Raw genomic sequence first — 71,670 nt, 5'->3', positions numbered from 1 at the left:
ACATTGGGTGTGGATACGGTAGGAACATGTGGGTCTGAGCAAGTGTGATGTGACTTTTTCCACATTTTGTTGTGTTACAGCCTGAATTTAAAATGGATTAAATTGAGAATTGTTTTCATTGGCCTACATATAATACCCCATAATGTGAAAGTGGAATTATGTTTTTAGAAATTTTTAGAAATGAAAAGCTGAAATGTCTTGAGTCAATAAGTATTCAACCCCTTTGTTATGGCAAGCCTAAATAAGTTCAAGAATTCAAATGTGCTTAACAAGTCACATAATAAGTTGCATGGACTCACTCTGTGTGCAATAATAGTGTTTAACATGATTTTTGAATGACTAACTCATCTCTGTACCCCACACATTATCTGTAAGGTCCCTCAGTTGAGCAGTGAATTTCAAAGACAGATTCAACCACGAAGACCAGGAAGGTTGTTCAATGCCTCACAAAGAAGGGCACCTATTGGTAGATGGTTATACATTTAAAAAGCAGACATTGAATATCCCTTTGAGCATGGTGAAGTTATTAATTACACTTTGGATGGCGTATCAATACACCCATTCACTACAAAGATACAAGCATCCTTCCTAGCTCAGTTGCTGGAGAGGAAGGAAACCACTCAGGGATTTCACCATGAGGCCAATGGTGACTAAAACAGTTACAGACTTTAATGGCTGTGATAGGAGAAAACTGAGGATGGATCAACAACATTGTAGTTACTCCACAATACTAACCTAATTGACAGAGTGAAAAGAAGGAAGACTGTATGTTTGCAACAAGGCACTAAAGTAATACTGCAAGAAATGTGGCAAAGCAATTAACTTTTTGTCCTGAATACAAAGCGTTTGTGGCAAATCCAATACAACACATTACTGAGTACTCTCTCCATATTTTCAAGCATAGTGGTGGCTGTGTCATGTCATGGGTATGCTTATAATCATTAACGACTGGGGAGTTTTTCAGGATAAAAAGATAACGGAATGGAGCTAAGCACAGGCAAAATCCTAGAGGAAAACCTGGTTCAGTCTGCTTTCCACCAGACACTGGGAGATGAATTCACCTTTCAGCAAGACAATAACCTACAATACAAGGCCAAATCTACACTGGAGTTGCTCACCAAGACAGTGAATGTTCCTGAGTGGCCAAGTTAACCAGTTGATCAGCAACCAATTTGAAGGAGCTTGAAGAAAAATAAATGTTGGACAATCCAAATTGTGGAAAGCTCTTACAGACTTACCCAGAAAGACTCACAGCTGTAATCGCTGCCAAATGTGCCTCTACAAAGTATTGACTCAGGGGTGTGAATACTTATGTAAATTAGATATTTCTGTATTTCATTTTCCATACATTTGCTGTAGATGGGTGAGAAAATATTTAATCAATTTTTAATTCAGGCTGTAACACAACAAAATCTGGAATAAGTCAAGGGGTATGAATACTTTCTGAAGGTACTGTATGTTAAGTTGTATGTTAAGTTGTCTGTTGTTTTTGTCTATGTATGTTTTTGTTTATTGTCAAAGGAAGAAAAGAAGGAAGTAAAATAAAATATTACAAATAAATCAATGGAACACGAAACTCTGACTTTGCGCCGGCTAGAATGTCCCTTTGTGGTAGAGCGTGCTCACCCCCTGGATGTTGTGTTCTGGGGTTTGTATTTGTTCTCCTAGTTTCCTAACCACAAACCAGTTATTCTTTGGTTTGCTTGGCCTGGCTGCAATGAGTAAGATGGCTAACGCGACCGAAACAATGAAGGCGAACAAGCCGGGTTCGGGTTCACAACCATGCCCAAATTAATAAAAAGATAATTACGTTTGTTTTTTTGTATGTCTCGGCTAAGTGCATCTGGATGTCTTCTCTTGAATCAGTTTGTTTGCAGGACTATGGGACGGTGTCATAACAGTGGCTTGCCCGCTGCTGGCACTCTTCACCTAGTCCACGGTGTAGGTTCTCTTGACAATCGTGTAGCATTCTTAAGGGGGATTGGTGTTTCCGATAGTGACTTCCTCTCCGGATGCCCGTACCTCGGCTGAGTCTGAGTTGCGGGACGTGGAGATGGATTGGGTCTTTGGTTGAAGCAAATGTCTTGTCTGCCTGGGCTTGGTGTACGCGGTAGCTGCCAGCGTTATGGCAACCCCATTCCTATTTCCAATTCCGGGAGTTGGAGGGAGTGGAAGAAGCAGGGCTTGCGTGCACCTCCAATGAGGAAGCAACCCCCGGGCCGGGCTTCATGCAGGCTATACAGTCTCACAGAAGCACAACATACAGTGGGGAGAACAAGTACTTGATCCAGAAAATCACATTGTATGATTTTTATGTAATTAATTTGCATTTTATTGCATGACATAAGTATTTGATACATCAGAAAAGCAGAACTTAATATTTGGTACAGAAACCTTTGTTTGCAATTACAGAGATCATACGTTTCCTGTAGGTCTTGACCAGGTTTGCACATACTGCAGCAGGGATTTTGGCCCACTCCTCCAAACAGACCTTCTCCAGACTTTCAGCTCCCTCCAAAGATTTTCTATTGGGTTCAGGTCTGGAGACTGGCTAGGCCACTCCAGGACCTTGAGATGCTTCTTACGGAGCCACTCCTTAGTTGCCCTGGCTGTGTGTTTCGGGTCGTTGTCATGCTGGAAGACCCAGCCACGACCCATCTTCAATGCTCTTACTGAGGGAAGGAGGTTGTTTGCCAAGTCGTCCTGTCCCCTTTGCAGAAAAGCATCCCCAAAGAATGATGTTTCCACCTCCATGCTTCACGGTTGGGATGGTGTTCTTGGGGTTGTACTCATCCTTCTTCTTCCTCCAAACACGGCGAGTGGAGTTTAGACCAAAAAGCTCTATTTTTGTCTCATCAGACCACATGACCTTCTCCCATTCCTCCTCTGGATCATCCAGATGGTCATTGGCAAACTTCAGACGGGCTTGGACATGCGCTGGCTTGAGCAGGGGGACCGTGCGTGCGCTGCAGGATTTTAATCTATGACGGCGTAGTGTATTACTAATGGTTTTCTTTGAGACTGTGGTCCCAGCTCTCTTCAGGTCATTGACCAGGTCCTGCTGTGTAGTTCTGGGCTGATCCCTCACCTTCCTCATGATCATTGATGCCCCACGAGGTGAGATCTTGCATGGAGCCCCAGACCGAGGGTGATTGACCGTCATCTTGAACTTCTTCCATTTTCTAATAATTGCGCCAACAGTTGTTGCCTTCTCACCAAGCTGCTTGCCTATTGTTCTGTAGCCCATCCCAGCCTTGTGCAGGTCTACAATTTTATCCCTGATGTCCTTACACAGCTCTCTGGTCTTGGCCATTGTGGAGAGGTTGGAGTCAGTTTGATTGAGTGTGTGGACAGGTGTCTTTTATACAGGTAACGAGTTCAAACAGGTGCAGTTAATACAGGTAATGAGTGGAGAACAGGAGGGCTTCTTAAAGAAAAACTAACAGGTCTGTGAGAGCCGGAATACTTACTGGTTGGTAGGTGATCAAATACTTATGTCATGCAATAAAATGCAAATTAATTACTTAATAATCATACAATGTGATTATCTGGATTTTTGTTTTAGATTCCGTCTCTCACAGTTGAAGTGTACCTATGATAAAAATTACAGATGTCTACATGGTTTGTCATTAGGAAAACCTGCAAAATCGGCAGTGTATCAAATACTTGTTCTCCCCACTGTATGTTGGCAGCTTGTCCATGTTTAATGCCCCCTCTGTTACCCCGCATTCCATGATGTGTATCAATTTCCCCGGGTGAGAGTAATAAGTTGTGCATTTCGCTCTCCGTCCACAGGTGGCTCATTACTGGGATTCATTGCTGATTCATGCCTGTAGCTCACGAGTTCCTATGAGGTGTCTAGTGAAACAGTTTATAGGCTCTAAATGCGATTTGTTGTTGGTAGCGGAGTCGAGGGAACGAGCAGGGTTGGGCACGACCATGCTATTCATATGAGCCCCAAAATGAGCTGTCTGTCTCCAGCTGAACGCTTTTCATTGCTGGGAATTAGATTCAATTACGAATCGCCCATGTCTGTTACCACAGAAGGGGTCAGTTTTTCAGAGCTGTCTGTCCCATTCCGAGCTAGGTTACAAGGTGCTTTGTCGCCTGTACCTATTACTAGTCTGTAGGATAATATCCATGATAATGGCTTTTTCCCTGGGTCTATTTTTTATGTGTGCGGTCCAGCAATGGCTGCCAGCTGGTTACTGGAACGCATCTTACCGCCTAAACCGAGTGAGGCTTGTTGTGACAAAAGTGGCACTGCCAATTGGGGTTTGTCACTGATCGCCAGAGCCCTTGTACCTTTAGGCAAACCTTGGCAAATAAACACTGTTTTTTCAACCCCTTCTTCTCCACGTTCAGACACACAGTCAAGAGTGGTGGAAATTTTAAAATAAACAGTCTCTTCCAGTCACAGATGGCACTTCAGGGAATGCTCGCTGTCTGCTCCAACAAATGGTGCGCATACGCAGTGTCACACAGGATCATGCGAACAGTTATGTCGGGGTAGGGGCTACAATTTGTTGTGCGTCCCTGTGCTGCTGTGGCATCATCACGTCGACTGTTCCCTAGGCCTCAGCGCCTGTTTTGAGGGAGGAAATATCCTCCCTTCTCCAGAAACAGGCAATCCGAGTGGTTCCTATGTTGGAGATCCAGGGTGACTGGTACAGCCGGTATTTCCTGGATCCGAAAGAGGACGGGACTTTTCATCCCATTCTAGACCTAAGTGCCCTCAACAGGCACCTCAGCGTCTACAAATTCAGAATGTTCATGAGCCGCCGGCTATTACATTCGATTGGCTGGTAGCAGCAGAGTCAAGGGAGCAAGAAGCAGTGTTACACGCATCCATGCTACTCCTTATTCGGCCTCTAGGCTTCATAAGAAACCAAAAAGAGCTGTCTGACTCCATCTCAGCACATTCCGCTTATGGGTCTTGAGCTAGACTCACTCGCGTATCACGCTTTTCTAACCCCACAGAGGGTACCCGGGCTCTGCTTTGCCAAATTCTGGCTTGGTCACACAGTGCGTTTTCGTCAGTGCCCTGTGCCTACTGGGGAGGATGGCTTCTGTGATAGAAGTCATTCCCCTGAGGCTATTGTTGATGCAGCCTTTCCAGCACTGAGGGCTAGCCACTCATCTGGACGCATCTGGCAGCTTAAACTGGTCACTTCGGGTGTCCACATCAGGCCTACAGGCCCTGGCCCACTGGTGGGACCCTCTGGTATTGTCAGGGGGCTCCCATGGGCTGAGTTCTGATTGAGACAGACACTTTCCCACGAAAGTGGGGTGCGGGGTACAAAGGCAACTCGATTCGGGGGGTATGGACAGTGGTGCGGAGCACACTGCATGTCAATTACCTGGAGCTCCTATCAAATCAAATTTTATTCGTCACATACTTCGTAAACAACAGGTGTAGACTAACAGTGACCTGCTTACATACGGGCCCAACAATGCAGAGAGAAAGAAAATAGTAATAGTAAAAGTAATAAAAAATTGACAATGAGCAATGATAACTTGCCTATATACATGGGGTACCAGCACTGAGTTGATGTGTAGGGGTACGAGGTAGTTGAGGTAGAGACAGTGACTTCAGAAAGTATTCATACCCCTTGACTTATTCCACATTTTGTTGTGTTACAGCCTGAATTCAAAATGGATTGAATTGATTTTTTTCTCACCCATCTACACACAATACCCCATAATGAAAAGTGAAAACATGTTTTCTGAACTTTTGCAAATGTATTGCAAATTATATGCAGAAATATCTATTTTACATACTGTACGTATTCACATCTCTGAGTTAATATTTTGTAGAAGCATCTTTGGCAGTGATTACAGCTGTGAGTCTTTCTGGGTAAGTCTCTAAGAGCTTTCCACACCTGGATTGTGCAACATTTGCCCATTATTATTTTCAAAATTCTTCAAGCTCTGTCAAATTGGTTGTTGATCTTTTCTAAACAACCATTTTCAGGTCTTGCCATAGCTTTTTTCAAGTAGATTTAAGTCACGACTGTAACTGGGCCATTCAGGAACAGTTTTAGGTTACTGTACTGCTGAAAGGTGAATTCATCTCCCAGTGTCTGGTGGAAAGCAGACTGTATGATTTAGTTTGTGCTTAGCTGCATTCTGTTTATTTTTATCCTGAAAAACTCCCCAGTCTTTAATGATTACAAGCATACCCATAACATGATGCAGCCACCACTATACTTGAAAATATGGAGTGTGGTACTCAGTAATGTGTTGGATTGGATTTGTACCAAACATAACACTTTGTATTCAGGACAAAAAGTTTTAATTGTTTTGCCATATTTTCTGCAGTATTACTATTGCAAACAGGATGCATGTTTTGGAATATTTTTATTCTGTACAGGCTTCCTTCTTTTCACTCTGTCAATTAGGTTAGTATTGTGGAGTAACTAAAATGTTGTTGATCCATCCTCAGTTTTCTCCTATCACAGGCATTAAAGTCTGTAACTTTTTTAAAGTCACCATTGGCCTCATGGTGAAATCCCTGAGTGGTTTCCTTCCTCTCCGACAACTGAGTTAGGAAGGACGCTTGCATCTTTGTAGTGACTGGGTGTATTGATACACCATCGAAAGTGTAATTAACAACTTCACCATGCTCAAGGGGATATTCAATGTCTGCTCTTTTTTTTTACCCATCTACCAATACATGCCCTTTGTTGCAAGGCATTGGAAAACCTCCCAGGTCTTTGTGGTTGAATCTGTGCTTGAAATTTACTGGTCGACTGAGGGACCTTACAGATAATTGTGTGTGTGACATACAAAGCTGAGATGGTCATTCAAAAATCATGTTTAACACTATTATTGCAGACAGAGTGAGTCCATGCAACTTTAATGTGACTTGTTAAGCAGATTTTTACTCCTAAACTTATTTAGGCTTGTCCTAACAAAGGGGTAAAATACTTGTTGACCAAAGACATTTCAGCTTTTCATTTTTAATTAATTTGTAAACATTTCAAAAAACATTATTCCACTTTGACATTATGGGGTATTGTGTGTAGGCCAGTGACACAAAATCTCAATTTAATCCATTTTAAATTCAGGCTGTAACACAACAAAATGTGGAAAGTCATGGGGTGTGAATATGCACTGTATGTATAACTAGGAATAAAGTGACAGATAATAAACACTAACAGTAGTATATGTGTTGAGTCCAAAAGGTGAGTGCAAAAAGAGTCAATGCAGATAGTCCAGGTAGCTATTTGGTTAACTATATAGTGGCAACGTAGATCTTTGCACATCGCGAGAAAACGTCCATTGTCATCTGTTTTTCTCGATGAGGGACTCGAACGGACACACTGGCGCAACAGTGGTCTTGGACTGTCCTTTATGCATTTCTCCCCGTGGAGCTGATTCAGCCCACGTTGGGGAGGGTGCGCCTGGAGGGCTTGTCATAGATTTTTCTGGCTCCCTGTTGGCCCAAGCAACCTTGGTTCGTGGGGATCATCCACCTATTGGATGGGTTCCTATGTCAACTCCCGCTGTGCAGGGATTGGTTAACCTAGGTGCACGGGCAGGTTTGGCACCCTCAGCCAGAGATTTGGGGTTTGTGGGCTTGGCCCCTGAGAGATCCAATTTCGCGGCTAGAGGTTTACCTCTGAACATGATTGCTACTATTCGTCCACAACGGTGACCTCCACAGGAGGGCTGCATGTGTATAAGTGGCAGGCGTTGAGCTTTGGTGCCAAAATAAAGAAATTGTCCCCCAGAGCACTCTGAAAATGAATATTTTAATGTCCCTACAGGAGCTTTTTGACCAGGGTCTTTGGCCTCGGCTAAACGTGTTGGGGATCTCCAAAAATTCTCCATACACCCTTCCTGTACTCATTTCGCCACTGGCGACTCTAAGGTGACTTTGTGCCCTAATGCGGCCTTCACCCCAAAGGTCATGACTATGCCCTACAGGTCTCTAGCTTTTAGCTACTTCCCTTTTCGCCTCCTCCATTTGCTTCTGTAAGCAACAGCGGTTACATGCACTGTGTCCAGTCTGAGCTTTACGCATGTACATTGAGTGAACCCGGGATATCCGGTTATTTGACCAGCTTTTTGTCTGTTTTGCTATTCCAGCTCATGGCAGGGCGCTCTCTAAGCACCATCTCGCCCACTGGATTGTGGAGGCTATCTCCTGGGCATATACAGTGTATTTGGAAAGTATTCAGACCCCTTGACTTTTTCCACATTTTGTTACGTTACAGCTTATTCTAAAATGGATTAAATAAATGTTTGTCCTCATCAATCTACACACAATACCCCATAATGACAAAGCAAAAATAGTTTTTTTAGAAGTTATTGCAAGAAAATAAAAATAAAAACCTTATTTACATAAGTATTCAGACCCTTTGCTATGAGACTCGAAACTGGGCTCAGGTGCATCCTGTTTCCATTGATCATCCTTGAGATGTTTCAACATCTTGATTGGAGTACAACTGGCCTTTATGGTAGAGTGGCCGGACGGAAGCCACTCCTCAGTAAAAGGCACATGACAGCCCACTTAGAGTTTGCCAAAAGGCACCTAAAGGACTCTCAGACCATGAGAAACAAGATTCTCTGGTCTGATGAAACCAAGATTGAACTCTTTGGCCTGAATTCCAAGCGTCACGTCTGGAGGAAACCTGGCACCATCCCTACGGTGAAGCATGTTGGTGGCAGCATCATGCTGTGGGGATGTTTTTCAGTGGCAGGGACTGGGAGACTAGTCAGGATCGAGGGAAAGATGAATGGAGCAAAGTACAGAGAGATCCTTGAGCGCTCACCAGCATTACGACCAGGAATACGGCTTTCCCGAATTGGATCCTTTGTTCGTAACCCCCAGGGCAATTGAACTTATTCCAGAGGCTGCTTCCAACAGGACAACGACCCTAAGCACACAGGCAAGACAACGCAGGAGTGACTTCAGGACAAGTCTCTGAATGTCCTTGAGTGGCACAGCTGAGCCCGGACCTGAACCCGATCGAACATCTCTGGAGAGACCTGAAAATAGCTGTGCAGCGACACTCCCCATCCAACCTGACAGAGCTTGAGAGGATCTGCAGAGAAAAATGGGAGAAACTCCCCAAATACAGGTGTGCCAAGCTTGTAGCGTCATACCCAAGAAGACTCCAGGCTGTAATCGCTGCCAAAGGTGCTTCAACAAAGTACTGAGTAAAGGGTCAGAATACTTATGTAAATGTGATATTTCCGTTTTGTTTTTTATACATTTGCAAACATTTCTAAAAACCTGTTTTTGCTTTGTCATTATGGGGTATTGTGTGTAGATTGATGAGGATTGTTTTGGTTTATCAATTTTAGAATAAGGCTGTAACGTAACAAAATGTGGAAAAAGTGAAGGGGTCTGAATACTTTCCAAATGCTCTGTAGCAGCAAGTGGCAAGGATTACCTAGTGGTGTATGCCTAGTGGTCTGGCAGCGTCTTGGGCGTTATTTAAAGGCTTGACTGTAGGGGATATTTGTGCTGTGGCGCGTTGGGCATCACCACACACTTTTGTGAGGTTTTATCGCTTGGATGTCACTGCTCCCAGTGTAGCCCACAGTGTGCTTACAGCTGGGACAGGAGAGGGTTATTAAGCAGCGTGCAGTGTGTGCAATAACCAGACTAACACAGCTTGTGAGGTGGAGGTCTGGGTGGTCTGCCATGGGCCGTTTCATTTGATATCCGTTGGGGTCAGCTTGGGGCGTGAATTCCCCATAGTTGTGTTGCACCGAGAGTACTGACTGAAAGGGAACATACCGTTATGACTATAACTACTGTTCCTTGAAGGAGGGGAACAAGGTACAGTACCTCTTTGGCCCCACGTCGACCGGTTCTGGGCACGTTGAAGAGCGGTACTGGGTTGAAGGAATGAATCAGAGCCTGAGGCTTATCACCTGTGTAAGTCAGGGCTTCAAGCGAGGCGTGGATTTCATTGGCCTTGTCAGGCGTGATTTTAGTTCTTCAGTCGAAGTCGTGAGAGTGCGACTCTCCATAGTTGTGTTGCACCTCGTTTCCCATCCTTCAGGGAACAGTAGTTATAGTCATAACGTTACGTTTTCCCATGCATGCCAACGGTTTCAGTGCTAAAAATCTATAGAAACAATGTGACAGAGTTCAAACACACATACACACTCACAAAGTGCAACAAAGTTGTCAGTGGTGATTGGTGGTCATGCCCATCCAACTTAGTACTGAACATCAAAGTTGAAAATGTATCAGGCTATGAACACACCCACACACACTGCCCACAACACAACAAAGGTCAATGGTAATGTGTGTCCATTCGGTCCAGTGGAGACTGCAACAGGAAAGTCAATAACCAGTACAGCATAGTGTGAGTACTGAGAGTGGAGAGGCTTGTGTTGTTATTGTCTGTAGCATTACAGAGTGATACAACAGTGGGGTATACTACAACGCAGATTCAAATTCAAACACATATCAAAGTTTAGCTTTCTTAATAAACCAGAAAATCCATGGTTATTTATGGTTGTTCATCAAAGTTAGCTGATTAACTAATTGAACCTGGGGTGTATACAACAAAGCAGGATCAATGAGTTAGCCAGCTAACTTTGATAAACAACCAGAAACAACTATTGAGTTTCTGCTTAATTAAGAAACCTAAACTTAGATATATGGTTTTGGTAGTTGAGTCAATTAGACCATGCCCATTTCAAGCCTATGTTTCTAAAAAATGTAAAGTTATTTTATAATATTTGGTCAAGTTAGCTGGTTAACTCAATGATCCTGCTTTGTAGTTTACCCCTATGATAAACAACAATTTGGGATTACGCCTTACTTGGCCCCTCCATTAGGCTAATTTTAGGCAGGTCTGACATGACTGGGTAGGTGTCAGCTATGTAGTGGAATCCTTGCGTTTACCTATCCGACAGTGTTAGATGATGTTAGACTTCAAGGAAGGGAAGAAGGAAGGATTATTCAAGTATTCCCTCTGGACCACTGTGTGTGGGGCACTATGTTAGTCTGAATGGCCTTGAACCACGTTTACATTCATACACCTTGTATCTCAGGTTGGGGATAGGGACTTTGATAGCTGATAGATTGGTGTTATATTCCATAGGGCCCTTGTTCCAATAGAATCCCCAGCCTACTATTGTAGGAAAATCTCAACTTTTCACTGTGTTCCCCACCATGTTGCAGTGCACTACATTTGACCATACAGTAGCCTATAGTTGTGTCATCAAAGACTATGAGCTATGAGTGAAGACAGCCTACATCATTACTTGAGAGGCAACAAGTAGCCTATTCTCCGTTTTTTATTAGTGTTTCTCAAATGGTGGGTCAGGAGGCCCACCTGCTGGTCTCTGCTAAAGCGTGTAGGCCCAAATATTGATTTGTTTATCAGGTAGGTCATAGCTTGGAGATCTACTGTAATCCATTGGCAATTCATCCACCTTATGTCCAACAATGATGTGGTTGTAATCCAAAGCCAGACCAACTGTCATGAGGGCCTAACTGTCTTGTGTTAATGTTTTTACTCTGTGATGATGGAGTGATCTTGGAAAATGAATACCATAGGACCACATTTTACATGTTCTTTCACCATTTATTTGTTCACCAAATACAGTGAAAATGGCATCATAATATACAATGACTCATTCTTAGAATGTCATGACACTGTTGCTTTTTTGCTTCATAAAACAATGTTTAATTAATGAAAATAATAGTAAGGTCATGCACAACAAACCATATTGAGTTTCCTTAAAAGAATGGTACAAGATAAACTAAATAAAAAACAACTGTAATGTCCAAAATCTGTCAAAATTCAATGTGTTATTTGAGGATCCTCGTAAACAGTGCAATATACAAAAAAATTGCAATTTTCTAACAAATTCATCAACGAAGCTCAAGTCACAGGATACAATTTCTCAATAATAGTGTAACATTGATGTGTGCAAAACCCCAAACACATTCAGTTAGTCTTTAAAAAAAAAAATGTCAGACCCCTTGATATAGAATGACAAAAGTCTAAACCCAAATCTCTTAGATTCTCTGTTAGGCCTATATAGTCTCAATATGCTGTCCTCTCTATAGTACAAACATTTGTGTTGATGAATTGTAAGACGGTAGACTAGCACATCATTTTTAAATAACAATTGTTTAGATATAAAAATACAAATATGGATTTTGTTAAAAAGAAGCGTGCCAGGGTAAGAGTGGTGGCACCTGTATTGGCACCAGAGTGAAAGTTCATGCAAATAGATGGAGAAAATAGTGGACTTTTAATTATAGAAGACAAAAAACACAAATAATTGCAAAATCTAAATAAATAATAAAACAATATTTTCCCATCAATTTCATGACTATTGTTTCAAACATAATTTGCCCATCTCGCCTCCTTCGATATTTCGAGAGTCTGTAAAAAGTGAAACAGCTATGTGCAGGTGTCGGTAGGCTTAATGAAGGCGCCGACCTGCATCGTTAACCGTGGGGGGTAATGTAACACCATGTATCAATTTCATTCAATTGAACCTGGGGACTATGCATTACTAGCTTATTCTTTACAGGTGAGGCCAAAATGAATATAGGCATACGAAAGGAAATATTAACATTGCACCATCCTTGGTGTAGGTTTATATACTGTATATGTATCTATATTTGTTTTAAATACAATGGGTCTCTTCTAGTTACTGGACTTCAGTGTTTGGTTTGTCAGTATTAAAAAGCTTTAGCAGCAATCGGAATGCATTCTCTACGTTCGACCAGTGCTGAAAAGGACAGCTCCCTTGAATGTGACGTCGCCGATTGTTATCAACAATGCAAAGCCTGTAAGGGGAATATGGTCTTCGAGCTTAGGTAGGCTACTGTATTCAACTATAGAAATAGAGCTTGAAATGAGATTCAGCCACCAGTTGTAGTTTTTTGTTGCTTACGGCGCTTTTGGAAGATGGTTGTGAAAGACTGGCAAGTTCATCCATCAGAGACAGGGTCTGCCATCTCAACATCACGCTGCGCAGCAGAAGTTAAAATGGGTTTTCGTTTTGAAGAATTGCCAGCAAACCCATGATAAATCTCTATATTTTCTGGAGTCTTGCTCAAACTCTTCCTCTGCTTTCTTGTCCAATCTTCACATCGTTCTTTCCATTCCTTTCCTTCCCCTTGTCTTCGCTTCGTGCCATCGTTTCTCCTACAATCCTCGAACATGCACAACCGACAAGTGCTTTAAATCGTTGATCAAAATAAAAAGTTTGCAAGGCATCGTTCATCTTTAAACACCAGGTGATGACTTGTCTGCCATCCCCTTTAGGACATCGTCTATTCGGTCATCTTCGATGACCACTGCGGAGGGAAGAATAAATTATATTAATGTTTATTACTGACATATCATATAACTGTTTCATAAAGCTGTTTTACAGACAACAAATCAAGTAATTGCAAAGGCTTTGAGTGAATAGGATGGGGAATTGTGCAACACAAAGGAATATGTTGTTGTGTCAAACCCCTGACCTTGGTCCTGAAATACTGCAAACAATGGTTTGTACATAACGGTACATAGCCAAGCATGCAATGAGGACAATTTGCCATTTAAAAAAGACAGAGCATAACTAATGTAGAAATATAGTAGACTATAGCTACTGAAATACATTTTGATATCACATCAGTAGTCTATTATTCTCATGCATCACTTTCAACTGGGCTCAATGTGGTCAGCTGCTGACCTTTGTTATATCAACAAATATTTGCCACATAATTTAGAGGTCAAATGCATATCTGTGTTTTATCTTTTGCATTTCAGTGTTTTATAACAAGTAGGTTAGGTAACTGTAGCCTAGGTTAGAGTTAAAGTTCACCCAAGCATGCCTGGGTGGCCAAGCCTTTGTTTTTGATGACCAAAACAAAACCTTTATTCAACAATACATCACTTACCTCTCTTGGCTCTGCCGATCTGTCCCAGTTTTGGGGGTCTTTTCGCTTGCGACGCCCCGAAGAACGAATTGGTGTCCTGTAGCCCGCAGCTAAAGGACATCTGACTGGCCTCGCTGTCCCCATAGCCGCTCATTTTCCCCTCGCTGTAAGGCAGTACCTCGGACATTATGACGGTTTGGATTCGGCGACTATAGTCGTTATAGCCCAGAAGTCCTTGACTTGGTAATTGCACTTGTCGAGCTTTCCGGTGGAAATCCCTTTGGAAAATCAATCGATGATTTCGTCGTGCGTAGCCAGTCTGCGAAGGATGAAGGTGTGAGTCCTGGTTGAGGTGTCCTGGTGCGGGGTGGTTACAGGCTGCTGTGTCGCTGGTCGAAAGGAGAGCAGAGCAGGAGCGGTCTGTTCGCATGTGTTGCTAGATGAAGTCTGATGAGGAAAGTGGGAGATCCCGGGATCATAAAGGAAACCCAGGAGGAACGGTGAAGTTATCCATCTGCGTGTGTGTGTGTGTGTGTGTGTGTATGTGTGTGTATGTGTGTGTGCTGGGGGACTCCGAATGCTGGAGGAGTAGGCTAAGGGTGACATCAACAGGCGAGATATATAATACGTGCTGTGGAGGTAGCAGAAATGTAGGCTATAAATTCATGATCACAGAGCTAGAGCTACTGGAGCAACGGTGAGGTAAAGCTTTTATTTGGGCGTAATATTTTCAATGCTGAACAAATTTGTAGCCTAAATAAGTTATTACAATGTGATGATATTTACGCACAGGCTATGCCTAAGTAGGCTAATTATATTTAATCTGAGAATTATGAATATAACCTACTCGCTCAATTGAACATAATGCTACAGTTATTGGAATAGCCTCATGTTTTTTTTTTACCTATTATGCTTGACATTGTAATGTGTTTCTCTTCTCTTATGTAGAATATTTACTTCCTGTAAACCAGCCTCCTTGGTGGCTCTTGCTTGACATTGGCTCTGGTGACATGAGGTTCTCACAGGAAATCATTACCTGCTCCTTTGTGCGTCTGTCTGCGCACAGAAGTCGGAAGTGCCTCTGAAATTACTCACGCACAGTGATGAAGTATCCACTAATAATATTATAGACTAGTTATTTCATAGAGGGTTGTTTGAAAACATGCAGTTCAATATCGATTTATGGTTTTTGCAGGATGCTCTCTGGTTAGGCGAGGGAGGGAGGTATACTGTAAATGCACAAGATAAGTCAACTTCAGCACCATGGACAGCACCCGCGCATTTTTGCGTCTTTTGTGCTTTACATTTACATTTTAGTCATTTAGCAGACGCTCTTATCCAGAGCGACTTACAGTTAGTGAATGCATACATTTTCATACAGGCCCCCCTGGCCCCCCGTGAGAAACGAACCGACAACCTTGGCGTTGCAAGCGCCTTGCTCTACCAACTGAGCTACACGGGCTGCTATGTTTTGTTGTGACAATAGAAATATAACCGAGATAAAATTGGTTTTATATTCGAAGTTCAACAGACATTCAACAGACATTCGCCAAATCATATAAAATGCATTTAATTCCCTTATCCACAATAACTTATCATTGGATTGTCTTAGAAACATTAAACAAAATGCAAATAAGTCTAAAAAGGCCTAATTTACAACCTTTGATTTGCATAAAAATTAGAAATACATCAAATCATAAATATTTAATTTAATAATCTTATCCCTAATAACTTTTTCAGGGATTTCAGGGATTTTTCAAAAAATATAAAATGGTGAAGCTTGCATTCAATTGCCACTCCCTGTTGTACACAACAAACTTCAATTTCCCCTGTCACAAGGGGAATTATGGCTGTTATGGTCGACCTTGTTATTTTATCTGGTACTTAATAAGCACTTACTATAGTCCTTTTTTATTTAACCTCTTGAGATGGGATTTTTTATTTTTTTATGAAGTTGAACATGTGCTATTTATGACACAATGTTAAAATTAGGTCCTACTGTCCTCGCAAACCATGGTTACTGTCCTCGCAAACCATGGGTGCATCTCAATCTCAGTAGTCTAAAGTGTCCATCTGTCTCTGACCAGTCGTAACCATGACTGGCCCCCGTGTTACAGTCTGTAAGACTGGAATCTTCAGTTGCTCAGCTGTAGCTTAGGGTGTTGGTGAATAGGAGAGTGTGGCTGTCACACTACCGCTGGAAACTGGGACAGGGATAACACGTTTTACACAGTGCCACGCCGTCAGGCTAGATGGGTAAGTGGTTAGGGCTAACTGGAGGGGGCTGGAGAGGTCCAACGGCTGCACGCTCCCAAGATGCTGCCTCATGCCCTGGGTGCATCTCAATAGTCCAAAGTAGATCCTTGTCTCCTTTCCTTTCATCTGTAGCCTATTGATGTGGGAAAATGTGGGCAAGTCAAGATACAGGCCTAAAGGCAACCATCATATTGCTTTCAAATGTCCTTCATGTGTTTTTGGATCAGTGCAGATGAAGTAGAGGAAACGAGGAACGCAAACCATCTCAGATGAGGTGAGGTAATGAGAAGAACACTGTCTCTCTGCCTGGCTGGTAGCTACCTGTATTTGTATATCTAGCAGACTACCACAATAGCCCCTCCAAAGACTGCTTTCCTCGTTCATCAGAAAACAAGCAGGTTTAAAGGTTGTGTTTGAAGTGTAGGATTTCATTCCCACCGGACACTGAGGCAGAATATAAATGCACGTTTAGCTGTGGGGAGTGTGAGGTACAGGCGGCGTACACACACAACACAACCTGACACACACACACAATGGAACATCTGTCGCCGTGCCCTAACGACCTCCTCCCGGGATTCTAGCGGTATGGTACACTATGTTAATGCACCTTAGTGCTGTAGCGCAGATGAAACAATAGCTGCCTGCTACATTGAATTAGCTCTGCTCCAGTCAGTATCACAACATGTGCCTGGCCTGTATACCAGAGCCACTGAGCAAGAGATGATAACTGTCACATCAGAGACGTGCAGGAGTTATATAACTATAAATATGAAATAAATTATTGAATGTGATGAAGTGTGATTAAAGAACAGGAGTGGCCCAAATGTGTCCATTTTAGGAGTGTGTGTGGAGGGGGTGTGTGTGTGTGTGTGTGTGGTAATTTAACAGGCTTTGATAAACAGGCCTATAGCCTACAGCTATAGATAATATTCTTGTAGATACTAGAAATATGTTTTAAGTGGGATGATGACCTTTGACCTTACTGTCAACAAGCTCTTCAAGAAACAGAACAGCAGGAATGCAAGCCCAGACCGGGTCTTCCCAGCCACACTAAAGCACTGCGCTGACCAGCTCTCCACTTTATTCACGGACATCTTTAACCAATCACAATTCCTGACATTTAATCCCAGTATGAAACATTTATGCACTCACTAACTGTAAGTCGCTCTGGATAAGAGCGTCTGCTAAATGACTAAAATGTCAGCTTTTTTCTTTCATCACATTCCCAGTGGGTCAGAAGTTTACATACACTCAATTAGTATTTGGTAGCATAGCCTTTAAATTGTTTAACTTGGGTCAAACGTTTCGGGTAGCCTTCCACAAGCTTCCCACAATAAGTTGGGTGAATTTTGGCCCATTCCTCCTGACAGAGCTGGTGTAACGCAGTCAGGTTTGTAGGCCTCCTAGCTCGTACACGCTTTTTCAGTTCTGCCCACAAATTTTCTATAGGATTGAGGTCAGGGCTTTGTGATGGCCACTCCAATACCTTGACTTTGTTGTCCTTAAGCCATTTTGCCACAACGTTGGAAGTATGCTTGGGGTCATTGTCCATTTGGAAGACCCATTTGCGACCAAGCTTTAACTTCTTGACTGATGTCTTGAGGTGTTGCTTCAATATATCCACATCATTTTCCTTCCTCATGATGCCATCTATTTTGTGAAGTGCACCAGTCCCTCCTGCAGCAAAGCACCCCCACAGCATGATGCTGCCACCCCCGTGCTTCCGTGGTTTTGGAGCAGTGACTTCTTCCTTGCTGAGCGGCCTTTCAGGTTATGTTGATATAGGACTCGTTTTACTGTGGATATAGATACTTTTGTACCTGTTTCCTCCAGCATCTTCACAAGGTCCTTTGCTGTTGTTATGGGATTGATTTGCACTTTTCGCACCAAAGTACGTTCATCTCTAGGAGACAGAACGGTATGACGGCTGCGTGGTCCCATGGTGTTTATACTTGCGTATTATTGTTTGTACAGATGAACGTGGTACCTTCAGGCGTTTGGAAATTGCTCCCAAGGATGAACCAGAAAAATTTCTGAGGTCTTGGCTGATTTCTTTTGATTTTCCCATGATGTCAAGCAAAGAGGCACTGAGTCTGAAGGTAGGCCTTGAAATACATCTACAGGTACACCTCCAATTGACTCAAATTATGTCAATTAGCCTATCAGAAGCTTCCATGACATCATTTTCTGGAATTTTCCAAGCTGTTTAAAGGCACAGTCAACTTAGTGTTTGTAAACTTCTGACCCACTGGAATTGTGATACAGTGAATTAAGTGAAATAATCTGTCTGTAAACAATTGTTGGAAAAATTACTTGTGTCATGCACAAAGTAGATGTGCTAACCGACTTGCCAAAACTATAGTTTGTTAACAAGAAATGTGTGCAGTGGTTGAAAAACTAGTTTTAATGACTCCAACCTAAGTGTATGTAAACTTTTGACTTCAACTGTAGCAGCGGGGGATGGGGACGGGGACCTCGTTATCGATGAGGAAGATGACAAGGGCATGGACCGTCTTTTCCACCTAGACGAGGAAAAGGATGAAGAGGATGCTCAAGCCCAAGGCTTGCAGACCTGGATACCGTGGCAACCCGGTCTACCTCTCCACAAGCCAAGGTCCTTAGCGACGCAGCAGGCAGCGAGCCCACAGTTCGGGTCTCCCAACAGGGGAAGCCGCATCGAAGTCCCATCCATTTGATTCCCCTGGGGGGGAGGAAGGGGCGTCTGACCTAGGGGTACGTCCCCAGCAGCAAAGAGGGGCAACAAACAGTTCACGCCGTGTCCTGTCCCCTCTCGGTGGAGCACGCCGTGTCGATGGTGCAGCTGTATAACTTTTTGAGGATCTGGGGATCCATGACAAATCTTTTCAGTCTCCTGAGGGGGAAAATGTGTTGTCATGCCCTCTTCACGACTGTCTCGGTGTGTTTGGACCATTATAGTTCATTGGTGATGTGGACACCAAGGAACTTGAAACACTCAACCCGCTCCACTACAGCCCCGTCGATGTTCGGCCCGCCTTTTTCTGTAGTGTGCGCATAGCGCAGCCCAACCCTGGGTCTACAGTTACAAAGGTGTACAGACTGCAGTTCACTATGAATCCACCCTTTTTCAATGGAATCCTAGCTTCAGGAATTCTCCTCTCTATTGAGCAAAGGGGCAATCAGAGCAATACCAGCGGCAGAAAGCCATCTCCGCTTCTACTCCCGGTACTTCCTCGTTCCCAAAAATGGGGTGGGGAATGCGCCCCATTCTGGACCTACGGGTCCTCAACAGCTATCTGAGAAAGTTCCCGTTCCATATGCTTACACTCAACATGCTGTCTCGCTCTATTTGTCAAGGCAACTGGTTCACTTTGGTCGGCCTACAGGAAGCTTATTTTCACATTAGTATTCTGCCAGCACACAGGTGGTTTCTCAGGTTTGCCTTGAATACCTCGCAGTCTCCTTTGGGCTAGCACTAGCTCCCCGGACGTTCAGCAAGTGTGTGGAGGAGGCTTTAGCACCCCTGAGAACCAAGGAGATAAGACTGTCCGCCTACATAGACGTTTACCTGCTCTGTTCCCCTACACAGGAATAAGCGGTACGAGACATGGCTTCCCTTGTAACCCACCTCACCGAGTTAGGGTTCAAGATCAAACAGAAAAATCGTTGTTTGGTGCCCACACAGAGAATAGAATACCTAGCCATCAAGCTGGATACTCTCTCTTATCGGACGACCGCATCAAGTCGTTCCTACAGTGCCTCTCCCTGTTCCACGGGGAGCGCTCGGTCACACTCAGAACGTGACTAAAGAGTGCTGCAGTTGATGGCGTCCACCATCTCAGTTGTACCACTGGGACTACTGATAATGAGAGACTTCCAGCGTTGGGTATCTGCCCAACGTCTGTGTACACAACGTCACCTCAATCGAAAGATAAATGGTAACCTCAGAATGTCTCTCGGCTCTCCGTCACTGGAAGAGCCCCTCGATCCTTGTTTCTGGCACTCCCCTAGGGGTAGTATCAACGAGGAAGGTGGTGATGACAGACGCCTCACTCACAGGTTGGGGCGCAGTCTACAAGGGAAAAGCAGTAAATGGAGTGTGGTCCCCACAACTATGCCTCACTCATATAAACTATCTCGAACTGCTGACAGTGTTCCTTTTGAAGCACTTCCTTTGGAATTGTCACATCCTAGTCAGAAAATACGACTGTGGTGGCATACATCAACCGCCAAGGTGGCAGTCGCTCTCTGCATCTACACAGACTAGCTGTCAAGATTATTATGTGGAGCAGAGCACACCTACTCTCACTATGTTCGACTCATCTAGGGCTGTGACGGTCATGAAATTTCGTCAGCCGGTGATTGTCAAGCAAACAACTGTCGGTCTCACGGTAATTGACCGTTATTTAACATAAATACATTTAGCATCTCCTGGCTTCCACACATAGTCTACAAGCCACTGATTTAGACCTTTGGAATATCTACATTTAAAAAAGTATAATAAATCCATGTAATATAGCCTACACCTTCACAATAAATCCATTATTTATTTTAGACAGGTCTAAAGAAACATGACATGAAGAAAATGTAGTCTATTTCAGAAGAACAGAATAGCATACTCGGAGTTGTACTTATGTTAGATCCTGATCTGGTTATGCCAAATGGCTGTGGGCTACACTAGTTCATTTAGCAGACAAGATTTGCTTCGAATTCCGTGGCATTATTTTATATTATGTTATTGTATGAAGAATACAAGTGTGCACATGCGGCTATTCTGTGTTTAGCGGTTAACAAATAAATATATGCTTAATTTAGAGTTATTAATGTAACTTTAGTTGTTCTGCAAACGTTGGGCTATATGTTTAGATTTTTTATACATTGTAAGGCTGCATGATGCGACTCTAATGATGGTTTGAAAAAAGTCGATTGAAAGGCATGAGCTCTGCTTTGTTTTTTTGCACAGGCTGTACCCACTTCATCAGTCTCTCATTCACAATTTGACAAGCACTTGATAATGCCTTGAATTTCACAGCGGCATCCCCTTTGTGTGGCCGTAATGCACCCTAAAAAACTCCATGCCTTTTACGGCCAGTGGCCGTTGTGCCCTTGGCCCGGAATGCTGCATTGTGCCCTTCTCCCTGAGTGCTCCGAAGCACCTCTTACTCACATGGCTCTCCATCACCTGATTGGGTATTTCTCACAGGCTAAAAGTGAAGACAGACACATCGGGGACGCAACTGCGCTCGTCCTTATCCAATTCCGAGGTGCATATTGAAGATATTGGAAGAACTGTCCACATTTATTTTTCGTCAGCCAACAAGAAGAGTAGGCCTAACGAACAGCAAAAGCACTAGCCTATGTCAATCTACTATCCCCCATAGTACAAAAGTTGACCTATTCTGTGCAATAAATAAATATTCCAAACATAGTCTGGGACAGTTGTGGGATGCGATAGATCCCAAATTAATACAACCACTAGCATCAAAAAAAAAAATTTACGCAATGTGGCTGACGCAACAGATCAGAACATTTAGCTTAAAATGTGATAAACTATTAGGCTATCTCTTCACATTATAAGTGCAGCAATGTGCACACGGCAGTAGGCTATAAGCGTGAAGGTTCCATTAGCGGGGAAAAAAACATTATCAAAAGTGGCAGTTTACAATCTAAGTTAACACCAAGTAATTTAGTCTCTTCAACTTGTTCAACAGCCACACCATTTCATTACCAGATTCAGCTGAGGTCTACAACTTCAGTAATGATTTGTACCAAATACAATGCTCTTAGTTTTAGAGATGTTCAGGACCAGTTTATTACTGGCCACCCATTCCAAAACAGACTGCAACTCTTTGTTAAGGGTTTCAGTGATTTCATTAGCAATTTGCTGATCTATATATGATGCGTTGAATGCGTTGAATCATCAGCATACATGGACACACATGCTTTGTTTAATGCCAGTGGCAGGTCATTGGTAAAAATTGAAAAGAGTAGAGGGCCTAGAGAGCTGCCCTGTGGTACACCACACTTTACATGTTTGACATTAGAGACACTTTTATTCAATAAACCCCTCTGAGTTATATTAGATAGATACTGTAGTTCTGAATCCACGATATGGCAGAGGTTGAAAAGCCATGACACATAAGGTTTCTCAACAACAGGTTATGGTCAATAATATCAATGAAGTAATCATTAAAATAATTGGCAACATCAAATGGTTTTGTGATGAATAAGCCATTTGATTCGATGAAATATGTAGTTGAATTTCTCTTTCTGCCCATAATTTCATTTAAAATACTCCAAAGTTTTATTTTTTTTAATCATTCTTTATATCATTGATCCTGGCTTCATTTTACAGTTTCTTATTTTTGTTGAGTTTAGTCACATAATCTCTCAATTTGCAGTAAGTCAGCCAGTCAGATGTGCAGACAGACTTATTAGCCACTCCTTTTGCTCCATCTCTTTCAACCATACAGGTTTTCAATTCCTCATCAATCCATGGAGCCTTAACAGTTCTAACAGTCAGTTTCTTAACAGGTGCATGTTTATCAATTATTTGAAGAAGCAGTGTCTAAGATGCTCCTTATTAATCACATCAGACCAACAAATATTTTGAACATCATCCACATAAGAGTCACAGCAAAATCTTTTGTATGATCTCATACACTATTTTAGGCCCAGCTTTTCAAACTTTGGCTTTCCTGGATATAGCCACTATATCGTGATCACTGCATTCCAATGGGTACAGATACAGCTTTAGAACAAAGTTCTACAGTATTAGTAAAGCTGAGATCAATACATGTGGATGAACTTGTTCCTGAAAGTGTTTGTAAACACCCTAGTAGGTTGATTAATAACCTGAACTAGATTACAGTTACTGGTTACAGTGAGAAGCTTCATCTTGAGCGGACAGCTTCATGAAAACCAGTCAATATTTAGGTCCCCAAGAAAGTAGACCTCTCTGTTTACATTATTATTATTTTATATTTTTTGTGATCCAATTGACATTTTAGTCATTTAGCAGACGCTCTTATCCAGAGCGACTTACAGTTAGTGAGTGCATACATTTTTCAAACTGGCCCCCCGTTCACACATTTCACACAGAGTGGCTTGTGGAAGTATTCACCCCCCTTGGCATTTTTCCTAATTTTGTTGCCTTACAACCTGGAATTAAAATTAATTTTTTGGGTTTGAGTTACACAACATGCCTACCACTTTGAAGATCAAAATTATTTTTTCTTGCGAAACAAACAAGAAATAAGACAAAAAAACGGAAAACTTGAGCATGCATAACTATTCACTTGCACACACTTTTTGTCTTTAAGCAATGGCTTTTTTCTGGCCACTCTTCCGTAAAGCCCAGCTCTGTTGAGTGTACGGCTTAAAGTGGTCCTATGGACAGACACTCCAATCTCCACTGTGGCGCTTAGCAGCTCCTTCAGGGTTATCTTTGGTCTCTTTGTTGCCTCTCTGATTAATGCCCTCCTTGCCTGGTCCGTGAGTTTTGGTGGGCAGCCCTCTCTTGGCAGGTTTGTTGTGGTGCCATTTTCTTTCAATATTTAAAAATGGATTTAATGGTGCTCCGTGGGATGTTCAAAGTTTCGGATATTTTTTTATAACCCAACCCTGATCGGTACTTCTCCACATCTTTGTCCCTGACCTGTTTGGAAAGCTCCTTGGTCTTCATGGTGCCGCTTGCTTGGTTGTGCCCCTTGCTTAGTGGTGTTGCAGATTCTGGGGCCTTTCAGAACAGGTGTATATATACTGAGATCATGTGACCGATCATGTGACACAGATTGCACACAGGTGGACTTTATTTAACTAATTATGTGTCTTCTGAAGGTAATTGGTTGCACCAGATCTTATTTAGGGGCTTCATAGCAAAGGGGGTGAATACATGCAGTGAGGGAAAAAAGTATTTGACCCCTCTGCAAAACAGTAGTAACTTAGTACTTGGTGGCAAAACCCTTGTTGGCAATCACAGAGGTCAGACGTTTCTTGTAGTTGGCCACCAGGTTTGTACACATCTCAGGAGGGATTTTGTCCCACTCCTCTTTGCAGATCTTCTCCAAGTCATTAAGGTTTCGAGGCTGACGTTTGGCAACTCGAACCTTCAGCTCCCTCCACAAGTTTTCTATGGGTTTAAGGTCTGGAGATTGGCTAGGCCACTCCAGGACCTTAATGTGCTTCTTCTTTAGCCACTCCTTTGTTGCATTGGCCGTGCGTTTTGGGTCATTGTCATGCTGGAATACCCATCCACGACCCATTTTCAATGCCCTGGCTGAGGGAAGGAGGTTCTCACCCAAGATTTGACGGTACATGGCCCCATCCATCGTCCCTTTGATGCAGTGATGTTGTCCTGTCCCCTTAGCAGAAAAATATCCCCAAAGCATAATGTTTCCACCTCCATGCTTGACGGTGGGGATGGTGTTCTTGGGGTCATAGGCAGCATTCCTCCTCCTCCAAACACGGCGAGTTGAGTTGATGCCAAAGAGCTCGATTTTGGTCTCATCTGACCACAACACTTTCATCCAGTTCTCCTCTGAATCATTCAGATGTTCATTGGCAAACTTCAGATGGGCCTGTATATTAACTTTCTTGAGCAGGGGGACCTTACGGGCGCTGCAGGATTTCAGTCCTTCACGGCGTAGTGTGTTACCAATTGTTTTCTTGGTGACTATGGTCCCAGCTGCCTTGAGATCATTGACAAGATCCTCCCGTGTAGTTCTGGGCTGATTCCTCACCGTTCTCATGATCATTGCAACTCCACAAGGTGAGATCTTGCATGGAGCCCCAGGCCGAGGGAGATTGACAGTTCTTTTGTGTTTCTTCCATTTGCGAATAATCGCACCAACTGTTGTCACCTTCTCACCAAGCTGCTTGGCGATGGTCTTGTAGCCCATTCCAGCCTTGTGTAGGTCTACAATCTTGTTCCTGACATCCTTGGAGAGCTCTTTGGTCTTGGCCATGGTGGAGAGTTTGGAATCTGATTGATTGCTTCTGTGGACAGGTGTCTTTTATACAGGTAACAAGCTGAGATTAGGAGCACTCCCTTTAAGAGTCTGTTCCTAATCTCAGCTCGTTACCTGTATAAAAGACACCTGGGAGCCAGAAATCTTTCTGATTGAGAGGGGGTCAAATACTTATTTCCCTCATTAAAATGCAAATGAATTTATAACATTTCTGACATGTGTTTTTCTGGATTTTTTTGTTGTTATTCTGTCACTGTTCAAATAAACCTACCATTAAAATTATAGACTGATAATTTCTTTGTCAGTGGGCAAATGTACAAAAACAGCAGGGGATCAAATACTTTTTTCCCTCACTGTATGCACACACCACTTATTTTGTGTATGTCCATTACATGAAATCCAAATAAAAATCCATTTAAATTACAGGTTGTAATGCAACAAAATAGGAAGAACGCCAAGGGGGATGAATACTTTTGCAAGGCACTGTATTATATAGATACTGACTGTTAGCACTTGGTGGCCTATAGCAACACCCCAAAAGAAAAGGCTTTAGATGTGCCAGGTGAACATGCAACCACAACACTTCAATAACACTTGATATTAGATCTTCTCTAAGCATTACAGGGATATGGCTCTGAATATACTGTATATAGCAACACCTCCCCATAAGCATTCCTGTCTCTACTATATACGGTTGAAGTCGGAAGTTTACATACACCTTAGCCAAATACATTTAAACTCAGTTTTTCACAATTCCTGACATTTAGTCCTAGTAAAACTTCCCTGTTTTCGGTCAGATAGGATCACCACTTTATTTTAAGAATGTGAAATGTCCGAATAATAGTAGAGAGAATGATTTATTTCAGCTTTTATTTATTTCATCACATTCTCAGTGGGTCAGAAGTTTACATACACTAAATTATTATTTGGTAGCATTGCCTTTAAATTGTTTAACTTGGGTCAAACATTTCGGGTAGCCTTCTTCAAGCTTCCCACAATAAGTTGGGTGAATTTTGGCCCATTCCTCCTGACAGAGCTGGTGTTACAGGTTTGTAAGTCTCCTTGCTCAAACAAGTTTTTTCAGTTCTGCCTACAAATTTTCTACAGGATTGAGGTCAGGGCTTTGTGATGGCCACTCCAATACCTTGACTTTGTTGTCCTTAAGCCATTTTGCCACAACTTTGGAAGTATGCTTGGGGTCATTGTCCATTTGGAAGACCCATTTGCGACCAAGCTTTAACTTCCTGACTGATGTCTTGAGATGTTGCTTCAATATATCCACATAATTTTCCTTCTTCATGATGCCATCTATTTTGTAAAGTGCACCAGTCCCTCCTGCAGCAAAGCACCCCCACAGCAAGATGCTGCCACCCCCGTGCTTCACGGTTAGGATGGTGTTCTTCTGCTTGCAAGCCTTCCCCTTCTTCCTCCAAACATAACGATGGTCATTATGGCCAAACAGTTCTATTTTTGTTTCATCAGACCAGAGGACATTTCTCCAAAAAGTACGATCTTTGTCCCCATGTGCAGTTGCAAACCGTAGTCTGGCTTTTCTATGGCGGTTTTGGAGCAGTGGCTTCTTCCTTGCTGAGCAGCCTTTCAGGTTATGTCGATATAGAACTCGTTTTACTGTTGATATAGATACTTTGGTACCTGTTTCCTCAAGCATCTTCACAAGGTCCTTTGCTGTTGTTCTGGGATTGATTTGCACCAAAGTACGTTCATCTCTAGGAGACAGAACGCGTCTCCTTCCTGAGCGGTATGACGGCTGCGTGGTCCCATGGTGTTTATACTTGCGTACTATTGTTTGTACAGATGAACGTGGTACCTTCAGGCATTTGGAAATTGCTCCCAAGGATGAACCAGACTTGTGGAGGTCTACAACTTTTTTTCTGAGGTCTTGGCTGATGTCTTTTGATTTTCCCATGATGTCAAGCAAAGAGGCACTGAGTTTGAAGGTAGGCCTTGAAATACATCCACAGGTACACCTCCAATTGACTAAATATATGTAAATTAGCCTATCAGAAGCTTCTAAAGCCATGACATCATTTTCTGGATTTTTCCAAGCTGTTTAACGGCCCAGTCAACTTAGTGTATGTAAACTTCTGACCCACTAGAATTGTGATACAGTGAATTATAAGTGAAATAATCTGTCTGTAAACAATTGTTGGAAATATTACTTGTGTCATGCACCGACTTGCCAAAACTATAGTTTGTTAAGAAGAAATTTGTGGAGTAGTTGAAAAACGAGTTTTAATGACTCCAACCTAAGTGTATGTAAACTTCCGACTTCAACTGTATGTTATACCCTTGTATTGCTATATCATCAAAGGAATTATCTAAGTGAGTCGCAGAAATGGCTAATATATTAATATTATCTGATGTTAGCAAGTTATCGATTTCATGAACCTTATTTCTAAGGCTACATATATTAATATGGACTATTTTCAGCCCTTTCCTGGGTAGCTTATCAGAGATAGACATAATATGGAAAAGAGCAAACAAAGCAAGCGAAAAATATATACATTCAGCAATCCATTAATCAGTTGGTGTGTGTAAGTGTGTGTGTGTGTGCTGCGGGGTTGAAGCTACGAACCCATAGGCTCTCATCCCTTCCAGGCTTTTGGGAGGGAGGGTGGACAATGAACCTGTCATAGCAGATGTAAGCAATGTCCCCACATGCTCTGGCAGCTTTCATGGCTGTGATAAGTTCTTTCCTCTTCTGGCGCACAGCTTCAGGATAGTCCTCGTTGAGGAAGATGTACATTCCTCTCAAGTTCTTGGCTCTTTCCAGAACAGCTACCTTGTCCTTGAACCTCAGGAACTTGACCACTATCGGCCTGGGCCTATCACCTGGGCCGGTGGTGGATTCTCCAGTCCTGTGGGCGCGCTCCACCTCAATCTTCCTGTGGTCCATCTTCAGTTTCTCCAAGATTATTTCCCTCACTTTGTCCTCAGACTCCCTCCAGGTCTCATGTGGAGATTCTGCAATTCCGTCTACAACAATGTTGTTCTGCCTTGATTGTCCCTCGAGATAATTTGATTTCTCCATCATTGTTATCATGGATTCACATAGAGATCTGATGTCCTCTCTCAATGACTTACAGATTCCTGTCATCTTGCCGTTCTCCTGTTTAAACTCATCGAGCTGACCCTGGGAGAACTGCAAACTGTTTTTCAGGTCCTGGACCCTTCTGGTCAGGTCGTCCATTCTTTTCTTTGTTGACTCCACCACTTTTTGTTCATTTAAAATATATTTCAGCTGTGATAGAGAGATACCACTGTCCTCAATGGTACTCCCGCCGGCTTTGGTCTTTGTCATGGTAGCAACGTAGGTTACTGTTACTCCGCGCAGTTCCAGACGGGGCAGGTCGCAGGAAAAATGTATGAAGGCACTGTTCAAAGGCATCTATATCTTTGCAAGATATTTGCCATGCGGCATGTTGGGCTACTCCTCATAGGTTTATGAGGTTTTACCGACTGGATGTCACTGCACCTTCGTTGGCGCATACTGTCCTCAGTGTCGGAGCCTCTGAGGGGTGATACTGTTTGGACTGCCCTTGCTTCTGAGAGCATGACTGCGATATGGGAGTTGGTCACATCCCATTGTGAGACATCGAAACAAGTATTTGAAAGAGAACTCAAGCTTACTTTCATAACCCCAGTTCTCTGATACTATGAATGAGATGTCTCACTGCATTTTCCTGCTTGCCGAGCACCAGGAAGAGAGACATGCTTTGGATTGACCAAAGGGCAGGACAGATGTTGTGCGTTTGGTCCTTCCTCTAGTAATCTGCCTTCCAGCAAATCATATTGTGAGAAATCTCACTCATATTATCAGAGAAACAGGGTTACGAAAGTAACCTTGAATTTTTTAGCTTACAATGTTGATTTGTGTAAATTATCAATTATATATTTTTTCTGTATATTCTGTTTATCGTCTGTCTGTATATTCTGTTTATTGTGGCAGCACCATTCCTGTACTTGCAGTCAAATTCCTGTACTTGCAAACAAAGGTGATTCTGATAGGTCCTCCAAATCACTCTCATCAGGAGCTCTGACCTGATGTGCCATGCAGGTTAAAATTGTCATAGTTCAATTAATTGTCATAGTTCAGGGGAAAATTGAATATTATTATATTTTATGAACAGCAATACAAATAATGAACAGCAATATCATAAACTCGCTGCAGGTAAGTTGTCATTAATGTTAGTATAATGAAACAGATGCAAGTAGGCCCCCTGGTGGCCACTTTACTAATCACATTATTTATCATGGTAGAATGTGCATTGATTTGAAACTGGTTTGGTGAGGGATCACTCTTGTAAGTTCAGCCTGTACTGCAAACCTTAAGAAATGTCTGTCTTTACGGTCATGACGTGTTGGGGTTTCTCCCAGCAGCCTGTCAGTCTCCCTGTCAATCTCTGTTTGACCCTGCTGTAGCTAAGCTACCCCCAAGAGCCACAGCTGTTGTTCTGCCAGGGGAGCTCGTGAAGGATTCTCTCAGACTGACCCCTCCCCCCAGGAAGATTTAGGTCACCTTCTAACCCCCCACCTGCTCCTCACTCACCCCTCACCCAACCCACACATGCCAGTTAGTTTCTCTACTTGTTCAGGCTTTTCCGTTTCCTTAGAAAGCCGCCTACAGAGTTGTGGCACTATCTATTCCTCTCCTCCCCTCTGCTTGTTAGAGATGACAGAAATAGCAGGATAGTTGACTCACAACAGCAAACTTTTCAGAGTACAGATGTTGTCAACACACGTGTTCCTGGAAAAAGAGCAGTGTTTCACTGGGTAGGGGGGGGGTTTACTGATGGTTTAAGCAGGTTATACCTTCACATAAAACATAATATGTCTGTAATAAAGCCCTTTTGTGAAGAAAAAAAACTAATTCTGATTGGCTGAGCCTGGCTCCCCAGTGGGTGGGCCTTGCTCCCCAGTGGGTATGTCTATGCCCTCCCAGGCCCACCCATGGCTGTGCCCCTGCACAGTCATGTGAAATCCATAGATTAGGGCCTAATTTATTTATTTCAATTGACTGATTTCCATATATAAACCGTAACTCAGTAAAATCGTTGAAATTGTTACATGTTGCATTTATGTTTTTGTTCAGTATACAAACATGTATTTACTTTCAAAAACAAACAGCTGTTTGCTTCATAAATGCATATGTATTAAGTGCTTCAACATTTTCACAAACCTCACATTCACATTTTGTTCATACAGCAGCTGCACCTAGCCTATTTGTTTAGAGAATGCCAAGAACCATTCAGGTGATTATTACAGTATAATAGGTACAGCGCTGGTTTGTCTGGTGTATCAAGAGTTGGTCTCTCTCTCTGACATTGTGAGGGGTTTAGGGACTAATGTGTGTTTGTGTGCACGTCCTGCTCTGTCTAGCTAGCTTAGAGTGTGTGTTAGGCCTCTCCTCGGCCCACCAAAGCTGTATTTTCAGGGTGACTGTTGTTAACATCACAGTAGAGTTCAGTCCTTCTGGTGCTCTTGTCTTTCTACATTTACATTTACATTTTAGTCATTTAGCAGACGCTCTTATCCAGAGCGACTTACAGTTAGTGAATACATTTTTTTTTTTATACTGGCCCCCCGTGGGAATCGAACCCACAACCCTGGCGTTGCAAACGCCATGCTCTATCAACTGAGCTACATCCCTGCCGGCCATTCCCTCCCCTACCCTGGACGACGCTGGGCCAATTGTGCGCCGCCCATGAGTCTCCCGGTCGCGGCCGGCGGCGACAGAGCCTGGATAGAGTACAGGTAACAACACCCCAGGATATACATACATATACCATCCATGAGAACACAGATATCTGTTCTACTCCCAGGCTTGGCGTCAGGCCTGGTAGACGGGGACCACCCTCTTGATGGCCTGCCGGCATATGGGGCAGGTGGGCTGCGGCAAGGCCTGGTAGCAGCTGTAGCAGCAGCACACGTGCCCACAGTCCAGCAGCACACAGCTACGCGGCTGGGTCAGGCAGATCACACAGGTGTTCTCCAGGGGTGTCTCCTGCTCCCCAGCCCCCTCTTGTGTAGCCCCAGCCGTAGACCCTGCCCCCATCCCCCTAGCACCCAACCTCTCAAACTCCCTCCTCAGCCGTTCCTGGTCCCAGCGGACTCTCAGGCTGCGGTAGTAGCGGCGGCCCACCCAGAAGAGGACGGCGGCCCCTGCCAGGGCGAACACAGAGGCCAGGACCTGCCAGACCACCGCCTGGCCCTCCTGCTCCAGCCGCAGGGTCTCAAAGTCAGCCGAGCTGAGGAAGTACTCTGAGCCGTCAGTGGGCGGGCGGAGCTTCAGCACCCGGTCCGTGTCCAAGATGAGCTCGCCTACACCAGTCAGAGTTGCGCCAACCTAGAAATACAGACAGACACAAAATGGTCAGGATTATGGAGCAACACACTCTCACTATTTAGGGGCAATAATCACCTCCCCTCATCCTAAACACAATGGAACGTTTTTGCATCTTATTGTGGAATTTTTGGAATGAAGATACTGTTTTTATCATAAGTAAGAGGTAATCTATCAGTGATATGGCTACATAAAAAATTAATCACCTCAAACCAAACCAAATCTCACCTTGAGCATCTCCTCAGTCTCCAGCTGGCCTTTGGGCTTCTCTCCACTGAGGTACTGTCCGATGATGTCAGTAAAACTGTAGCTGGCCTGGTGGAACTTCTCATGGATGATCTCCATCTTCAGCCCCGAGGCCTCCAGGGGACACAGCACCCTCACGTTGGCCTGGTCTGACCCCACCAGGCTGAAGGGCACCGCGTTCACCCTCTGGTGCAGCACACGCTCACTGTCCGTCCTACACAGGAAAGGGGGGTGAGAAAGTTAGGAGGGGGGTTCCTCTAACTTGCTCACTCATCATTATTCACAATTTATTCATGATTATCCATAATCATGGTAGCATCCACATTCATGTTGAAGTGTTCAGAAACATGTTATATTCTTATTTACAATAAAAGTGACTCCAAAATTACAAAATACATTATTCACCATTTAGTTCCTATTGGGCAAAACATAATCTGAAACACAACCAAAACAAACTGCAAATGAATCCAACAAGTTTGTTGAGTCACAAGCTTGATGTAGTCATTGCGTGCTAGGAATATGGTACCAAATACTAACCTTTTGACTACTTTAATACACTATAAGTGAATTTGTCCAAATACTTATGGAACAAAAACGTTTTCAAATGGGGGGACTAGATACATAAAGTGGTTTCATTTCTAAACGGTAAAACAGATATGAATGAAAATACCTTCAAATACCGTCGCATCATGTGAAACATTTCAATTCAAATCCAAAATACTGGAGTATAGAGCCAAACTTACAAATGTTAGCTTCACTGGGGGTGTATATCTGTGTATCAGATGTCAGACGGTCCTAGTCATATTCAAGTTTTATAATTCAAAGTGGTAATACAGATGATACTAGTCATTCACATTACATTTGGAGTGTCAATCAGGAGTGTTTCTACCAGGTGTGAGACAGGCTGTTCCACACCAGCTTATGTTCCCTCAGCATGAGTTTCTGCACCACCCCCACACTGCCCTCCTGGAACAGACTCCTCAGAGGCTCCCCCAGAGGCTGCACTGCCCCTACACACACGCACCATGGATAGAGACATTCATTAGACTAAGAACTGCCCCATCACACCAATAAGTGAGAGAGAACAGGGTCTACTCAATATCATAATAATATGATCATAGCGATACAATCAGAAATGTTTCCCATTCACACAGATAACTATATGCCTACCTTCAATGACAACATACTGCAGACACTTTCCCGGCGTCACATTCAAAAGGTCTGCCAGTTTCCGATCCAAAGTAAACTGTGGTGCATCCTGAAACAACAAGCAAATAGAAAAGTCAGTAATTTCTATAAAAATCTCTGTCTCAAAAATGCATGGTTTGTACTTTGTTTACAACGTGTAAAGACTACGGGCTAGATTAAATTCATATCGCAGAAAATCCGCGTTACAGTGCAATTTAAATGTAAAGGTCATTTCTGTTTGAGACGACATATACAGCATGTAGGCTACCGTAAATGTAGTCTCTGTGAATGCGGGAACGTTGCCTTAAATTTCAATCGCGCTGTAATGTGGATCTTCAGCGATATGGATTTAATCTAGGCCTATGTCTGAAGGAATAGATACAGGGCAGGCTACTAACATTGAGCTTGTCCACCGTCTTCCTCTTTTTCCTGTAGATGTAGTAGAAGAGGCCTGACATAGCCAAGCTGGTGCCTAGACACAGCCCCTCCACCGTCCTCACTGGAAACTCCTCCATCCCCCCCAACACACACTCCACACTGTCTCACCTCCCTGGTAACAGGCCTACAATACAGAAACAGACAGACATATAGCCAAACGTGATGTAATATGAAGGAGGTTCTTCAGCATGAAAGCAAGGGGGCCATGTGTCACTCAGACAAGCTGCAATTAAATCTGCAGCTGCACGATTCTCTTTGAAATTTCAGTGAAATGCTTGAAAATGTCTATCATTTTCTTTTGACAGCACAGTCTCAGAGAACGTTGGTTGCTATTTATTTTCAGAACTTTGACAGTAAACTGGATAAGGCTACACAGAATGCAAAGACTCACAAAAATATGTTGGGTTACTCACATTTGATTGGGTTAGGCTATATAACGTTATAATCTAAGAACATATATTTCAAATACATCATAATCCTATAATAAATAAATAAATTATAGTATTACACAGATAATCATGACTATTTACATATTCAGTGCCTTCACCCACAAGCACAACAAAGTTGAAAATGTGTTTCATTTAATTGATTACTTACAATCTGTGTCGGTGGCATTATAGCTACCTTTGTGAATGGGGTACCTACATCTGTCTTTCTAGATGTCATATGATAACAGTGCTTGGGTTCAAATACCATTATTGACTTTTAGGTGATTAACACTCTCTTTACATTCCTTGGCTAAATAGAACTGGTTTAGCTAGATAATACCAAATTCATAGACGCCAACTACCTTTGGCGCCTATTGATGAAGCTACAGTTGAAGTCGGAAGTTTACATACACTTATGTTTTTCAACCACTCCACAAATTTCTTGTTAACAAACTATAGATTTGGCAAGTCGGTTAGGACATCTACTTTGTGCATGACACAAGTAATTTTTCCAACAATTGTTTACAGACAGATTATTTCACTTATAATTCACTGTATCGCAATTCCAGTGGGTCAGAAGTTTACATACACTAAGTTGACTGTGCGTTTAAACAGCTTGGAAAATTCCAGAAAATGATGTCATGGCTTTAGAAGCTTCTGATAGGCTAATTGACATCATTTGAGTCAATTGGAGGTGTACCTGTGGATGTATTTCAAGGCCTACCTTCAAACTCAGTGCCTCTTTGCTTGACATCATGGGAAAATCAAAAGAAATCAGCCAAGACCTCAGAAATAAAATTGTACACCTCCACAAGTCTGGTTCATCCTTGGGAGCAATTTCCAAATGCCTGAAGGTACCACGTTCATCTGTCAAACAATAGTATGCAAGTATATACACCATGGGACTACACAGCCGTCATACCGCTCAGGAAGGAGACACATTCTGACTCCTAGAGATGAACATACTTTGGTGCGAAAAGTGCAAATCAATCCCAGAACAACAGCAAAGGACCTTGTGAAGATGCTGGAGAAAACAGGTACAAAAGTATCTACATCCACAATAAAATGAGTCCTATATCGACATAACCTGAGAGGCCGCTCAGCAAAGAAGAGGCCACTGCTCCAAAACTGCCATAAAAAAGTCAGATTACGGTTTGCAACTGCACATGGGGACAAAGATCATACTTTTTGGAGAAATTTCCTCTGGTCTGGTGAAACAAAAATAGAACTGTTTGGCCATAATGACCATCGTTACATTTGGAGGAAAAAGGGGGACACTTGCAAGCCGAAGAACACCATCCCAACCGTGAAGCACGGGGATGGCAGCATCATGCTGTGGGGGTGCTTTGCTGCAGGAGGGACTGGTGCACTTCACAAAATTGATGGCATCATGAGGAAGGAAAATTATGTGGATATATTGAAGCAACATCTCAAGACATCAGTCAGGAAGATAAAGCTTGGTCGCAAATGGGTCTTCTAAATGGACAATGACCCCAAGCATACTTCCGAAGTTGTGGCAAAATGGCTTAAGGACAACAAAGTCAATGTATTGGAGTGGCCATCACAAAGCCCTGACCTCAATCCTATAGAACATTTGTGGGCAGAACTGAAAAAGCGTGTGCGAGCAAGGAGGTCTACAAACCTGACTCAGTTACACCAGCTCTGTCAGGAGAAACGGGCCAAAATGCACCCAACTTATTGTGGGAAGCTTGTGGAAGGTATTTGGCTAAGGTGTATGTAAACTTCCGACTTCAACTGCATCTTCTTCCCAGGGGACTTTTGTTAAGAGCCCCGACGCTCGGTCTGAATGTGAACACGGATCGCTTGCGGTACGGTTTTGAAAACATAAAGGAACGTATCTTTCATTTCAGCAATAATTAATTTCTAAAAACACACACCTTTATAGGGTTAGTGTTCCCATACGGCAATATCTCCATGTTACAGCGGAAGACGGACGGAAAACAGATGCGACCACCTGTGCTAATTAGTTATTTAGCATGCTCCGAACACCAGTGTATAACGGAAGGCGGCTGCCAGAAATGTGTTGTAACTGAAAAATACTGTCGGCTGCAACTGTAATAAAGCAGTTAAAACAGTGTAGTGTGTATATTTGGCATTTGTGAAATTATTTTGATGTCACATGTTCCGTAAACAACAGGTGTAGACTAACAGTGAAATGCTTACTTAGGGGCCCTTCCCAACAACGCAGAGGAAAGAAAGAGAAATAATAACACAAGGAATAAATAGACAATGAGTAATGATAACTTGGCTATATACACGGGGTACGAGGTAATCGAGGCAAATATGTGCATATAGGTAGGGATAATGTGACTAGGCAATAAACAGTAGCAGCAGCGTATGTGATGAGTCAAAAGAGTTAGTGCAAAAACGGTCAATGCAGATAGTCCGGGTAGCTATTTGGTTAACTATTTAACAGTCTTATGGCTTGGGGGTAGAAGCTGTTCAGGGTCCTGTTGGTTCCAGAGTTGGTGCATCAGAACCGCTTGCCATGAGGTAGCAGAGAGAACAGTGGTGGCTGGAGTCTGACCATTTTTAGGGCCTTACCCTGACCCCGCCTGGTATAGAGGTCCTGGATGGCAGGGAGCTCAGCCCCAGGAGGAATCAGAAGGATAGAGTTATGGTCACATTTGCCAAATGGAGGGCAAGGGAGAGCTTTGTATGTGTTTCTGTGTGTGGAGTAAAGGTGATCTAGAGTTGTTCCACCTCTAGTTGCACAGGTGACTTGCTGGTAAAAAATAGGTAAGGCGGATTTCAGTTTCCCTGCATTAAAATCACCGGCCACTAGGAAGCGCCACCTCTGGAAAAGAGAGTCCATTCTGTCACCCTGGGCGCAGTGTTTTGGACGTTGAAGGAGCACGTCGGAATCCGGGAGAAGAGAGCGCACTAGTTTGAAATAGAAAAGTGTTGCGGTAGCTATTAATAAAGAAGAACATCAAGACGAAGCAGCTGATTTACAAGTGGGATGCGCTGTTGAGCGCTACATCCCGAGGGGTTCGTGCTGATTGTATGGAGATTGTGACAGCCGATTAAATGGCATCCCTTGACAAGGTAAGAACAAGATGTATGTCAGGAGAAGTGCAGTATTATCATAACAGAGGCAGAGGAGGTCTAAGAGAGAGGGAGGAAGAGGGTGAGCTTGAGTCGGTTAAAAATGGCGGAAAAAAGGAAGATGGTTTGTTAAAGAAGAATGGTAGAAAGTGTAAGCAGAGTGAGTTGAAGACAGGAGGATAAATGGAAGAGAATGAAGGCGAAGTATCGGAGGTGTTAGGTGTGGTGAAGTTCTCCGAGCCCGAGGCTTGCACCGAGGCGAGGGTCAGGATAAAGATTAGTCTGTGACAGTAGGAGTGAAGTTTTGGGGAAAAGTGGACCCTTGCCTTTTGGCTGATCCATTTGTGGTTTCAGGGTGGGTGAAAACAGAGTTGGGTGTTATGGAATCGGTGAGGGTAACCAGAAGTGGTCTTGTGATAATTGTCTGTGTTTCTGCTGGTCAGGGGGAGCAGGAGCTCCGTGTTAAACGAATGGGGGTAAGAGATGTGAATTGTTTTGCTCTCATGAAAAGGACACCATTGCAAGGAGTGATTACTGGGGTAGCGGTAAATGTGAAAGCTGACCAACTGAAGGGGAAGATTCCCTGTTTGTGATGCTCGTCGTTTGGTGTGACGCAGACAGGGTGGCGTGAGTGGAGAAACAGAAGTCAGTGTCTGTTCTCTTGAGTCTTTGCCCGACAAAGTGATGTTAGGATATACAGTGAGGGAAAAAAGTATTTAATCCCCTGCTGTTTTTGTACATTTGCCCACTGACAAAGAAATGATCAGTCTATAATTTTAATGTTAGGTTTATTTGAACAATGATAGACAGAATAACAACAACAAAAATCCAGAAAAACGCATGTCAGAAATGTTATAAATTGATTTGCATTTTAATGAGGGAAATAAGTATTTGACCCCCTCTCAATCAGAAAGATTTCTGGCTCCCAGGTGTCTTTTATACAGGTAACGAGCTGAGATTAGGAACACACTCTTAAAGGGAGTGCTCCTAATCTCAGCTTGTTACCTGTATAAAAGACACCTGTCCACAGAAGCAATCAATCAATCAGATTCCAAACTCTCCACCATGGCCAAGACCAAAGAGCTCTCCAAGGATGTCAGGGACACGATTGTAGACCTACACATGGCTGGAATAGGCTACAAGACAAATCACCAAGCAGCTTGGTGAGAAGATGACAACAGTTGGTGCGATTATTCGCAAATGGAAGAAACACAAAAGAACTGTCAATCTCCCTCGGCCTGGGGCTCCATGCAAGATCTCACCTTGTGGAGTTGCAATGATCAAGAAAACGGTGAGGAATCAGACCAGAAACACACGGGCGGATCTTGTCAATGATCTCAAGGCAGCTGGGACCATAGTCACCAAGAAAACAATTGGTAACACACTACGCTGTGAAGAACTAAAATCCTGCAGTGCCCGCAAGGTCCCCATGCTCAAGAAAGCACATATACAGGCCCATCTGAAGTTTGCCAATGAACATCTGAATGATTCAGAGGAGAACTGGGTGAAAGTGTTGTGGTCAGATGAGACCAAAATCAAGCTCTTTGGCATCAACTCAACTCGCCATGTTTGGAGGATGAGGAATGCTGCCTATGACCCCAAGAACACCATCCCCACCGTCAAACATGGAGGTGGAAACATTATGCTTTGGGGGTGTTTTTCTGCTAAGGGGACAGGACAACTTCACCGCATCAAAGGGACGATGGACGGGGCATTAAATGGGTCGTGGATGGGTATTCCAGCATGACAATGACCCAAAACACACAGCCAAGGCAACAAAGGAGTTGCTCAGGAAGAAGCACATTAAGGTCCTGGAGTGGCCTAGCCAGTCTCCAGACCTTAATCCCATAGAAAATCTGTGGAGGGAGCTGAAGGTTCGAGTTGGTAAACTTCAGCCTCGAAACCTTAATGACTTGGAGAAGATCTGCAAAGAGGAGTGGAACAAAATCCCTCCTGAGATGTGTGCAAACCTGGTGGCCAACTACAAAAAACGTCTGACCTCTGTGATTGCCAACAAGGGTTTTGCCACCAAGTACTAAGTATTTTTTTGCAGAGGGGTTAACTAAGTCATGTTTTGCAGAAGGGTCAAATACTTATTTCTCTCATTAAAATGCAAATCAATTCATAACATTTTTTACATGTGTTTTTCTGGATTTTTTTGTTGTTATTCTGTCTCTCACTGTTCAAATAAACCTACCATTAAAATTATAGACTGATCATGTCTTTGTCAGTGGGCAAACGTACAAAATCAGCAGGGGATCAAATAATTTTTTCCCTCACTGTATAAGTTATCCTGTACTAGCTTTTGTGCCAAATACATTACGTTGTTACAGGTGTCAAGCTTATGGGCATCTGGCAGCAGTGTGTAGGAGGGAGGCATGAGACAAAGGAATGAGTAGCATTGGGGAAAGTAGTGGTATGTGTCAATTGTAGGGGTGGCCATGGGGCTGGGGATCAGAAATGTCCCATGCGAGAGAGGCAGGTTGAGGTTTCCAGGGTTAGAGTTGTGCAGAAGTTGTCATATGCTGAAATGTTACAGGGAGTGTTAAGTGGCAGTGTCCCATCCTTTCAGGCTGTTGGCCTGAAGTAGGACTAAATAGATTTAAATAGTGGAGCATGGTATTCATTATTATTTTTTATGTTTTGTGAGTGTAGTGTTAGATGGTAGGGTATTAGTATTATTTATGTATTTTTTAAAGCAAAGTATAAGGGAGTTCTACTCCAGTCTAGAAGATGGTGGTAATGCAACATTTATTGGATGCCAACCACTGTTAAACCTCATCGAAGAAGAGCCGCCTCGATGTGCATTTTCTTGTTTGCTTACGGCCCTATACAGCTCGTTGAGTGCAGTCTTAGTACCAGCATCGGTTTGTGGTAGTAAATAGACAGCTATGAAAAATATAGTTGAAAACTCTCTTGGTAAATAGAATGGTATTCTAACTCAGGCGAGCAAAACCTTGAGACTTCCTTAACATTAGAGATCACACACCAGCAGTTGTTACCAAAGAGACACACACCTCCCCCATTAACCTTACCCGAAGCTGCCGTTCGGTCTTGACGATGCATAGAAAAACCAGCTAGATGTATATTATCTACGTCCTTGTTCAGCCACGTCTCCGAGAAACATAGGATATTACAATTCTTCCAGTTGATAGGTTAGTCTCGAACGGAGCTCGTCTAGTTTGTTGTCTAGTGATTGTAAGTTTGCCAACAGAACAGAGTAGAGGCGGTTTATTTACTCGCCAACGTAGTCTCGTCAGGGAGCCCGCTCGTTTGCCTCTCTTGCGCCGTCTCTTCCTTTTTCGAGTCCGGGGGATTAGAGCCTGGTCCGGAATGAGCAGTTCATCCACAGCTGCCGACTAGTTGAAGTAGAAATCTTCATCCAAATCGAGGTTAGTGATCACTGTTCTGATGTCCAGAAGCTGTTTTCAGTCATTGGAAACGATGGCGGAAATATTATGTACAATAAAACAGTAAAGCCAGTTCTAATATGTAGCCAGCCCAGAACTACATTCAACAAAATATCACGTTGAACATTGACATTGTGCTATCTCAGATACCTACTTCGATAAACATCCAACTTGCTTGCCGGCTGGCTCACTGAGAGTGGATAGAAATAATAATTACAGTTGGTTAGTTAGCTAGCAAATGTTTTCTTAGCTGGAAGACCTGCCATTGACCTTGTCTTTGTTTAGTCTTAAATGTGGCCTATGTCCGCAAAGGTTAGACCATAACATGACAAGAGTATTTGTGCACTCTTTTGCAACAGCCAAATGGTCTTCTTCTTCTTCTTCAATGAGGTTTAATGGCGGTTGGCATCCAATTTGTTGCATTACCGCCACCTACTAGACTGGAGTACAACTCCCTTTTCTTTTCCTTGAAAAATAAAATAAAACAAAGCAAAGAAATACCCTACCATCTAACACTACACTCACAAATTCAAAACTATTACTAATAATTAACGCCACCCTTCTCCACAATTTAAATATACTCAGTCCTACCTCATGCCCTCAACCTGAAATGATGGGACATCACCACTTAACACTCCCTGTAACTCTTCTGCTGTCAAGTCTCGCACACCCAAAGATCTCTCTGCAGCTGCCACCACAACCTCAATTTTCTTCGACTTACGTTCCATCCCTGCAGTACAATTAATAACCATTGCTATAAACGCTAAAAATCCAATCTTACTGAAACATATCGCTTGTTGGCCTATCCCACTGTACTGGTACATATCTCCTACTATCACCCCCCCACCCCCCCTCTTCCTCTACTTTCTTCACTGCCTCCGCAAATGACAATTTCTTCTCTACTCTTACCCTGGAAACCTCAACCTGCTTCTCTCGCACTGGACATGTCTGATCCCCAGCCCCATGGCCACCCCTACAATTAGCATATACCACCACTTTCCCCACTGCTTCACACTCCTTTGTCTTATGCCCTTCTGCACACTTCTCACATCTTGGAATCTCCCTCCTTCATACTGCTGCCACATTCCCATAAGTTTGACACCTGTAACATCGTAATGTACTCGGCACATAAGCTCGCACAGGATAACTTATATATCCAACTTTCACTTTGTCAGGCAAAGACTCAACTTCGAAACTCAAAAGAACAGACAATGACTCTCCTGTTTCCCCACTCTCGCCACCCTGTTTGCGTCGCACCAAACGAGAAGCATCACCTTCAGTTGATCCACTTTTACATGTACTGCTACCCCTGTAGCCAAATGGTCAAACTTGACTTAATCAATTAGTATTGTACATTTTTACCTTTGAAAAAACTCAAGTTGTCATCCCCGGAAGAATGGGCTATTTTCGTTTTGGTCACATGACATGTTCCACTTCCTTGAAGCGACGCATCTTCGGGTGAAGCAAATGGCCCGGTTCCCCGGGTGAGTGGAGATTTCACTTAAAGATGCACTATACAGAACTCACTCCGCCATTTCCTGGATGCAAAAATTTGAATAGTTTGCCTAATTTCAGTTTATGTGACAAAACAAGCAAGTATTGTATCATCTAAACCGCTGTGAAGCTGGTGTACAAAACAAAAAGTAGAAAGACGTAAAAACGAAACTTCAGAAAGGGAAGTATAGAAATAGCGCACATAGAACACATCTACCGCTTCTTAGACTTGCTTTCAATGAGAATGACAGATCAATAAAAAAACATTTATGTGAATTTGGTCAGGTGGCATCTTTAATGACCAATGGAATGGTCTAAAATCTATAAACTCCTCACACCCACGGCACTGGGTCATGCAAAACGAACTCTCCCAATGACTGGCTGAAGCTTTACTGAATCATGTGACGGGGTAGACATTTGTACTGTTGCGGCTTCTCCACGTAGCTAGCGTAGGCCGAAATGGCAGGAGGTGTGAAGAAGAAGTCATCCACTGGTCCACCGTCTCGAGTGTGGGTGACACTTCGTACGCTATGGCAGGAGAAACATTTGATATTATTCAAGGCGGAGTACACAATACTGGTCGCCTCTGTTCTGTGGTTCCTGGAGATCGGAATAAACATATGGGTCATACAAAAAGTAGCATGTAAGTAGTTTGCTAGAATGCTAGCGGTTTAGCTTGAGCATGCAGCTAGCCTTAAAATGATACTTCGGGATTCTGGCAACGAGGTCCTTCATCTTGAGGCCCTTTATCTATTTCCCCAGAGTCAGATGAACTAATGGATACCATTTTTATGTCTCTGTCCAGTATGAAGGAAGGAAGAAAGGTAGTGGTAGTTTCGCGAGCCAATGTTAACACGTGTTAGCGCAATGATTGGAAGCCTATGGGTATCTACTAGCATGCTCAATATTCAACTCTTGAAACACCTTATTATTCGTAGGGTTTTCAGCAGTTTGCTTCGCCCACAGTTGGCTGCACTTGAACTACAATTCCGAAGCTGTGTTTTAACGTTTAGAAACGTCAATAATAATCACTTGCGAAACTGTTTTTGAAATCTATGCCCCTTTCATATCGGCAAGAAATAAACTTTTAAATAAATACAAAATACACTTACTGTAACAGTTCTGCACTGATCCATAAGCTGTGTGTGCCACCAGTTGCGAACTACACTTCCTCCCCAGTTACGCTTACACACAGGTGTTCAGAGTACACTAGATAGCTAATTAGGACAGGTGGCGTCCACCTGTCTTCCGTAGCTCAGTTGGTAGAGCATGGCGCTTGCAACCCCAGGGTTGTGGGTTCGTTCCCCACGGGGGGCCAGTATGAAAATGTATGCACTCGCTAACTGTAAGTTGCTCTGGATAAGAGTGTCTGCTAAATGACTTAAATGTAAATGAGCGATGTAACATGGAAATATGGCTGTGTGGGATCACTAACCCAAACTATTGTGATATGAAAGATGGCAAGATTCCTTATGTTTCCAAAACCGTACCACAAGTGATGCATGTTAACCTTCAGAACGAGCGTAGGGGCCATTAACAAAGCTCCCCGACCAGAAAATGCCTTCATAGACGCTAAAGGTAGTGTCTATGAATGGGCTACCTTTCTTTTAGCCAAGGTATAACAGCTACTATGAAAGAATTCACTAGGGAAACTGCATATACTGTCAAAAGTTAAATTAACTAGTTACCATTGTTGTTTTAAAATGCCAGGTTGTGTTTCCTACTACTACAACAAGTTACAACACATGCTTGTGCTAGCAACAGAACTTAAACTTGCCACAACTTTTGAGAGCGCCACATATTTGATCCATACTAGGCAACATCACTATCTAGTGTAACTGGGGAGGAAGTGTAGCGGAAGTGTAGTTTGTCGGCTGGAGGCACACAGCCGTATGGAACTGTGCAAACCTGCTACAGTAAGTTAATGTTTTTTTAAATTAGAAATAATATTTATTGCAGAAATGAAAGAAGTTCCATATGTTTTTGAAAACCGTATCACAAGCAATTATTAATTATTTAGGTTTCGAAATGTTAAAACAGAGTGTCAAGATTGTAGTTCACATGGTACCACCGGTAAGCGGTGCTTATAGCTGAGAACCCTTGGTATAAGGCAGAATGCCTTGGGTTCTCGAGAGCAAGTAGAAAGGGTCGGAAACAATTTAACTAACCTGTTCTTGCCGATACTTCGTTCTCGATTCGGAAGAAAAGTGTATCTTATAAGTGTCTGTGTTCAGCTGCAGGTGGTTGTCCAAAAACCAGAGAATATTCAGAAAGAGAGTTGATTTTACTATCTTTCAAAATATACTCTGGTTTTTGGAGAACCACCTGCAACCCAACACAGACATTTATAAGATGCACTTTTCTTCCGACCCGAGAATGAAGGAAGTTGAAAAATTGCTTCCGACCCTTTCAACTAGCCAAAGTGTATAACCACATATGGAAAAATTAACATATCTCAGTTTTAATGTATAGCTGCAGTTTCCCTTTCTTGTTTATTATAATTTTTCTTTGGTACTTGCTGCTGACCTGTTCTTACGGTCACTTGATTCTTTAGGTACCTTCATCCACATCTTTGACCCCATTTGTTGAATGTATATTTCAAGTTATTGCCAATGCCACCGGTCATTCATTGGTGAACGTCTTCTCCTGCAGACACAGAGATCGACTGGAAGGCGTATATGGATGAGGTAGAGGGAGTCATCAACGGCACCTATGACTACACCCAGCTCAAAGGAGACACAGGCCCTCTGGTGTAAGTTACACTACCCTATATGTGGCACTCTACAAGTTAAGGAACCAGGTTCCAATACCAGTATTGGCAACCCCAGGGGTGTATTCATTTGTCGGATTCCATTGCAAAAAACGTTTTGCAACGGAAACCATTTACCGTTTACTCTAGGAAGCAAAGGGAAGCAAACGAAACCGGGAGGGACCTACCAGAATTTGTCCAATAGAAATGCTAGTTTTCGTTGTAAAACGCTTTCCTTTTGGAGTAAACGGCAGTGGTGTTAAGTAAAAAAACTAAAGTAGTTTTTTGGGGTGTCTGTATTTTACGTTACTATTTATATTTTGGACAACTTTTACTTTTACTTCACTAAACTACATTCCTAAAGAAAATAATGTACTTTTTACTCCATACATTTTCCCTGACACCCAAAAGTACTAGTTACATTTTGAATGCTTAGCAGGACAGGAAAATGGTCCAATTCACACACTTATCAAGAGAACATCCCTGGTCATCCCTACTGCCTCTGATCTGGCAGGCTCACTAAACACAAATGCTTTGTTTGTAAATTATGTCTGAGTGTTGGAGTGGGCCCCTGGCTATCCGCAAATAAAAAAATAAAAAAACAAGAAAATCGTGCCGTCTGGTTTTCTTAATAAGTAATTTAAAATGATTTTTACTTTTGATACTTAAGTATATTTTAGCAATTACATTTACTTTTGATACTTAAGTATATTTAAAACCAAATACTTTGACTTTTACTCAAGTAGTATTTTACTGGCTGACTTTCACTTTTACTTGAGCCATCTTGACGTGAACAAGATCACAGTCTTGAAACTGATTTTTGAACCTACCTATCCAGATACCCAGCAGGGTTTGTGTACATCTTCACAGCGTTGTATTACATCACCAACCACGGGGTGAATATCCGCCTGGCCCAGTACCTGTTTGCTGTCTTCTACCTGCTCACCCTGCTGCTCGTCTTCAGGATATACCACCGCACCAAGAAGGTGAGATGCAACACTTATTCCTTTGTAGGCTATTTGGCAAGATTATGATATTTATTTGGTACTTTGCTAGTTGTCATTACCCAACAAATATTTAGTTTTTATTGCAACTTGGACTTCATCACTTTTATAATACTGTAATCTGTTCCATGAATTTTTTTTTTTTTATTGCAATTTTGACTCTCCTCCTCTCCAGGTTCCTCCTTATGTGTTCTTCTTTGTGTGCTGTGCCTCTTACCGGATCCACTCCATCTTCGTCCTGCGTCTTTTCAACGACCCCGTGGCCATGATGATGCTGTTTGGGGCCGTCAATCTTTTCCTGGACGGCCGCTGGACTTTGGGCTGTGGGCTCTATAGGCAAGTGTAAACCCTGGTCCTGCGCAGCTTTGATAATTTCAGTTTAACTTGGTTCAGTGTGCGGGCCAATATGGGACACCTTTCATGATAATAGCGCTCTAATTTAGATTGACAGAACTTAGTTGCTGAACTCAACATCTATGACTGTGGTAGCCCTTTTCACGTGGTCTGAATGACAACTTCCTCAACCTCTTTTGTGGACAGTTTAGCAGTGTCTGTGAAGATGAACGTGCTCCTGTTCGCCCCGGGCCTCCTCTTCTTGCTGCTGTCTGAATTTGGCCTGATGAGGACCATACCCAAGCTCTCTCTCTGTGCTGCCATCCAGGTTTGGATCTCCTTCATCAGCTTTAACTACTACTTTTAGATTTTACTCATACAGTGAGGGAAAAAAGTATTTGATCCCCTGCTGATTTTGTACGTTTGCCCACTGACAAAGACATGATCAGTCTATAATTTTAATGGTAGGTTTATTTGAACAGTGAGAGACAGAATAACAACAAAAAAATCCAGAAAAATGCATGCCAAAAATGTTATAAATTGATTTGCATTTTAATGAGGGAAATAAGTATTTGACCCCCCTCTCAATCACAAAGATTTCTGGCTCCCAGGTGTCTTTTATACAGGTAACGAGCTGAGATTAGGAGCACACTGTTAAAGGGAGTGCTCCTAATCTCAGCTTGTTACCTGTATAAAAGACACCTGTCCACAGAAGCAATCAATCAATCAGATTCCAAACTCTCCACCATGGCCAAGACCAAAGAGCTCTCCAAGGATGTCAGGGACAAGATTGTAGACCTACACAAGGCTGGAATGGGCTACAAGACCATCGCCAAGCAGCTTGGTGAGAAGGTGACAACAGTTGGTGCGATTATTCGCAAATGGAAGAAACACAAAAGAACTGTCAATCTCCCTCGGCCTGGGGCTCCATGCAAGATCTCACCTCGTGGAGTTGCAATGATCATGAGAACGGTGAGGAATCAGCCCAGAACTACACGGGAGGATCTTGTCAATGATCTCAAGGCAGCTGGGACCATAGTCACCAAGAAAACAATTGGTAACACACTACGCTGTGAAGGACTGAAATCCTGCAGCGCCCGCAAGGTCCCCCTGCACATATACAGGCCCGTCTGAAGTTTGCCAATGAACATCTGAATGATTCAGAGGACAACTGGGTGAAAGTGTTGTGGTCAGATGAGACCAAAATCGAGCTCTTTGGCATCAACTCAACTCGCCGTGTTTGGAAGAGGAGGAATGCTGCCTATGACCCCAAGAACACCATCCCCACCGTCAAACATGGAGGTAGAAACATTATGCTTTGGGGGTGTTTTTCTGCTAAGGGGACAGGACAACTTCACCGCATCAAAGGGACGATGGACGGCGCCATGTACCGTCAAATCTTGGGTGAGAACTGTGGATGGGTATTCCAGCATGACAATGACCCAAACCACACGGCCAAGGCAACAAAGGAGTGGCTCAAGAAGAAGCACATTAAGGTCCTGGAGTGGCCTAGCCAGTCTCCAAACCTTAATCCCATAGAAAATCTGTGGAGGGAGCTGAAGGTTCGAGTTGCCAAACATCAGGCTCGAAACCTTAATGACTTGGAGAAGATCTGCAAAGAGTGGGACAAAATCCCTCCTGAGATGTGTGCAAACCTGGTGGCCAACTACAAGAAACGTCTGACCTCTGTGATTGCCAACAAGGGTTTTGTCACCAAGTACTAAGTCATGTTTTGCAGAGGGGTCAAATACTTATTTCCCTCATTAAAATGCAAATCAATTTATAACATTTTTGACATGCGTTTTTCTGGATTTTTCTGTTGTTATTCTGTCTCTCACTGTTCAAATAAACCTACCATTAAAATTATAGGCTGATCATGTCTTTGTCAGTGCGCAAACGTACAAAATCAGCAGGGGATCAAATACTTTTTTCCCTCACTGTAGATGCTTCTTGTCCCCAGAGTTCCATCCAATTTCCACATTGTGTGGACAATTAGGTTTTGCCTACTCTATTTCCATTCTGTGGATTGTCCATCTTTACTCCACCTCTCCATATCACAGTTGTTGCTGGGCCTACCCTTCCTGATGGAGAATCCAATTGGCTATTTGACCATGGCCTTTGACCTGGGTCGTCAGTTCATGTTCACGTGGACAGTAAACTGGCGCTTCCTGCCGGAGTGGCTGTTCCTGAGTCGCTACTTCCACCTGGTGCTCCTGGCCACCCACATGCTAGCCCTGCTGCTGTTCGCCCTGCACCGCTGGAAGAGGTGAGAGAGGGGGTTTCCCAGGTGGCTACTGGGGTTATCTCTAGGACCAGAGTTTTTCATGGTCAGGCGCAAACTCTTGGCCCTAGTGTAGCCTAAAATTAGATACAGCCTAAATTATATTTGTACACGAATGCTTGAGTCTGGCTAGCTCTGCTTTTTGTTGTTAACCAGATGTGCTTTCTGATGAATTAAACCAACACATTTTCCCCTCAGGCCTGGAGAGAGCATCATGGAACTGCTGAAGGAGCCAGGCAAGAGAGTCATTCTTGCACAGAAACTCACCTCCGATCATATCCTTTCCTCAGTCAGTGTCTCTGGAGCCATGACTAGAAACACAGTACCAGTGTGTTGTTCTGTATCTCTAACTCACACTGTTATGGCCATGAAGTACTAGTGTTTAGTGTATCTCAGAGGTGTAACTAAAGAGTGCTATTAGTGGAAATGTTAATTTTTTCACACCAAATACAAACATACACATACGAACAACAACTGTGCCAATTATATTGCCTTTAGAAAGTATTCACACCCCTTGACTTTTTCCAGATTTTGTTGTTACAAAGTGGGATTAAAATGCAATTGTTTGTCAATGATCTACACACAATACTCTGTAATGTCAAAGTGGAAGAAACATTTAAAAAATGTTTATGGAAAATAAAACACATATTTCTTCATTAGATAAGTATTCAACCCCCTGAGTCGATACATGTTAGGATCACCTTTAGCAGCGATTACAGCTGTGAGTCTTTCTGGGTAATACGTCTCTATAAGAGTTTTGATTGTACAATATTTGCCCATTTTTATTATTTAAAAAATTATTCAAGCTTTGTCAAGTTGGTTGTTGCTAGACAGCCATTTTCAAGTCTTGCCATAGATTTTCAAGCCGATTTCAATCAAAACTGTAATAGGCTACTCGGGGATATTCAGTGTCATCTTGGTAAGCAACTCCAGTGTATATTTGGCCTTGTGTCTTAGGTTATTGTCCTGCTGAAAGGTGAATTTGTCTCCCAGTTTCTGTTGGAAAGCAGACTGAACCAGGTTTTCCGCAAGGATTTTGCCTGTGCTTAGCTCTATTCCATTTTTTTATCCTAAAAAAACTCCCTAGTCCTTGCTGATGACAAGTATATCCATAATGTTATGTAGCCACTATCATGCTTGAAAATATGAAGTGGTACTCAGTGACGTGTTATTGGATTTGCCCCAAACATAACGTTTTGTATTCAGAACAAAAAGTTAATTCCTTTGCCACATTTTGTGCAGTATTACTTTCGTGCCTTATTGCAAACAGGATGCATGTTTTGGAATATTCTTATTCTGTACAGGCTTCCTTCTTTTCACTCAGTCATTTAGGTTAGTATTGTGGAGTAACTACCATGTTGTTGATTCATCCTCAGTTGTCTCCTATCACAGCCATTAAACTCTGTAACTGTTTTAAAATCATCATTGGCCTCATGGTGATATTCCTGAGCGGTTTCCTTCCTCTCCGGCAACTGAGTTAGGAAGGACGCCTGTATCTTTGTAGTGACTGGGTGTATTGATACACCATCCAAAGCCTAATTAATAACTTCCCCATGCTCAAAGGGATATTCAGCATCTGCTTTTTATTTTATCAGTGCTCTTCTTTGCGAGTCATTGGAAAACCTCCCTAGTCTTTGTGGTTGAATCTGTGCTTGAAATTCACTGCTCGACTAAGGGACCTCACAGATAATTGTATGTGTGGTGTACAGAGATGGGGTAGTCATTCAAAAATCATGTTAAACACTATTATTGCACACAGAGTAAGTCCATCCAACTTATTATGTGACTTGTTTAGCTAATTTTTACTCCTGAACTTATTTAGGCTTGCCATAACAAAGGAGTTGAACACTTATTGACTCAAGATGTTTCAGCTTTTTATTAATTTGTAAATAATAAAATAATAATAATCCATTTTGACATTATGGGGTAGATCAGTGACCCAAAATCTAAACTTAATCCATTTTAAATTCAGGCTGTAACACAACAAAATGTGGAAAAGTAAAAGGGTGTGAATACTTTCTGATTGCACTGTATATTAGACCTTAACAGCCGATCACAGATGGTGCTGATCCTTTTCACATCTAACTTCATCGGCATGTGCTTCAGCCGCTCGCTGCACTACCAGTTTTATGTCTGGTACTTCCACACCCTGCCCTTCCTGCTCTGGAGTGGAGGGGTCAAGAAGCTGGCTCACCTACTCCGGTAAGAGGGGGTACCTTTTGGCAACAATGTGTAGAAATGGGAAGTGTCTTAACTTCCAACGTAAATCTGCACAAATCTTAATTCAGGCCTTTGCAGAATTGGGACCATTTGCACGTTTCTGTCTACTATAAATTCAGAGCCTAGATGGGTCAAAAGGCCTGTTATTGTCGCTCTTACAATATGTCTTATCTGGTCTTTCTGTGGACAGGGTTTTGATCCTAGGTCTGGTGGAGCTGTCGTGGAACACCTACCCGTCTACCATATACAGCTCAGCAGCCCTCCACATGTGTCACCTCATCATGCTGCTGTCCTTGTGGTTTGCCCCCGCCCATCCCCCAGCCCCCCAGGGAGAGAAGGCCAAGAGCCAGTAAGCTTATCCCCTAGGGGACCCTCCCGTCCTTGGGGTCTGGTCGACCATCTCCACCCTGCTCTCACCGTGTCTTGCCTATCTCCCCCTCTCACTATGACGCACATGGGGCTATTGAGGTGGGGTCTGTCTTAAACGCATCGGTTTGTTGCTACCCACCTCGCCGTAGCTCTGCTAATGTATAGCGTAACATACAGGTGGGAGAAGGGACTGAGTGAGACTGCATGTGGGGTGGATTACAGTGTGGCAGTCATGTGCAGGTTGGTGGCGTGGGAGGAGGCTGAAAACAATTAGGATTCTCAGGTTAAAGAATGAAATAATATCAATCTAAGAGTGGGAGTCTAGTGGTGAGGAGAAACGCTGAGTGTTTTGCTGTGTCGCCTAGAACATCTTAAGGAAGGATCTCTTACTTACAGTATGGTTTTTTTTAATGTGCAAACTATCTTTAGCCCATGATTAGTCTTGTTAAGTATTATCTGGTCTTGGTGATTTTAATAGAGAATAATGAGAATCTCTTAGGTCCTCATCCTGGCGATCAGCTGTTCTGAACTTCTGTTACTGGACCATTTGTTGTTATAAAGATGGTTTCTATGTGCGTTTGTCCTTAACTCCGTACCAGGGAATTTTTACTTTACTACTACTTATTGACGAAGTTTTGAATTCAACTGTCCTCTGCGATAGATTCTAGTCCTCTAGCTCAGTTGGTAGAGCATGGCGCTCGCAATGCCAGGATCATGGGTTCGATTCAAGGGACCACCCATACGTAAAAATATTATGCACTCTTGACTATAAGTCGTTTTGGTTAAAAACTTCCGGTAAATGGCATATATTATTATATTAAAGATTTCTGGTTGTCCTTAACTCCATACCAGGGAATTTGAACTTTACTGCTACTTATTAAAGCTTTAAATTGAACCGTCCTCTGCGATAAGCGTTTGGCGCCAACCACTGGGCACAATAGGAATGACGTTGCCTAGCTATCACAAGGCCTATCATAGGCAAATACGTAATATGTAATTTCATATAATATGACCATGCAGAACTAAGCTGTTGACAATCATGAATATCTGTCTATTGTTTTTTATTTTCTAATAGTTTCTTTCAGAGAATGTGGATCAGTGTGTGCACTAGACTTAATAGATAAAGCCCATTTCCCACACCCAGATTAAGCCTACCCCTGGACAAAACACACGCTAAAGTTATTTTAGTCCAAGAATAGGCTTAAATGGATAGTTCCGCAAGATAACATATTTAGGTAATTTCGCTGAACTGTCCCTTTTTAATCTGAGAATGGAACTGTTCCTTTAAGTGTGATTTTTATTTTTATGAGCTGCGATAGATGTTTACCATAGTTTAGTGCTCATATTTGTTTGCTGATGTTTGTTTGATTTGCGTGTGTGTTACACATGAGGACAGAGATGGGAGATTGATTGTTTTATTCTGTTGATAAAGATGAAAAATAAAAGGCATATCTCTGTAAAGAAATTTGAATTTAATGTCATTCATTTACAAACAAGATTTCATAGTAATTTCATTCTACACTAATGCAAGTTATAGACATACTACCCAGTTAATAGGCCATTCAGCTAAGAAAAAATAGAGCAGTAACTATAAAATGTACTAAATCAAAGTAATGTAAGCTTTAGATGATCAAGGCATTATTGTAGTTTCATATGGTGTACGTCAAGGCCACTTGGGTTAGTCAAGTAGTGTTTGCATCGTCAAGTCTCAATTTGACCTAATTCAATGGCTTTAAAATGATCTTGGCACTGGGGAAATATGGAATCGGGTTTCTTTATGTAGACAGGGCACAGAGGCATTAGTATTAGCAACCAGAGGTGCAAATGCCTTTTTTCAACTGAACCTAATTATTTAAGGTAGGAGGCAACACTGGTGACACTGTCACATCACATGTTGTTGTGACAGTAGTAAGAAATGTCACACATTGTGGTGGTTTTAACATGGTGACTATGTGGTCACATGTTGTTGGGATTGTAGCAGAGCATGTTGAGCTGGATGTTCTCGTCCCAGTGGCGGAGCAGCAGAAACAGCTGTCTGGCAGCCCCCTTCAGCCCGGCCAGGTCCACCCCCTCCGGCAGCTCCTGGCCCCGTAGCCAGAAGTCCGCCTTGGCTGCCACCAGCTCCCACTCCATGAAAAACCCTGCACAGCGGTGCTCCAGCCAGGCCAGAGCCACGGCCGTGGCCCAGCTCGAGCCCTCCAGGTCTCCCAGAGCCAGCTGGTCGCTCCCCTGGGGGTCTGGAGCTGCTGGATCCAACAGAGAACCCTCACAGACGTCAGTCTCTGAGCCGCGCCCGCTGTCTGCCTGGGTCTGGGTGGTCTGGGGGAGAGGGCCACCTGTCATGTCAGGGGAGCCTTCCTCAGAGCTAGGGGGGTCGAGGAGGGTCATCAGGGGCTCTCGGCCCCGGTCGGAGAAGCGTCTCCTGCGGAGTCGGGGGTCCAGGATTGGGGGAGGGTTGTCTGGGGTGTGGGGGCTAACCGAGGGCTTGGGACCAGTAGAGGAAGAGGTGGAGGTGTGGTGATGGGGGGGACTAGGAGGCTTGGTAGAGGAGGTGGTGTGGTAGAGGGGGGTACCAGTTGGGAGCTTGGTAGTGGTGGAGGAGGGGATTGTTGGGGCGTTGGCGGAGGTGCAGCGGAAGGGGGGGCTGAGGCTGCTGCGGTGGCGGCTGTAGGGGGACGCCCTCTTCAGACGGTCCAGGGGAATCTGGATGCAGTCAGAGTAGACCTCTGTCAGGAGGAAGGCCCCAGATGCCAACTGGAGACGCACCTGTGGAGGAGATACCAGATACTAACTCTGAAATCAGGTACCCACCTCTAAATACTTCTTGTAGATTCATTATCAGTAGAGTACTTATAGTAAAGTTCACAGCAAGTTATCAGAAGTCTCAAAACTTGAAGGGCATTTCCACCACTTTTCAACCTCATATTCATTATCTCCAGCACCATACCATTGTCTACATATGTTAAATTGGCACACTTCTATGTTTTGTAGTACAAATATAAAGTTAGAAAGTGCAATTTGATGACGTCAAAGGTACAAACCTTTAAAAAAAAAACTGGGATTTTCAAACACTATGAGAACGCGGACACGCATGCGGAGAGCAGGAAAATGCTCTCCCCCTGGCTAGAAACTCGTTGCAGGTTTTGAAAATAATGTTTTTTTTCCCTACATTTAATCCTTCTCAATGATGTCACCGAGTAGGACTTTTTAGGAACTTTATCTTTTTAACCACAGAACATAGAAACGCATCGTTTTCACATATGTAGATACTGGTATGATGCTGGAGATACTGAATATGAGGTTGAAAAGGGGTGGAATTGCCCTTTAATACAATTGCACTAAGGGCTTGATTAAATCAGATCCACTTTAGCCAACATCCACATGGCGGTTGTTTTGACAGTGTCGGAGGTGGAACTGTGTTAGAGCTGTCAAATCCACAAGTGGCTCCTGACATTATACCTAAAGTGGACATTGCCATTGGCTGCACGGAGTCAATCCCATGCAGCCTTCTTTACAAGTTCAAACACTGGAATGTGAGATGTAATCTACACCTCGATTAGGATGATAGAAATCCTCATTATTTAGTTTAATTATTTTTCGATTTAATTGAAATTGTTTCTATATAGCCTACACTTTCTCATTCTGAACTTCTAACACGAGTGGGGCAGGTGTGGCTTCATGAAAATGATCGCAAGAGCAGCTGCTCACCGATTTGACGGCTCCAATGCAGTTCCACCTCCGACACCTCCAAAACATCCGCTATGCGGGTGTCTGCTATTGCCGGTTAACGCTTGATCTGATTGAATCTAGGCCTAAGACCTTTTAGGCACAGCCTGGATCTATTGTAATGATCGTATGATCAAATGCAGTGAGTGGACAGTTGTCTCACCAGAGGCAGGTAGTCTGGGTTCTCTGTGTCTGTGTGTTTCTCAGCCTCAGCAGAGAGACAGTGGCCCTTCAGAGGGGCCTGCTTTCCAGAGGAGTTAGGCGACCTAAGTCTGCCAAGAGGGAATCTGGAGCCAAAGAAGCTCTCCACAGACTTGCTTTCCGCTGAGCGTTGGGATCGGGTGGAGGAGGTGCCAGACACGGCTGATGGACTGGCAGGGTAGGGATTGCCCCCTGCACCTGAGGCACACACGTTTGATAAACAATAATGAATGGCTTTATTACAACAGGTTGTAGATAGGTTATAGTGAAACAACTCATGAACTCGGATATTGAGTGATCGAATGGTCGAAGTGTTCGGTTTGAGATTCAGCCAATGTAATGGCACTTACTGCTGTCCCAAGACTTCAGGCTGCAGGGGGAGGCAGGAGTATCATCCCTGTCTGGGAAACAACCAAACAAAATGGCTACTACAAGACCTGGAGTTCATTATTGTATGTAAATGTGTTACCTGTCAGGTATTTTAAATGTCTGTAATGTCTACTTGCTATGTCAATAAAAAATAAAAAAAGTAATGTTAATTGTTTGTAATGTCTTTTTAGTTCTGTATCGGAACCCAGGTAGACTAGCTGACTTCATGGCATTGGTTAATGGTGATCCAAATAAAAATATACATACCATTTGACCTCTGCAGGTTTACTAATGACTGTAGGTTTATTGTATTGTAGGTTTACCTGTGGAGTTGCAGGTGTCCTCAAATTCCTCACTGTCTCTGCTGGAGGGGCGTCGGCCTAGTCCCACAGAGTAGGCCCTCTGTCTACGACTGCCTGACTGGGAGCTCCGTCTGTTCCCCAAACGCAACCCTACACATGACAGGACAACAGTCACCACACACCACTGCTATCCAAACCATACTCCTCTGAGCCTGGTTCCTCGCCCTCTTTCTTCCTAGGTTCCTGCCTTGTAGAGAGTTTTACCTAGCCACCGTGCTTCTGCATCTGCATTGCTTGCTGTTTGGGGCTTTAGGCTGGGTGTCTGTAAAACACTCGCTGATGTAAAAATGGCTTTATAAAAACCATTTAGTTGATGGAAATTTGATTGATACCCTTCCACCGTTAACAGACATATCAGTTACCATGCATATTATAAAATTAGGCCATCCGTTTTCAGGTTTACTGTGACTGTGGAACTGTCTGAAGGGTTACCTGTGTTTCTAACTTCCACAATGTCTGATGGACCCTTGCTGGTGTTGGTGGCAGTAAAGGCTGTGTACATACAGATGATGTTACAGCTCTTACTGGTCTGGATGGCCTTCATACGGTACCGCTTAGCAGGTCCTGCAAAACAAGTATACAGCATACAATCTATCATACGCATAGAGAGACAGGTATACTACAAAGCAGGATCAATTAGTTAGCCATCTAACTTTGATAAGCAACAAGAAATAACTCTAGATTTTCTGGTTCATCAAAGAAGCTAAACGTAGATACGGTCAGGTCTAAAATGATTGGCACCCTTGATGAAGATGAGCAAAAAAGGCTGTATAAAATAAATAATACAAATACAGAGCTATATTGGCTGTGTTTACACAGGCAGCCCAATTCTGATATTTTCCCCAATTATTGTAGAAAGAGCTGATCTGATAGGTCAAAAGACCAATAAGTGGAAAAATATCAGAATTCGTCTGCCTGTGTACACAGCCATTGCCTGCTAAAAAAGTAGGGAAATTATATTATTCATACAAATACAATTGCTCAGAGAAAGAGATTTTGTTTACCAAGTAAAACGTTTTTTCTCTCAAAAAGATAGGGGTCAAAATTATTGGCACCCCTGTTTTCAGTACCATTCAAATGGTGTTGCAGCCCTCCAGTAGAGTTCCAGACAGTTGTAGAATCTATGCGGTTGCATTAAAGCTGTTCTGGCTCATGGTGGCCCAATGCCCTACTAAGACTCTTCATGTTGGTGTTTCCTTTATTTTGGCAGATACCTGTAGCTTGGTATTTGTATTATTTATTTTATACAGTCTTTTGCTCATCTTTATCAAGGGTGGCAATAATTTTGGACCTGACTATGTGTTTTCGTTTGTTGAATCAATTAGACCATACCAATGTCAAGCATATCTTTAAAAACATTAAGTTGTATCAGAATATTTAGGCAAGTTAGCTGGCCAACTCTTTGATCCTGCTTTGTAGTATACCCCTCAGTACTCAACTAATCAAGGCTGAAACAAAACCCTGTACACCCTGTGATGACCTCAATCCCAAAATTGAGGAACACTGGTGTAAACCCTCACCATGCTCAATGTCACTCTCCTTCTCCGCCATCTTCTCAAAGTCCCTAATGGCAGAGCGAACGGTCAGCTGGTGGATCATTTCCTCCCAGAGGTCACCCCCTTCCCCCCCTTCTCCTCCTCCCCTGGACGTCCCTCCTGTCCCCTGGCCCTCAGGGGCCCAGAGTTGTGTCAGGTCCACGGTGACCTCCCAGGAAACGGGCCTGCCTCCCAGGAGGCCGTGGATGAGAGAGCGACACTGGGCAGGGGGCGTGGGGGGGTCGTCCGGGGGGGCGGCGGTAAACAGGTATTCCGGGTCGGTGAAACTGTCCCAGTCCAGAGGAGAGACAGGGAACAGCAGGCCGTCTAGGGGTAGAGAAAGAGGGGTAGGAGAGGGTTAGTGGATTGATGGATGGAAAAGAGAGAGAGAGTCTGAGGGAGTTTAGTTTCAGACATCAGTCTAGAGGTGAGGAAGTTAACCTACTGGAGTCAGTGAGGCTCCTGCGGGACAGCCCTCCTCTGGGTGTAGGCTGGTTCTCCCCATCGCTCTCCTCCAGCCTCCCCCCCACTGCCTGGTCGAAGGAGACCCTCTCTAGCGCCCTCCGCAGGCGGTGCATGTCCAGCTCACCCTGGGGGGAGGAGAAACTTCTCGCAGACATGGCGGAGCGGGCCAATGCCCTCTGTCTCCTTCGAGACTCCTCCCCTGCACACAGACGCCCTGCCTGGATTGTGACAAGGGAAAACAGTTACACTGGGTTAAAAAATATTTACAGCAGTGTAGTTTAATGACTAAAGGCATGAGGTGGTTCAAACTGCAGTTGTAAACAAAGCCAGTCCTACCTTTTTTGACACGGAATCTGTATTCTCGGAGGAAGCGGTCTGTTGCCATGGCGACTCGCCCCAGCGGGACAGGGTGCTTCTCTGTTCGGGTGGAGCCATCTTCTCGAGGCCCTGCGGCAGGGAACCCGTGTCCAGGCACGGGATGGGGAGCAGGTCAGTGGGGTAAGGGCCTCCCATAGAGTCAGAGGTAGAGGGGGTGTGGGTGTGGGTGTGGGTGTAGGGCAGACCCCTCTCACTGCTCAGGGAGCAGCGGGTCAGAACATACTGCTCCTGGATGTAAGAACTCTCCTGGATCCTACGACGAACATCACTGGACCATTCCACCTCCCCACCTGTGGATGAGATATCAGAGGAGAGCTTGTAAGACAGTTATAATCATTGTGCTTTAGCTGTAATATGCGCAAAGCCAAAGGAACTTTACAGGTATTGGATTGAGGGAACTGTTTTTTTGAGTGTCAGTATTTCACCTGTACTAGTCCCAGTGTCAGTGTCTTTGGCACAGGAGAACTCTGAGGAGATTTCCCGGGAGATTTCCCTCAGCGCCTCCTCTAGGTCTGCGCCTTCTGATGATGTAACCAGAGGGAGGAGCTCAGACACAGAGGGAGGGGACAGCTCGTCGTTCGATAGGCCGAACACAGAGCCAACCGAGCCCCGAGACAAGCCCTTATAGCCCCGACCACGCCCCTACAGAACACACAAGGTGAGAGAATGGACTGAGTTTACTTTGTATTCTGCACAATATATATGCTGTCCACAAGACAGGAAACTTGAATGCCTTTCCAGAGGGGATAGTTGGACACTCACCTCAGTCTTCTTGCCTCTGAAGCTAGACACATCGTACAGGGTACAGTAGCCAATCAGGCGATTCCCTGGGTAAAGCGGAGGGATCTCATTGGGTGACAGGAGAGCCTCCATGTTATCAGGCAGGTACCAGTCTATTCGTACATCAGTGAGGACTGGCTCAAAGGCCTTCTTCAGGGACTTTATCAGCTGAGGGATCAGTGATTAGTTAAACGTTAGAGGTTATAGGTTAGGGGTTAAAGGTTAATTCAAATGTGTTTGCTTTTTCAGGTTGAGGAGGGAAGCAATAATCTTTGAACGTTAGAGTAGTGTGCATGTCCCCAGTAGCCTACTACAGTATTTCCCCACTAGGGGGCAATGATGTCACTTCTCACCTTGGGCTGCAGCCTCTCCTCCTCACCCAAGAACTCTGTTGTTCCACCTGTCACCTTGGCAACACCCTGTAGGAGCCTCCTGCAGGCTCTGGGGCCCAGGCCAAGACCAAAACACCTTGGATAATAACAAAATAACTTCTTATTCAGTTTATATATATATATATATATATATATATATATATATATATATATATATATATATATAAGAGAGAGAGAGAGAGAGAGAGAGAGAGAGAGAGAGAGAGAGAGAGAGAGAGAGAGAGAGAGAGAGAGAGAGAGAGAGAGAGAGAGAGAGAGAGAGAGAGAGAGAGAGAGAGAGAGAGAGAGAGAGAGAGAGAGAGAGAGAGAGAGAGAGAGAGAGAGAGAGAGAGAGAGAGAGAGAGAGAGAGAGAGAGAGAGAGAGAGAGAGAGAGAGAGAGAGAGAGAGAGAGAGAGAGAGAGAGAGAGAGAGAGAGAGAGAGAGAATCTACTGTCGCAAATTTAGACAGATGTATTAGTTAGACACTTTAAAACCAGGTGATCTATGATGGATTTACTGTGTCCTTCGTATTCTAACCCTGAGTTATTAGCTACACACAGCAGTGTTATACACAACACTGAAAGCAATCAAATGGCATTTCACTAATTGAATGGCTGAAAGGGCCACAGGCCAAACTAATTGAAAAGGCCAAGTGACGGACAGCGTGCCGCTCTGCTCTGAATGCAGCTACCTCTGTCTGGCAGGGTAGACTGACTGTCCCACATGAATATCAATACACGCACACTCACACACACAAACACAGACCCAGGCATGTACACGTGGGCTAGGGTTAGAGGTTGGAATCACATTTGTAGTTTGACTGCTCCATAAGTTCCTCCGTCTTCACTAACATAGCCAGTGTGCTGTCGGGGGATAGCTGGGCTAACAGTAGAATACTCATGAAGGATAAATATAGTTATTATTGTGCAATGCCCAGGGAGCTGGGAGGGGGGAGGAGGGTGGGAGGGAGGGAGACCAGACCAGACCAGACCAGAGGGGCATGGCAGTAACTGCAGAGGGAAGCACTTAGTGGGATTAATGGGTGTGGCTTATATCTGCTACGACATACTGTATCAGCCACTCTCTCTCTCTAGTAACTCTCTCTTTTCCTTCCTCTCTCTCCTTCCAAACACACAGACTTACATAGACACACTTTATTACCACAATATTCAGGGTTGAACCTACAGTATCACTTTTGATCAATACAGTAGATTTTAAATGCTAAATGTTCCCATTTCTACTCATTCTACCAGCTGCCATCAGACAATACCTGGCAGCACAAGTGTTCCTGCGGACCAGCTCCAGCACCTTGCCTACACTGCTGACGCTGCCGTCTGTGATGATGAACACCTGGCGGGGGCAGGAGCGCTGCACGGGCTGCTGGTACACCCAAGACAGCGCCCCCAGCAGGTTGGTTTCCCGCATGTCAGCCCTCATCTTCTGGATGTACTCACAGGACTGTGCCAAGATCACCTGGGGAGAGAGGGGAGGGGAGGGGGGGGGGTAGGGGAGGGGAGGGACAGATAGGGCTACTGCCTATTGGTTAATATTGATGGACTCATTAGATAAGCAGTGTATGATCACCAAACTATGATTTTAATTACTTTAATCAACAAGGGGGCATGAAGACGTAGGGATAGCATACATCTACTGTACACTAAAGAATTGACAGAAGGATAGTTTGATATGCATCAGATTGGGCGAGGAGAAATGAAGGGCAGTGACACGGGTTATGAGTTTCAATAAATCTCTTGTTATCTGTCTGGTAGATCGGGGTAAATAATGTACCTTCCTATTGTTTGATCTGTAAACATTGGAATACCACTATAAATCAAACAGACATAATCCTATATTACTATTGACGTTAGAATGTAATCAAGCCTTGTCCAACCTGTAAGGGAATACAAACATAACAAAACCTGTAGTAGACCATCACTGAACAACAAACAGTGTAGGTCACCCAATGTCAGCACCTGCACCTGCCTTAACCCAAATCACAAAGGGGACACAAACGCCCATGACAATCTGTGATTTATTAAACTAGACAGAGAGAGAGAGAGAGAACTGGTGGCTCATCCTCATTTTCCTCATTGTAATATGCATGAAAGGTCATCATATGTTGTTTAACTGCTGTTTGTCCTTGCACAGTCCTGGTCTGGCTAAAACCTGATACTCAGCTGCTAGGGCAACCCTGGTGTGAGCTGACCTGGACTCTGATTGAGGTGGAACAGAGAGGAGGACAGAGAGGACAGGACAGAAGGTCCACAAGTGATAATAAAACATGTTTGTTTTTTTTTCATCATGGTTCTGTTGAGAGCACCTTGTCTGACTGAGCATGTTAAGTTGTTCACATAACATGGTTTGTAGATCTTCACACATGTAAGGTTGCATGGAAGTTTATGGTTGCTCTCATGGTAAATGGAAACCTTATTGTCAAGGTTATACAGTATATTTCCCATTCATTTGGGATTGAGGCTGCAGATTTCTCTTAATGCATATATATGGATCTACATAATGGATCTACATAACAGATGGTGGGGAATATGAGTGCAAGTCAATAATAGATTACTTCTTTGAGGAGTGAAAGCATCTGACAAACTTTGACTTTATAGGGTGAACTATTCCTTTGCTCTCTGAAGTAGTACTTACGTCTGTGCAGAGCTTGCTGGTGGTGAACAGGGCTTTGATGGTGGTGCCGAAGCCTATGATGTTGAGCATGGTGCCTGGAGGAAGACTCTTCAGAGCTACCACCATCGGTTCCTGTTGGGACAGGAAGTGGACATGGGGTTAGTATTGAAAAGTCTGGTCTGAGGATGTTTTTCTTCCGTGTAAAAACAATTCTTTGAAAATCCACGATTCAGATCCCCTTTATATTTGTAATATCTTCCAAATAATTACAATTTACTTCCTTTGAATATGCACAACCATAACCCTTCACCAGAGGGAAAACCATTCCCTTGAGACAGATTCCATGTGATATTTTCTCCATAATTTTAATAGCCTGAGTCAGGGTGGATGGGATTACCTTAATGTATGTAGATGTGTTTTTACCCCCTCCCCTTCACTATGTCTGTGTCAGTGTTTTCTCCATCATCACCTTGATGCGGTGGATGTTGATGCCGCTCATGCTGCCACTGCGGTCTATGAGGAAGAGCAGTTCCCTGGTGGCGCGGTGCAGCTCTGGAGGCTCAGACAGCAGGTCAGGACAGAAGTTGAGCATCAGGACCGGGCTGCTCAGGATGTCCTTGTGGTACCGCTTTCTCACAAACTCCAACTGTACAGGAGGATTGATTGATAGAATTTATTAGACAATAAAAAATAGAAAAAACATATACAGCCAGAATATACTGTATGTTAGTCCAAATAATGTATAGATGTATTATAAGGGTAAGAAATACTATTTGTCAGGTACTGGGTTGGGTAAATAGTTTCATGGAAATATAATAAAGCCACACACTGTTATTTGCACCCAAGTGATTTTTTAGCTTTCAGTCCAGCTCACCTTCTTCTCTGGTTCCAGCTCTTTGCGAGCACAGCGAATGAAGTCGCGGCGGGAACAGATCTGCTGCTCGTATTGGCTGAAGGTGAGCCGACCCCTCTCCAGGATGACCAATGGGCTGTGAGGCTCTGGAGGAGAGAGTTTGAGGACAGAACTCAAGATCAGTGAGATAAGGAAGGAGGCCATCGGAGACTATTGTAACACACGCACACGCACACCCACACACATACAAACACTCTCTCTCACCGCTGAGGTGCAGTATGATCTCTATGTGTCTGTCATAGGGGTGTTCCTGTGCCAGGGTGATGTAGGTGGCGGAAGCACTCTGGGCGCTGGGGTCTGCATCTGCCCTCAGGGCGTGGGTAGGGCTTTCCAGACCTGGGCAGGAGAAGGGGACAAGAGATACCCAGTTCAACAACAACACTTAGTCCTATTAGGTGAAGGGGCTAGGGGTAGGGGCCAGCTAGGGGAAGAGGTTAGGGGAAGGGGCTAGGGGAAGGATACACTCCCTCTCAGACAGGCCGGAGTGACTCCACTCCCCTACAGGCCCTCCTAGCGCCCAATCTGATTGAGTAGCCTAATTTCCCCCACCTAATATCTTGACTGCTGTACAGTACAGTTACAGTAGCCTGGCCTTGTTCCAAACACACCCGCTCCCTCCTTCGTTTCTCAGCTCCCTTACTCTGTCCCTCTCCCTCGGCTGCCTCACTCTGAGTTCCTTGTCCAGCCTCCCCAGACACATTTCATATTTCACTATGGGAATGCCAGGGCCAATTGTATCTGTCACTATGTCATTACAGGAGACAGGCTAAAGCTAGAAAGAGCTGTTTCTCCCACCCCTATCCCACCCACTCAAGTGCTTGCTGTACTCAAAGAACTCCTCGCTATATGAGCCAAGTTACAATTGCCACCAAGTGGGTTAACCTTGGTAGGGTGTTTGCCTTTCATGCCAGCAACCCGGGTTCACTTCCCTGTCCCGCTGTTCGCTACAATATCATAGCAAAGCTACTTAGTGGGAAATAGGTATTTTGACATCAATGGAACTTCCTGGGTAAATAAATGTGTGCCAATGAATAGATAGATGGGTATATAATATGGGTATACCAGCCAGCAGGCATGCCCCTCGGACCAGCAGCTGGAAGTTGAGCTCGTAGGGTGCCACGTTGGTGGCAGGGCTGGTGAAGATGGCATGGGCACACTGTTGCTCCAAACCCAAAACCCTCTCCTGTTTCCCTGAGGTGGCTCCAAAACAACTGGTGGGTCTGTGGGGGAAGAAGAGTAGGGATAGATTAGAAAGGAAAATATTAAGAGCCAGAGTTTGAATTTCACATGAACTTTTGGTAATTCCAATAATGATATGGGATAATGTACATTTTTTCAACACTTGGGAATTAATTTAATTGAGATCAAACTACCAAACATTTAGATAATTTTCAAAGGGGAGGGGAATACCCTGTTTCATCTGATTTCCCCCCATTTTCACTTTTGCTTGCAGTGACCTGCCCTGTGGCGATGGGAGTGAGTACTGTGGGGTAGACCAGGCGGATCGCACCACTCTTCAAGGTGGGGAGTTCCATGGTCGTGCTAATGATGACAGATACAATGTCCATCGGGCCAATGACCCCTGTGCCTACGATGAAGGTGGTTCGCTCCAAGTCTTCATCTAGGATGAGATGGCCTAAAAGACAGAGATTCAGATAAAAAATCTTCAGAGCATGGTTCCATGGATTAAATAGAATCATAACATTCACTTAAAGTTGATACATTTTTTATACTAAGTGAAAGCCATTTCACGAAGAGGCAAGAAGCCAAATCCTTTTAGCTTCAGTCCTCTGCCCCATCCTACAAGATTATACCATTATATTAAATTAATCAGGGAATGAGGTAAAGGGGATTTTTATTCTGGTAGAGATACACTCCTTCCGTCCTTCTATCCATCCAGCCCTATCTCTCACTCCCTCCCTCCTTCCATCCCTACCTTCCTTCCTCCCATTCTTTCTTTCTTCCTTCCTCCCATTCTTTCTTTCTTTCCTTCCTTCCTTCCTTCCTTCCTTCCTTCCTTCCTTCCTTCCTTCCTTCCTTCCTTCCTTCCTTCCTTCCTTCCTTCCTTCCTTCCTTCCTTCCTTCCTTCCTTCCTTCCTTCCTTCCTTCCTTCCTTCCCTCCCTCCCTCCCTCCCTCCCTCCCTCCCTCCTTACCTTCTGCCGTACCTCTCTCCTTCCCCCCCTTTGCTCACCATTGGTACACTGCATGTCCAAGCTGGAGTCCCCGCAGCAGCCCCACTCCCGTCCGTTGCCACATTGGCCATCGAGCCCCAATCCTGGGCAGCAGTCCAGACAGCAGTCCTCCAGCTTCCCCCGACTCTGGATCTGAACTCCCACCATCCGGCCAGCAATTACCGCCTCAAAGCCCACCACCACCTCCTTCTCCCCTAGCGGGTACACAAACACACCTTGGGGGAGAGGGGTGGGGGAAAGGTGCAAGGGGCATTGAATAAAGGACAACAGACAACAGTTGAAGACCTACATTACAGAAAGACTATTACAGAAAGACCAAGACAAGATCTGGCTATAGATGACATCAGTGTGTGACCTATGACCTGAGCTGTCACTCACCCTCCACAGGTTCGGTGTCTGTGTTGGCGTAGGTGAGATGTGCGGTAATGCCCAGGGAGCAGCCGTTGGCACAGGACTTGATGCAGGAGGCCTTGAGGAGCAGCGGGGCCCACGTGGACCGGTTTCTCAGGCCCACCATCGTCTCTGGATGTGAGGAAGAGAGGAAATCATTGAGTTCAATGTGTGTGTGTGTGTGAGCATGTGTGTAAGAGAGAGTGTGTGTGTGTGTGTGTGTGCGTGCATACTTGCACGCGCATTCAAATGGCCTCAATTTCTAGCCTTATCAAGGTGAAGGATCAGAACCACAGTAAGGAAAGTTCTTCAAGACCAATTATGTGCTTCTAAATGAGGCTTATTCTCAATTGATGGAAAGAACATTGGCCTCGAATCGGCTCTGATAATTATTTCAAAATGTCAGCTAAAGGTCCCCACGGTTAATGAACCTTGCTGCAGGGCAAGGTAAACATGTACTGTTTTCACATGAATTACCTGTGTAACCGTGAGATATGTTTATTTACAGCAGCCCCCTCATGCCTTGGGCTTCTACTCTGGTAACCTAGCTATCCCCTCTCTCCACCTGCATAGCAACCGGCTGCAACATTGTTGAAGCCCAGCTCAATCATTAACAGACTGGTCAACACTCCATGGGCTCCAGGGCAGCATCTCCTCAACGGCTACCTAATGCAAATCCATACTATACAGCTTCACAAGTCTTACCTGACCACAGAGGAGATAAGAGTGGGTTGTATGATGTATCTTTAGGTTGTGTTAGTGGCACAATATGGGAAAGAGATCAGGTAAGCTAGTTGGATTACTGGAACCTCTTAGAAAACCTATGAAGCAGGTGTCCTCCTCAAGAGAATGTTAAGAGTAAATAAGAGATCTATTAACAAATATAAACTATTCTCATCTTGAAAATACTTACATCTTGTTGTTTAGAACTTTAAACTCACAGGGATGTCCTTCCAGTTTAACATCACCCTGTGGCTTGCATCAGCACCAAACACAACACAACACAACATGAAATAGATTAATCAAACTAAGCAGCCATGTTCTTTACAAAATAACCACAGGTGCTGCAATTAAGCCCAGCAGGTCAAAGAAGACCATAAAACACACTTCTTAGTGATTTACCTTTTACTGCTCCTTGAATAAAACAATGTTCTGGGAATCTGGGCTATAACGTGCAGGTGTAATGGTTTCTAATGGTTTAGTGTTAGTGGACCCACAGCTCAGTGAGCAGTAAATTGCGCAGTGCAGTCTGTGACTGTTTGCTTTGGTCTGGGTAATGGTCTCTACATCCACCTCTGACTAAGTAGATCAACAGCTTCCATCTGGCTACTGTGCTCTGGAGGGATGGAGAGGGGAGCAGGTAAATACATGTCTGTTTGGGAGAAGGGGAGGGCAGAAATAAGCCAAACCAGCATTCAAAAACAAAAACTAGAATTCGAGTAAAACACACACAGCAGAAAAGGTTACTTGTTAAATGTAAATGTCTAGATCTTACAATTAAAGGTCTCGTCATCTTCCATAACGGACTACTGAATAAATCTGTTTAATATAAATACCAGTCAAAAGTTTGGACACACCAACTCATTCAAGGGATTTTCTTTATTTTTACTATTTTCTACATTGTAGAATAATAGTGAAGACATCAAAACTATGAAATAACATATATGGAATCATGTAGTTACCAAAAAAGTGTTAAACAAATCAAAATATATTTTATATTTGAGATTCTTCAAAGTAGCCACCCTTTGCCTTGATGACAGCTTTGCACACTCTTGGCATTCTCTCAACCAGCTTCATGAGGTAGTCACCTGGAATGCATTTCAAATAACAGGTGTGCCTTCTTAAAAGTTAATTTGTGGAATTTCTTTCCTTCTTAATGCATTTGAGCCAATCAGTTGTGTTGTGACAAGGTAGGGGTGGTATACAGAAGATAGCCCTATTTGGTAAAAGACCAAGTCCATATTATGGCAAGAACAGCTCAAATAAGCAAAGAGAAACGACAGTCCATCATTACGTCAAGACATGAAGGTCAGTCAATATGGAAAATGTCAAGAACATTGAAAGTTTCTTCAAGTGCAGTCGCAAAAACCATCAAGCGCTATGATGAAACTGGCTCTCATGAGGACCGCCACAGGAGTTACCTCTGCAGCAGAGGTTAGAGTTAACTGCACCTCAGATTGCAGCCCAAATAAATGCTTCACAGAGTTCAAGTAACAGACACATCTCAACATCAACTGTTCAGAGGAGACTGCGTGAATCAGGCCTTCATGGTCGGATTGCTGCAAAGAAACCACTACTAAAGGACACCAATAATAAGAAGAGACTTGCTTGGGCCAAGAAACACAAGCAATAGACATTAGACCGGTGGAAATCTGTCCTTTGGTCTGATGAGTCGAAATTTTTGATTTTTGGTTCCAACCACTGTGTCTTTGTGAGACGCAGAGTAGGTGAACGGATGATCTCCGCATGTGTGGTTCCCACACCGGAAGCATGGAGGAGGAGGTGTGATGTTGTGGGGGTGCTTTGCTGGTGACACTGTCTGTGATTTATTAAGAATTCAAGCCACACTTAATTAGCATGGCTACCACAGCATTCTGCAGCGATACGCCATCCCATCTGGTTTGCGCTTAGTGGGACTATCATTTGTTTTTCAACAGGACAATGACCCAAAACACACCTTTAGGCTGTGTAAGGGCTATTTTACCAAGACGGAGAGTGATGGGAGTGATGCATCAGATGACCTGGCCTCCACAATCACCCGACCTCAACCCAATTGAGATGGTTTGGGATGAGTTGGACCGCAGAGTGAAGGAAAAGCAGCCAACAAGTGCTCAGCATATGTGGGAACTCCTTCAAGACTGTTGGAAAAGCATTCCAGGTGAAGCTGGTTGAGAGAATGCCAAGAGTGTGCAAAGCTGTCATCAAGGTAAAAAGGGTGGCTACTTTGTAGAATCTCAAATATAAAATATATTTTGATTTGTTTAACACTTTTTTGGTTACTACATGATTCCATATGTGTTATTTCATAGTTTTGATGTCAACACTATTAATTTACAATGTAAAAATAAAATAAAAACCCTGCAATGAGTAGGTGTGTCCAAACTTGACTGGTACTGTATATATATATATATATATATATATATTTTTTATTTTTTAAAATATATTTTATTTTATTGTTTTCCACTAACCCTACCACCCCTCCCTTAATTGGAGTAAACTCATGAACCACAACACTTAGGCTTCTACTTCCAGCTTATACATACTGTATAAATGTTACAGACACAATCTATTTGACAATAGTTATCTTTTGTTTGTTTTTACTCCTATCCTTCTGCTCCCCTCAACCCCTCCCATCTATTTCTGAAGACCATCCAGTTTGATTTCTATTTGCCATTTATTTTTAACTGTGCTGTTTCACAAAAGTTCTGAACCTATATACATTTTACGGACACAGTCTATTATACATTAGTTTTCTTGTTGTTATTAGTCCACCCTTCAGCTCCACTCAACCCCTCCCATCTATCTCTTAACACCATCCATATTGGATTTCTATTTGCCATATATTTTTCAACTGTGCTGTGATGTTTTACAAAAGTTCTGAACCTTTCTATTCTCATAGTTTCTACAGATTGTAAAATAAAGATAAACATTTTTCCTAAAAGTATTATTATATTATTTATTGATTGACTATGACTTTTCAAATCACCCAGTAGTGCTATCTGCAGAGTTAGCTCCAGGTAAATGTTGCAATTCCTCAGCCATTTCTGTACCTGCGACCAAAAACAAGCTACATATGGACAGTACCAAAACAAATGATATAATGATTCTGTCTCTTCGCAGCAAAATCTGCAGAGCTGGGATTGTTGTATCCCCCATATATATAAGAATAATTTTGTATAATAATTTTAATTGAACAATTATTTTTTGAATCCGCTGTCGTTTTGCGTATATGTTCTCCAACTATCTTTGTGTTACCATTTGAAAGTTGACATTTCCATTTTATTCACATTTTAGTAAATTTATCAGCCAAAACATGACACCCACCTTGTATTCAAGAGTATGCTGTGTCTGAAGAGATGGCGGGCACAACACAAACCCCTCAGACGATGTCAAATAGTGTCTAAGCTACAACATAAATTATATGAACACGAATAAAATTGGAGTTGATGCAGTTTTTTTATATATTGACGTTAAAGGTTAAAAAAGTACGTAATTTTTATTTTTTTTTAAACATATTTTTCAAGAAATTTAAAAATATTTTGACAATCTGGTTTTCAAGCTTTCAAATGATGTAAAACTCAATTATTTATATGTTTTAGTGATGCAGACATGGATGTCTCCTGGTAGGATGGGGTATGCAAAATGGGTCAACTTTGAGCACGTCTATCTCCTCAGTGGTGTAAAGTACTTAAGTAAAAATACTTTAACGTCCTACTTAAGTAGTTGTTTGGGGTATCTGTACTTTACTATTTATATTTTTGATTCCTTTTACTCCACTACTTTTCTAAAGAAAATAATGCACTTTTTACTCCATACATTTTCCCTGACACCCAAAAGTACTTGTTACATTCCGAATGCTTAGCAGGAGAGGAAAATCGTCCAATTCACACACTTATCAAGATAACATCCCTGATCCTCCCTGCTGCCTTTGATCTGAAGGACTCACTAAACACAAATGCTTCATTTGTAAATTATTGTCTAAGTGCTGGAGTGTACCCCTGGCTATCCGTAAATAAATAAAAAACAAGAAAAATTGGTTTACTTAATATAAGGAATGTGAAATTATTTATAATAATATAATAATAATATGCCATTTAGCAGACGCTTTTATCCAAAGCGACTTACAGTCATGCGTGCATAAATTTTTTGTGTATGGGTGGTCCCAGGGATTGAACCCACTACCTTGGCGTTACAAGCGCCGTGCTCTACCAGCTGAGCTACATACTTTTACCTTTGATACTTAAGTATATTTTAGCAATTACATTTACTTACCCAAGTAGTATTTTACTGGGTGAGTTTCACTTTTAATTGAGTCATTTTCTATTTATGTATCTTTTATTCAAGTATGACAATTGGGTACTTGTTCTACCACTGTATCACCTGAATGTTTTGGCAAAAAAAATCCCTTTCTGACCACTTCTACCATGGGCAAACATGTATGGAAGGTTTCGTTCAAATCAAAACGGTTGCAGTCAGAAAGTTATTGAAATCATATGGAATTACAGGAGTGTGTGTGTGTGTGTGTGTGTGTGTGTGTGTGTGTGTGTGTGTGCGCGCGCGCGCCGAGGGCAGCAACCTGTTAGAATCATCAGGTTCTCAACACACAATTTTACAGATGGTCTGCTCTGTCAATTATGTCCATTTTAAGTACAAATTGTTGATTAATAAAATGTGACAATCTTGACAATCCCTTTATATCACTTAGGCCTATAGACAAGCCACACAAATTCAAAGGATTGCTGTATCATCAAATTATTTTTGCAAATGCAAATACCTTAAATTGAAGATTATTGTAAGCCTACAGAAGTGCATAAGCCCCTAACAAAAACTCAGTGCAGATAGGCTAAACATGACACAGCATTGAGCTGCCCATTGTTTTTAGTGTGAGTCAAGTGACTGCAGGGGATATACACAGTGAGTATAGCCCTACCGCAGGCTATTTGCGTTAATAATACCCCTTTGATAAAATGCTAAATCAATACATTGCCTTGCATTTACTTACCGTGCTTTCTGCTTCTCTGTGGTCACCGCGGGTCCCGTTGTTTCTCTCTGGTTCCTCTCACTGCTCAGCATCACTCCATCCCACTTCTGTCTTCTTCTTCCGTTGTTAACCCCGCGAGGGTTTTTACCGGTAAAGGACGTACCCTGTTCTCCTCTGTGCCTATTTACCCACGCGCGCACGCGAAAAACGGACGGTGCCGAGCGTGCGCCTGCATTGACACACACACACACACACACACACACACACACACACACACACACACACACACACACACACTGTTACTAATCTCTGAGTCACTCCATTTTACTGTAAGGAGAACTATAATGATTGATGAGGATTCATTGACAGGGAAGACATTGTTGTGAAAATAAATAATAGTATTCTTATTCATTCAGAATAATGCTTATTCATTCAGTATTAGTGTATTATATGGATTACATTGTGGCTTTGAAGTTAAACAGGTATAGTCCCCAGTAAATTAAGCAAAGATAAACATACTATATGTGTCTGTTACTGATCTACATCTGCATTGCTTACTGTTTGGGGTTTTAGGCTGGGTTTCTGTATAGCACTTTGTGACATCTGCTGATGTAGAAAGGGCTTTATAAATACATTTGATTGAATCAATCCTACATATCCCATCCCTACCTGTCACCATTGTAAACCAAACAGAAATACTGCCCCTGCACCAGTTGCTGTGGTGGACATAATTCGCTGTCTGTTCTGTGTCCAGGCAATTGGCTCTGACCATAGCCCATAACTCAAGATAATGGCTGATTGAGCCAGGAGAGAGCAGATAATCTGACTATGCCTGCCTCTCCTCAAGAGGTCACAGTCTGACACATGGGGAGAATATTAATTTCATTTCCTTGATTTCTCATGTCCTCTCTCCTTGCCTCCTCAAATCCCATTGGATGAGAAGGTCAGAGGGAAGAGCTCTTTGACCTTCTCATCCAATGGGTTTTGAGATGTTGGCGA

The 71,670-nt window shown here is 43.3% G+C and overlaps 3 protein-coding genes across 4 annotated transcripts; 1 reads left to right on the top strand and 2 right to left on the bottom strand.

The window, feature by feature from the left end:
* Positions 1-30,758: 30,758 nt before the first annotated feature.
* mul1a (mitochondrial E3 ubiquitin protein ligase 1a) lies at positions 30,759-42,914 on the bottom strand. Of its 2 annotated transcripts, none has more exons than XM_041896718.2 (6): positions 42,815-42,914; positions 33,262-33,425; positions 32,846-32,933; positions 32,565-32,685; positions 31,658-31,889; positions 30,759-31,432 (listed from the first exon to the last, which is right to left on the bottom strand). In XM_041896718.2, the coding sequence occupies exons 2-6, from the start codon at positions 33,376-33,378 to the stop codon at positions 30,917-30,919; spliced, it is 1,074 nt and encodes a 357-aa protein (XP_041752652.2). In that variant the 5' UTR covers positions 33,379-33,425; positions 42,815-42,914; the 3' UTR covers positions 30,759-30,916. The 2 variants fall into 2 exon arrangements, with proteins under 2 accessions (XP_041752652.2, XP_041752651.2); XM_041896717.2 differs by lacking the exon at positions 42,815-42,914 and adding an exon at positions 41,571-41,701.
* alg3 (ALG3 alpha-1,3- mannosyltransferase) lies at positions 42,032-52,123 on the top strand. Its single transcript, XM_041896716.2, has 9 exons — positions 42,032-42,345; positions 44,355-44,454; positions 45,290-45,437; positions 45,631-45,791; positions 45,996-46,116; positions 47,849-48,054; positions 48,268-48,344; positions 50,127-50,271; positions 50,480-52,123. Exons 1-9 carry the CDS (start codon positions 42,162-42,164, stop codon positions 50,640-50,642), a joined length of 1,305 nt encoding a protein of 434 aa, XP_041752650.1. The 5' UTR covers positions 42,032-42,161; the 3' UTR covers positions 50,643-52,123.
* vwa5b2 (von Willebrand factor A domain containing 5B2) lies at positions 51,903-70,766 on the bottom strand. Its single transcript, XM_041896719.2, has 21 exons — positions 70,693-70,766; positions 64,959-65,102; positions 64,580-64,795; positions 63,798-64,023; positions 63,450-63,607; positions 62,592-62,723; positions 62,349-62,473; positions 61,944-62,120; positions 61,496-61,606; positions 60,117-60,319; positions 58,828-58,942; positions 58,457-58,642; positions 58,120-58,336; positions 57,653-57,984; positions 57,297-57,534; positions 56,837-57,178; positions 55,749-55,880; positions 55,278-55,406; positions 54,936-54,986; positions 54,548-54,783; positions 51,903-53,424 (listed from the first exon to the last, which is right to left on the bottom strand). Exons 2-21 carry the CDS (start codon positions 65,095-65,097, stop codon positions 52,615-52,617), a joined length of 4,275 nt encoding a protein of 1,424 aa, XP_041752653.2. The 5' UTR covers positions 65,098-65,102; positions 70,693-70,766; the 3' UTR covers positions 51,903-52,614.
* Positions 70,767-71,670: the final 904 nt, after the last annotated feature.

Source organism: Coregonus clupeaformis, chromosome 14, assembly GCF_020615455.1.
Source record: "Coregonus clupeaformis isolate EN_2021a chromosome 14, ASM2061545v1, whole genome shotgun sequence".
NCBI lineage: Eukaryota > Metazoa > Chordata > Actinopteri > Salmoniformes > Salmonidae > Coregonus > Coregonus clupeaformis.
This window is presented reverse-complemented; position numbering and strand designations above follow the sequence as displayed.

What these genes read in the sequence shown, in the direction of transcription:
- mul1a (XM_041896718.2), bottom strand. Translation starts at nt 33,378, where the DNA reads ATGGAGGAGTTTCCAGTGAGGACGGTGGAGGGGCTGTGTCTAGGCACC. An exon ending in AGACGGTGGACAAGCTCAAT is followed by an intron (nt 32,934 to 33,261) that starts GTTAGTAGCCTG and finishes TTGTTGTTTCAG; the next exon opens with GATGCACCACAGTTTACTTT. An exon ending in AACAGCCTGTCTCACACCTG is followed by an intron (nt 31,890 to 32,564) that starts GTAGAAACACTC and finishes TTTCCTGTGTAG; the next exon opens with GACGGACAGTGAGCGTGTGC.
- alg3 (XM_041896716.2), top strand. Translation starts at nt 42,162, where the DNA reads ATGGCAGGAGGTGTGAAGAAGAAGTCATCCACTGGTCCACCGTCTCGA. An exon ending in TTGGGCTGTGGGCTCTATAG is followed by an intron (nt 45,792 to 45,995) that starts GCAAGTGTAAAC and finishes TTTTGTGGACAG; the next exon opens with TTTAGCAGTGTCTGTGAAGA. An exon ending in AAGCTGGCTCACCTACTCCG is followed by an intron (nt 50,272 to 50,479) that starts GTAAGAGGGGGT and finishes TTCTGTGGACAG; the next exon opens with GGTTTTGATCCTAGGTCTGG.
- vwa5b2 (XM_041896719.2), bottom strand. Translation starts at nt 65,097, where the DNA reads ATGGTGGGCCTGAGAAACCGGTCCACGTGGGCCCCGCTGCTCCTCAAG. An exon ending in TGACACTGGGACTAGTACAG is followed by an intron (nt 57,985 to 58,119) that starts GTGAAATACTGA and finishes TCTCATCCACAG; the next exon opens with GTGGGGAGGTGGAATGGTCC. An exon ending in TGTGGAAGTTAGAAACACAG is followed by an intron (nt 55,407 to 55,748) that starts GTAACCCTTCAG and finishes TGTCATGTGTAG; the next exon opens with GGTTGCGTTTGGGGAACAGA.